The following is a 72,089-nucleotide window of genomic DNA, read 5'->3' as shown; positions in this document are numbered from 1 at the left end:
TAGCGCATTTTTTGTTTGTTTGCAAGGAATATGCTAATCCTAGAAGGGTGTGGCTGAAAAACCTATGCCGACAGCTGGGTACCAGGAGCCATGATGTGGCAATCAGGATACTTGTTTCGGACAGTTATGTACCCTATGCCTGTGCCCTAGCCAAATTTTTATCTTGGGCTTGGGCTATCCGAGCCAAAAAGCTAAAACAACCTGTTTAATTCTGTTTTTTAAACTTTCCACTTCTTTTATGTACTGCTGAGCAAATAAGTTCTGAAATTATCTCAAGATATAGAATTTTTCTCTTTATTATATATTTATTGTTCTGCTTTTATGGTAATTAATTTTTATCGAAATAAAGCTTTTTGACTTGACTTGACTTGTTTGTTGTCACCAAAGGTGGAAGAAGTTTGGGTTCCCGAGCCCTGGTCGACTTCGATATCATTCAGGTCCTCATTTAAGTCAGCATAAAGGAAGCTGTCAGATGGAGTCAAATTGGCCTTGGATTCCAACATTGAGCACATAATGTAGCATGAGCTCCAGCAATGTCAATTTCTCTGTAAATCCATCCAGAGTGGTGGGGCTTGGCAGGTTGTTCCCAGTCTTCTGTTGGTTCTCCAGGAAAAAAGTATTGAAAATGTCCTAACCTTTAGAGTTAGGCAGGAGGAGGACACTCTGTTACCAGCCAGTGATTCCCAGAACTTAAGAACAGCTCTAGGGGGTGAGGACTCACTCCAACAGAAGCCACCAGCAGGGTTCCAACTTTTGGGGTTCTCCTCACAGCTCTCAACAGCAGGTGCAGCCCTTTTTCTGTCTCCCACAAGTCCTTGAAGTTTACTGAAGTGGGTGCCTAGTGGTGCTGCTTCTATGACTGTCACTAGCCTGTGGGTGGAACGACTTATGCCCCCTCCTTAGGGAGAACATTCTTTGGGAAGACCTTACCCTCTTTTGCAGCAGTTCCTGTGCACCCATCACAAACAATACCTTAGCCTCCTCTCTTACAAAAACTAAAATGGCAGAGCTGATTCTCTCTTCTGCAGAGCTTTCTGTGCCCACCCTAGAAGTCTGACCAGGACAATGAGCAACTCTTCCTCTATGTTCACTTAAAACGGGTTTAGAGCACAGGTCCTCTTGACAGGGTTTCATGCCTGGCTGGCTAGCTAACAGGCCACAAGAGGGGCTAACCCAGGTGTTAGTAACATCTGACTGTGACAGATCAAACCTCTTTGATGAAAATTAAGTTTATAGGCACTGCCCAGATATACATCCTGTCAGAGAAACAAAGAAGCTCTTCACACCCAAGTCCTTTGTTTCAACTTTGGGACCCCTTACTCACCTCATTGAGAAGCTCCTGGGCTACCATCGGAAACTCACGCAAATGGTGTTCTAGAAGCTGCAAGCAGGTAACAAGTGATTTTTAAGAATACCTTTTTTCTTTTTTTTGTCCTCATATCACCTCGTGAAAGCAAGCACACTCTTGATTCTTCCACTTCCTTGCTTATATCTGGGTCCTTTTGCAGAGAATATCGGGGCAGAGGCACCACCCAACACCTTGCACCTGAGGCTGACCGAGAGGTATAATCATTGGACATCATTAACAACAATTTGATTTCAACAATTTCCAGGCCAAGGTTCTGCCATAAGTTTGTCTGAACTGGGGGGGCCACAAAATATGTTGTTTCTGGAGCCACAAAAATCCTTACAATGTCACTGACCACAAATCTCCAACAGATCATGCTTCTAAAAAATATCCTGTCATTATGTATTGATAGATTTGCTCTTTTGAGGCATGCACTGGACCTCAAAGCTTTGGATCATTTTACATGAGCACCGGTTACATTAAACAAGTTTTATTTAAGCCTGGGGAGATGGCAGGAGACAAACCTGGTTCACCAGCTCCAGAGTTGGCAACTCTGACCCTAACGCTACATCCTGATTTTGGGAACACACTCACCCCTTCACTTGCATGCACCTTTTTTGAAACCTCCCTACATCTAACCCAGCTTCTCTTTTGACACACCTGGAAGCCATGGGGCATGTATCCATGTCCTTTTCCTCTATAAAGCCACTGTTCCCTTCCACCTAGTACAAGCTTCCTCCCTCCTCTCTGTTCCTTTCTATAAGCAACTTACACTTCCTCTACCCCTCTCTGCACCTGGTCCTTCTCACTCCCAACACTCCGTTGCATCACCATCCTATACAGAGGCCAGTTCATTCATAGGTAAGTTGATACTTTGTAAGTCACATACATAAATATATCCATTAAATCTCCCAGCTTCAAGTGGCCTATAACTAATTACGAACCCACTGCTTCGACTCTGAAATCAATATGACATGATTCAGTTTTGAGAAAAGATCTATGTAGGTCTTCTCTATACATTCATTCTTTCGTGGTCCAATAACATCTTCAGCTGTTGTTAGTTTAAGCAAGAACAATAATTGACAAGTGGTAAACCTAACTCGGTTCACAAAGCAACAGGATTATTTAAAACCTCAGAAATCGTTGCATGAGCTTTGTTGATACAGACCCCCAATTCATAGGCAAGCTTTGGAAATTACCCACTGAAAAAATATAAAATTATATATATCATGCTAAAAGACTTAAATGTTATGTTGTTGACTGATTTTTATGAGTTGGTTGGTTTAGCAACAGCCGTGACGCCTGAGTTTAACGTGAACATGTAAAAATAAAGTACACAGGACGTTCTATTGATTTGAAACCACAAATAAAAACCCACTTCTCTTTATCAAGATTTGGTGCTTTTTGCCCAAAATACACTGTGTTTACAAGATTAGCACTGAAAACAGAATTCAAACTGGATTATAATTAGGAGCAAGCAAAATTTCATCTACTCCAGTGAAATCTCTCCTCATTTCCTTCATTTCATGTTACGTCAAAGATTGAGCCAGCATTACAGTATTTCGCATAATTGAGATGTTCGTCAGGTACAAATCTTATCAGAGCAGCATGGGAGCAATGTTAATGAAAAGAAACGAGAGGCTGCTGTTCACATCACGTGCAATTCAGTGTGCTTTTATAGGTCGAGCCTGAACCAGCGTGCAAGTGCTGCTTTGAAAATGATCTGTGGTAGTTCAGTATGGAGAGAACCTTAGCCCACTCAACTGCCCTTATTTTTCATTGGCTTGTGTGTTTTTCCTTTGTAAATGCTATCTTCTGATCCATTAGGAGGCTTGTTAGTCCCTCCTTAGTACAGCCATGTCATCATTTGTATCCTCCCATGGCTACTGGCCCCTTTACTTGGTTGTTACACGGTAAGTGTACTTTTTGTTTCCACATCTTCTTTCACAGGAATGCGATCTTTCTTTTCGATGTCTCGATGATCACCTCGTTCCTTCTGTCCACCAAGTGGCGCGCTCTCGTTCCTAACTTGTTGGCCGCCGGCCACTTGCAGCCTGTGTTTCGGGTCCCTCACTCTGCAGCAGCACCTGAAGCCCCCGGAGCCCGTCTCCCTACCTCCATGCACGGCCTGGCCCGTTGCTGCCCCTTGCTTCTTTTTGTGTTTACCTAATATCAAAAGGAGCACAAATATTGGATTGAGACGGAACTTACAAAGTGTGGCACCATGCAACAAACAACATTTTGTTTTGCAAAACAGTTGAATGTGTGCGTTTATTTCTGAAGGTGCTCTCGCTGTGCAAATACCATTTCACAAGTGCTGTGCTTTTTCTTTTTCCAAAACCAAAACCAGCCTGTCTATTATAGCTCCTCCTTGCTCTTACATGTCCACATCTCAAATAATATACACCCTTGCGACCGGGCTTTGGGAGGCCTTTCTTAGGAGTGACTGACATATATCAATGATAGTACATTGACTTTGCCCCACATGGTGAGGGTAAAGTCGAGTTTGAGCAGTTTGCACTGTTCCAGCTGTCTACAATTGCAGTCCTGCTCTCCGTAGTTTATTTAGGCCACCCACGGTGGCACAACCAGTGCTGCAATCCCTGGGGACCCCTTTATCACTCATGCCCTGAGTACCACTGGTACCATATACTATACACTTATAAGAGGGTAAAGTACTTGTCAATTGGGACTGCCTATTTACACATAACAGTTTTAGGGAGAGAGCACTGGCACTGGGGCCTGGGCAGCTGGCCCCAGTGCACTTTCAGAGTCATAACCATCAGCATTGGAGTAAAATGTGCAGGGTTGATCATCCAAAAAGGGCACTTTCTTACAGTGACCCTCTTCAATTTCTCCTACGCGAGGTCCTGTTTTACTCCTAAAAATGTGGCTTAAGCATACTGCTCCATTGTTATCGGCTGGGAAGAGCCTCTCCTGGGATCACCTCTACAGCCACAGGTGCCACAAAGATCAGCCGCTGCGGGCCTCAGACCTGCCCACCGCCCCTTCAGCAGCTGATCCCCCGCTGTCCACACAACTCTGTAGCATGGTAGACAAAGAGAGTTGCCTGGGGATAGTAGGTGTTTTTCATGCTTGTTTTTGGGCAGTTGTAATCGCATGAACACGACCCGAAGTCATCAGAGCACTGGTTGCATTACAGATGGACTCATTCATTTTTAGGCACGGGGAGATTGAGTAATTGACCCAGCTTTCTATGAGCACTGGTGTGTATCGACTGACAACTGCCTTTCCGCACCATTCTGTAAGATACTGCTGACACCTGCAATTAGGTTATTCCAACTCCAGCTTGTAGGTCCAAGCACTGACTGTGTCCTGCTTTCAATTCACACTTTGCCTGTGTTGCAAGTAGCTCCTCCCTCCCCGTCCAGGCTCCCTGCTCCCGTCCCGTTGTCAGCGGGAATCGCGTCCGTGCCTCAGACAAGCTGTACGTGAGGCTACATCACTGTGTGCAGTCCTCCCGTCTGGGCTTTATTTGAAACCTCGCCTAGTGATTTTCCTGTTGTGGTTCCTTACTCACCCCCACCCCTCATATTATTGCCTTTCAATCCAGTGTTGGCCATCTCAACGCAGTCACCATTCCAAAGCGGAATAATGGCCCCTGCTCTCGTTTAGGCTTGATTAAAAATCTTGTCTAGTGCTTTTATTTCTATTGTGGTTGCTTATTTACCCCCCCCATCATTGCTTGAATATCCCACCAGCCCCTCCACTCGCTTGTGCTTCTTTAACTTAAAACCGGAGCATTATCTTGCATATAAAACTGTCTGTGCCAGTGGTATAATTATGCATCTTCATGGCTCCTTCCAGTACGCAATCCTGGGCAATCGAATGGTCATTGGGGATGTGTTGGATTCTTCAACATTTCAGGGTGCAGTACCTTTTGTGGGCAAAGAGGTCCCAAGGGACGCCTCGTAACAGGCTGTGGTACTGCACTCTTTCATGCTTCTGTCATGGTTGCTTACTCACACCCACCCCTTCCATCGTTGCTTGAATGTCCCACCTGCCCCTCCCCTCACTTGTGCTTCTTGAAATCAAAGCTGGAGCATTCTCCTGCATAAGAGACTGTCTGTGCCAGTGGTTTAATTATGCATGTTCATGGCTCCTGCCAGGACCCAGTACTGAGTGAGTAAAGAGTCATTGTGGATATGTTGGATTCATATACATTTCAAGGTGCAGTACTTTATGTGGCCAGAAATTGTCCCAAGGGACACCTAGTAAAAGCCTGTGGTACTGTACCCTTTACCTGCATTGTGCATTTTCTTTTATTGCTTATGCTACTGTTGTTAGTCCTTTAGTCCCTTATGTCCAGCACAGTAGAACAATGTTGCTATACCCACAGTAATGTAATGATGGCTAAATACTTATAGGATCCCAAAGGCGAGACTGATTGCATTGCAAATGCTTTTGTTTTTTACTCAAAATGATTCCTTGTGTCCAAAATGGCTGAACGGATTGATTTCACTACAAACAAATATTGCAGAATTTGGAATCATATTGTTACAGTTTGTTTCAGGCCCTTTCTTCAAAGAAAATAATGCAAATTTCACCAAGGGCTAATTATTATGTGGACTTTCCCGAGAAGGTCATTAAAAGGCTGCAAAGTGTCCAGAAGCAAGTAACTAGAATGTGTCTGAAGCTACAGTGGAGATCTTACATTACCAGCTTTAAAAGTGCTTTACTGGTGCCCGACTGGGGTAAGGCTTAAGTTCAAAGTCCACTGCACTGTGCATAAAGCTAAATGGATGAAGACCCTAGCTTGTTAACCGAAGCATAGCTACAAACAATAGCCTGAAAGTGTTCCTCTCAGAACTTAACCTCTCCCAAATTTCTGACAGCCCCACACATGATAAAGGTTCAACCCTTGATCTAGTAATCTCCGAAGCGGAATCCACCCAGCTTGAATCGATCCTTCCCTGCGACTGGTCGGACCACCACATCATCACATTCAACATCAGTTAAAATACTTTCTGTCCAACCCACAAGAAAGGAAATTTGGAAGAGAAACCTAAATAATGTAGGCCCCAACTTGCTCGCTTCTTCTAATCCTAACCTCATGCTTCCACGGGAAGGTTTATCCGATGTACAAGATCTGACTAATCATTATTTCCACTCCATGAGCAGGGTTCTAGACAACATGGCCGCCTTGCAGCTGAAAAGAGTCACTACACAGCCTAGTATGATGGTAGGCTAAAAGAAGACAGGCGTTCATTAAGAGTCATTGAACAACGATGGAGATCTGCACCATCCTCTGACCATCTCAAGTTACTTAGAAGCACAAGAAACACCTATTATAGAGAGATAAGAAGATCAAAAGCAGACTTCTTTGGTAAGCAATTAGACCAAGCCAAGAATTGTCCCAAAAAGCGATTCAAACTAATCAAATCTTGATCCAAGCTATTGCAAACACACTACCTAAGAGCAAGGAATTTGCCTCCTACTTCACTTGGAAGACAGAAAACATAAAGTCAGACTTGCTCAATGACCTATTATCCCATACAGATACTCACATGGACACTTCATTACCCCCACTAGGGTCCCCTCTCCTTTGCACCTCAATGTTTAACCTAAAAAACAACACTTCCTGGTCTTCCTTCAATACCTACAGCAAAGAAACTATATTAAAAACGCTCACAGCCCTGAATCCATCCAATCACTTCACAGACCCTCTTCCCGCAAACTATTTAAGAGACTTAATTCCAATGATATTGCCTCTATGGGCCAAGATCATAAACACCTCTCTCCTTCAAGGTACCATCCCTCAAATCCTTAAAGCACGACGGGTATGCCCAATCCTAAAGAAGACATCGGTGGACCCTTCAGACCTGAATAACTATCGCCCAATATCCTACAGCCCCACGCTGGCCAAACTGCTAAAAAAATTGGTTCGCACACAGTTTGGCAACCACATAGAACAATACGGCCTGCTCGAACAATTCCAATCTGTGTTCCGAGCAGGATACAGTACTGAGTCAGCCATGACCCACATAGATGATGCATTAAAAATCTGGGACCGAAACTAAGACTGTCAACTAATCTTGCGTGACCTATCCTCTGCCTTTGACACTGTTAAACATGACAACTTGTTAGACCTTATGCAATACAGAATTGTTCTATCTGGTTCTGTTCTTAACAGGTTATCCACCTTCCTTCAAGATAGAACACAAAGATTCAAGACCAACCAATCTTTATCCAAGCCCTCCACAGTCATCTTAGGAGTACTGCAGGGATCATCCCTCTCACCTACACTTTTCAACCTATTCATGGAACCACTCACCAAACTTCTCAGGTCCTCGAATGACCACTATCACATGTATGCAGACGACACACAACTTTAAATAAAGGTCCATTCACTTGAGGACATCAAGTCTCTCAATGCAACGTTCCAAAAACGCAGAACTGGCTGGGCAAAAACCATCTGAAACTAAACACCCTCAAAACCGAATTCCTCTTAATCGCTCCCCCAAACCAATCAACCACCATCCTCGAGTGGATGAAACACCTAACAGCACTCAATGGTCAACCACTCATTATCGATTCAGTGAGATTGCTGGGAGTAACTCTGGACAGTAAGCTAAATATGCACATCAGTGCCTTCACAAAAGGAGCACATTTTCAGATGAACACTTCGAGAAAACTCAAACCCTTCCTGCCTGCAAATGACTTCAAACAGGCAGTTCAAGCGCTCGTAATGCCCAGAGTGGATTAAGGGAGTGCCGCTCTTTGTGGCCTTCCCAGATCGACAACGGCCCCTCTAAGAGCCTCAATCAATTCAGCTGCCAGACTCATCACAAGCCCCAAAAGCAACTGCCACACCTCCCCTGACCTTTGTGCCCTCAACTGGCTACCTTTTCGAGGCGAGAATTCATTTGAAAATTGCTTGTATGACACAGAAGGCATTACACCACAGAACACCGAGGTACCTAACTGACAAATTGGTGCTCTCTTGTGGCAACAGATCTGCCAGGAGCTCAAACAATCTGCTACTGAAACCACAATGATTTGCCAAGAATAAAACTTACAACCGGACCTTCTCAGAAATGGCTCCCAGGATTCGGAATACCCTGCTACCAGAAATGAGACAGATCCCTTCTGCGGCATTTTTCAAAAAAGAAGTGAAAACTATTCAAATGGCAAAATTCACAGTAACTATACGTGTACCCTTGTATATATTTGCCAATTTATATTAGTTACTATTGCTGGATTAGTCTAAACGATTTGGTATGTGTTTTCCTATTACTCATATCTGTCTGTAAAGCGCTCTGATACTGCAAAGGGTCTTATTCGCGCTATACAAAACTTTCACCCAAACAAAATGTCTCACTATTAACCGCACATGTGCCTGCAGTCATCAGCTGCAAACATGATCTCGTAAAGAACCTACATATGATCAAAACATGGAGGGAGGACCCTTAGAATGCAGGGCCCGAGGATGTGAAATGCCCTGAGCCCAATTCTGATGAACTGAAAGAAATGTGGTAACCAAAACTGGCTTAAAATCTCCTTTCAGCTGAAATAACTACTTCACCCTAAAAGAATAACGCGTCAGTTTGATTTTCTTGGTCTGGCCGGTCAGTGTACAGTCAGCAAAGATCACGGATGTCAATGCTCAAAGTTCTAGCTGATTTTCTTAGTTGTCTTTGTATAGCACTATCTAGTTGATTAACAGACAGAATTGTACATTGAATTACAAATGTGGTGGCTCCACAGATTCCAGTTATGGTGAACTCATCCTAAGTCTATTCCTGAGCCTGCATGATAAAGCTTTCGATCCTGCGGACAGCACCAAAATGGTATTGGTTGCAGTGCAGAATGCCCTTCACCTTATTCTCAATTTAGGGACTATGTCAGTTCTTGTTCTTCTTCCTCTCTGCAGCCTTTGAAATCATATCCTTTGATTTTCAGGTTCCATGGGACAGGGCTTAGGGGTTGAGTTTGGACTGCATCTTCACTTTTCTATTAAGATAAAATCAGGAGGTCATCTTGTCACCTTTCTGTATTCTACAGTTAAACTTCATTTTGGAGGTCCACTAGGCTTTACGCTCAGCCCCCTCCTTTTTAATCTCTATGTGGCTTCACTAGACAAGTTCATTTGCTCATTTGGACTATTATTGTGGTATGATACTCAGCTCATTCTAAGATGAGATAGAAACTCTAAAGGGGCTCACTCTAGGGGGCATATTCCCAAGGACTTATCGCTGAGTTATCTGCACTTTAGAGCAGCAAAAGTGGGGAAAGAATTATCGCCCCATTCTCAAGCTGGTGCAGCGATAGCTTCCGCCAAAAACATTGTCAAGGATGAGAGCGACAACTGACGCTAATCATGCGCAGAGTAGGCATTCCCTTGCAAAAACACACAAAAACACCACTTCACTATATTCTCAACGACCAGCCAGATCTGCGATGCGATCCAAAAACAGGCGATACGGCGCGTGAGCAGCAGGGATTTAACACCTGCCTTTTACTGGTGATAAGCCAGATGACTACTTGCAATACGAAAGGAAGCCAAGCCCAGAGCCACATCTGAAGACCAACAGATGCCATGGAGCAAAATGATCATGCACCTTGGAGACCCAAGAGGGTCACAACACCCACCGCCGCCACCCCCAGGACCCCCCACCCCCCGACTACCACTGAGGCAGCGCAGAACAAGACAGCGGACCATCCAAAAACACACTAGCCTCAGAGACTAGACTCCATAGGATGTCATTGCCCACTACGGGCTCAAAAGGACAACCATCCTCCACATCCTGACCCACATTGCCCACAGTCTGACTGTACCAACACAGCGGACAACCGACATCCCTCCGTAGACAAAGCTGCTGGCTGTGCTGCAACTGTTGACCTCTGGTCCCTTCCAACCAACAACTGCCAGAGTCAGAGGAGTCTCACAGCCAGCCCTATCAAACTTCTTCACACATGTCTTGGATGTATGTCAACAAAAGCAACGGCAGGCCCCTGTATCCGCATCACATGCTAGTCCCAATTCGTAGTGTTCCTGTGCAACCAACCCCAACCCCAGCCGTTGCCTGGCACCTCTGTTCTCCCGGTCCAAGATTGAGGTTTCTGAAATGGGTGTGTGCCAGGTCATAAAATCCAGTAGTCAAAAGTAGTGGAAAAACAGTACTTTATTACAAAAACACAAATGAACAACATGAAAACATCAGCCAACGCGTTCCATTCCCAATGGAGAACGTCATCAGGGCAACTTGTGGATCCAATTAACTGCATATTGTCCGGGAAATCCCCAATACAATTCCATATTCAGAAAGTCCATATTCAGAAACCTGTTGGATAAATGGTGACAATTGTCAAGCATCCATTTGGTCACAAACGTAATCTAGTACAGTGTATTGCACTTGGACAAACCGGAATGCTTACAGGTATGATCAATCCTGCACAAAAAGACCGTAACAAAAGTTTATGTGCTCATAACCTTTGTAGGAAAGAAAAGGACAGATACCACCATACAAACTTCTGTTACGGTCTCATTAGGCAGGATTTATCATACCTGTAAGCATCAGAGTTCGTATCAGCTTGATACCCCTGCACCTTCACTTCTCCCACACTGCGCAGGAACTGCTGGAGACCAAGCAAGGGAACTACCCCATAGCAGGCTTCCCACACGTGTTGGGGGCAATTGACTGTACATATGTACTACTTGTGCCCTCTCCCGACACTGCACACAATTACCACAACAGAAAGCACACACATTCCATCAATGTGCAGGCAATAGTAGACCACCGGGGACTGTTCACCAACGTTATTCCCAACTACCCAGGCAGTGTGCATGATTCCTACATCTTCCGACAGTCCATATTCAACCAGCACTTTGAGGATGGCACCTACGGAAATGCACTGCTCATTGGTAAGTACCAAATAAACACACCAACCAACAACTGCCAGAGTCGGAGGAGTCTCACAGCCAACCCTATCAAAGTTCCTCACACCTGTCTTGGATGCCATCATCAGATTCATACCCCAACACCTTCACTTACCCAAATCTGTGCAGGAACAGCTGGAGACCAAGCAAGGCTGCTACACCATAGCTGGCTTCAACGCACGTGTTGGGGGTAATTGACTGCACACATGTATTACTTGTGCCCCCTGCCGACACTGCACGCAATCACCGCAAAAAAAACCACATGCATTCCAACAATGTGCAGGAAAAACTTGACCACCGGAGCCTGTTCACCAATGTCCTTGCAAACTTCGCCGGCAGTTTGCATGATTCCTACATCTTCCGCAAGCACCTCAGCCCTGGTCCCCAAACGGTCCAACGCCCAGCGATGACTGCCCAACCCTGCGCATCGAGGCCTCAATGCTCACCTGCTGCCACTGGCATGCCTCCAAGAGGGCACACCACGTGCCCGTGCAGCTTCCTCAGCTGTTGCTGAATTCCATGCCACAAGCACCAGTGCACCCTGCTGCACTGCGCCATGTAGTCATGCCTGTGCAGCCTGCTGCCTTCGGCGCACACTGCGGTCCACCTGGGCTCACAATAAAAAGTATTTATTGAACAGTCTTCTTTCTCATGCAGAAGAAAAGAACTGCTTCAATCGTAATACTGGTTGTGAAGTACAATGCATACAGTACGAAGAGTATTATAAAATAATACTGTAAAAGCATGATAGGGTTTCTAAGCCATAAAATACATAGAATACATACATTAATAAATAAAGACTAAAAGTACTCAACTGGTGCTTCTAAAATACGCCTACCCCGGTGTACCTAACCTAAGTCTAGTACGAGGGAGGAAGTAAGTGAGGTGTAGCTTAGGTTCAGTATTCTTTGCCAAGAATCTATCCTAGAATTCTCTAAGGGTCTAGTCAGCTTCGTACCTTGGTTTAGAATGAAGGAGGTCTGGTATCTCTTTTTCTCTCTCTCTCTCAGAACTCGATTTCCCAACAACCTGCAAGGGTAGGTCGGATACACGGGAGCTGTATTTCTCGGCAGGAGAAAAGACAGCGTCTTTCTCAGTGCGTCTGCTGGAGGGTCGGCTTCCTTCGGCACTTGCTGCGGCGAGCTGTGTCATGTAGGTAGATAGTAGAGCTGCTCCAAACCACTGTGTGTTTGCCTGGGAAAGTGTGGGCATATTTATACCTTGAAGGTGCAGAGTTTGACGTAAGGTTGGACATAATAACGTCAGCAATGACTCAGTTCTTTGAAAACTCCATGAGTAATTGGATAAATCGATATTCAAGCAAGGGGAGGTCCCTGACTGCTGAAGGTGGGTTTTTCCAAGAAATTGTTGTGGATTTTCAGAACTAGTGGAAGTAGCCATGCCGTATTTGGACTGCCTGAGCTATGTCTTAATATGGTTATGATTTCTATGCCTATATAAGGATAGGGTGATTTATACCTATATAAAGGTACGCATCAGGAAAATTACACTAGGGTCCTAAAATCCTATACAACAGTCCCCTGTAAGCGTAAGCGGATTGGGCTGGCCTGGCATATGCCAGTCCAGCGTAAGGGTGTGAACAATGACCCCGGGGCTCTGGGCATGGTTCCGTTCTGGTCTGGACAAGGAAGTAACTAATGTGTGTGTCTCTGTTGTAGTGTTGGCACCACCCTGACCGCAATCGGTAATGTTGCACCCTGTGACTAAAGTCCCACAATATGAGCAACATGGACGTAAGGGGGAATCCCTGACCCTACATTCATCCATACTTCCCCACTTGAATGATCATGGACATGACACATTTGTGTGAATTTGAAAGTTTAATGCACATTCACAGGAGTGTTGTAGCTGGAGCAGTACAGGCCATGCAAACTCCACTTTACATTGTTGCCCCGTAGAGGGCAAGCCAGAGTCCTTTAGGGAATGACAAGTTCATTGGAGGGGGAAGAGTTCAGTCCACAGTCTGATTGCTGTGTCATTGGAAACTAAACAGAATATGGCAGTCCATGTCGAGGTCCAAGGTGAGTGTTGCTGTGTGTATCGGGGGACAGGGGAAGGTGATGATGCAGAGGGCAGAACCTAGCAGAAACAGGCCATATGGTGGAGATGAATGCTAGTGCGTCTTTCTTACCACTGAGGCAGAATCTTACCCATCTTCATCCTCTGATGCATCATGTGCCTCACATGTGGGTGGTGTTGTTTTGGCTGCATCTCTGTGTGGCAGTAACACAATAGGGGCTGGAGGCGGAATGTCTGCCACACTGTGTAGCACTGACACTTCAGGGGGCAGAGATGTGGTTGGAGTGGTAGCAGCAACATTTGTCCGCGCTAGACCTTGTGTTAGCAATGCCATGAGGAGGGTCTGCAGGGTATGAAAGAACTTAGCTACCTCTCGCTGGTGTTCAGCGGTGCCAGCTGCTCTTTTCTCCTGCATCCGCTCATTACTGTCATCGCTGGAGCCACTCTGACTAGATAGTTGTTCTTTTCTCAGACTCAGGACTCCAGCGATATGAGCCATGGATCATTTGAGAGCATGGAATGGACTGTGGGTGTCTGTTAGGAACTGTGAGTGGTCCCTGATGGAACTTAGACACCCACATATGGCATCTAGTTTGGATGCCATGAGGTCAAACCCCACCCGCACCTGTTCAGCCATCTTCGTTTGGCACCCACACATACAGTGTTGGAAGGCAATGTGTTGTTTGTGGGGATCCTGTGAGGCAGCAATGGTGGTGGATGCTTCCTGCTGTGTGGTCTGTGCAGGAGGTGGGGTCTCCTCGATGCGACTGGGCTCGTGGAGGTGGGGTGCTGAGGCTGTCCATGAGCTGTTGGAGGGCATCGGTGTTGAAGGTGTGGAGGTCCTCTTGGTCATCAGTGAAAAGTTGTTGGGTTAGCTCTGCAGGAGGTGTTGATACTCACTCTGCAATGTGAAGGGGAGATGCAGTTTAACATTGTGTTCACATGTCTGTTAACGCACTGTACATGTTTACAAACAGAGTGCATGGCAGTGTACATTGTGAATGTTTGGGAGGAGCTGCCAATTTGATGCAGGACAGTGGACATTTTTACATCACAGATGTGTGTTTGTACTTGTACATTATCAACTCACATTTCCCTGCTATGACAAATGTGATTGGCCAGTTTTTACACACAAGCTGCACCAGTTGTGTCCTCTGTTCTGCAGGGAACGTGTTGCGGTTTGTACCACGTTGTTGTCAATGTTGATGTGCTCTGAATGTTATGTGTATGTGCTGAATTTTGGGAGAGTCACCCCTACAGCTCTGATTTTGCTGCCCCTTATCCATTTATGCGGTGTGCCTTTGACTTCTGTGCTTATACATTGCTGAGATGTTGCAGACTTGGGCTCTTGGTGAAAGTTGGGAGACTGGGGCATGGTTTGTCTGTAGATGTGTTGTTGACGTCAGGGGTTGTTTGTGCACATGGATGTGTCAGAGTGTGACCTGCTCCTTTACGGATGTGTTTCACACTCAGCCACCTCAGTGTCGTAGCGTGCAACGTTTCATGATATATTGACTGCAGCAATGTTATTTGTCATGCAGTGTCACTTGCATTGTCAATGTTGCTCACAGACATGCTGCTTTGCTGGGTTTAGCACATGTGCCTGGGTTGGTTGTGAGATTGGTGGTGTGTAGGAAGGGCCCCCTGGGAAGGCCCCCCCCTGGGCACATAGTCGATGGGGCCTACTTGCTGTTTATAGGTGTGCTGCAGTGTGCCAAGGGGGTCAGGGACATGATCCAGAGTCATTGTGGGTGTGCACTGTGTTATACTTAATTGTGTATGTGTGCCATTGTGCCCATCTCCCCCCGTTCCACCAGGCCCTGGTCGTTGCTCATCCTGTTGAGTTGTGTCATGTCATGTTGAGCAGTGTCCGGTCCCCCAACTCCTGCCACCGTCTCCCCAGTGATGACTGTGGACACCATTTCCTCCATCTCATCCAGCTCCTCCTGTGGTGCTGGACTCCCACCTCCAGTCTGCATTGCTGCCTTCTGGTTGTTGCAGAGTTTCTGCTTGGTTTTGCGCTTCACATCATTCCAGCGCCTCTTGACCTCTTCCATTGTCCTCCTCAGCACTCCGACTGCATTCACTTTGTCCACGATGGACTGCCATATTCCATTTTTTGGTGCCAATGTCACAGTGGAAGTGACAAACAGTAGTTGATGGTGTTCTATCACCTCCGTTATCAGGAGCTTGTTTTCCTACGGACTGACCAGTGTCTTCCTCTTCTTCTTCTCCCTGCCCTTCCCTGACCCCGAGGTCCCCGGCTGGTCATCTGTGGGGCTTGTGGGGTTCTGGTTGTCCTCTGTACTTGCTCCAGCTACCTCCATTGTGCTTTGCAGTTGTTTTGGTTTTGTTTGTGTTTTTTTACTACTTTTATAGTGATTTTTCCCGCCTGGCGTGTGTGAATTGCAGGCCTGGCACAGATTGTTGGAATTTTTTTTTATCGCAATAGGGTCCATCGCACCATTTTTCACGTTATGGTTTAGATTTTTATCGCCGTACCTGTGACTTTATCTCGGTCATTTGACGTGTTATCGGGAAACTATCGTATTTTACCGCCATGTTGTGAATAGGACATTAACACAGAGTTATTTTCCTGTGATAGACGGCGATATGTAACATTGCGTTAACCAATTTTGGCGATGATTATCGCACTTTTTTGAGAATATCCTCCTAAGCTTGTAGCAGCTTGAACAAATGACAACTGCCTCAAACTGAACATCGACCAAACTGGGATGGTTATGCTAAAGAGAGGTGCTAACCAACTTAATAATCAGTTCGGTGGCTAGATGCACTAGTTCACTGCCATACTACCTTTTCTAAAGCAAAAATTCAATATTTATTTTGATTACAAACTTTGCTGAAGCCACAAGTTGCTCCCATATTAGCTGACCGTTTCTTTTATGAAAAAACCTTAAAGAACGTTCTCTTTCTTCCCACTTTAGTTGTATCCAGTCCTTGGTTGGTCCCTCTCTGGAGTAGAACAGTGCCCTCTACCTCGATATGCACGCCTCCACCACTGATTTATTGCAGCTGGTTCAAAATGCTGCTGCAGAGTTATTGGCCAAAATCCGCTCCTGCATACCGGTTTCTAATCACTAAAAGAAACTTCACTCACTTCCAGGTGACAAACGTCCCTTGTTTAAAAGTTTATATATATTTGCTTCAAAATACTCCATTGTAACAACCCTTCATTCTTGCACTTTGCCAAGGTAGCAATGCCTTTTACTTCAAGATGTAGTCTCTGTGAAACTCCTGATCTTCCAACCTTGACTTGGAACTCGCAGTTTACGAATGCCCTGAAAATCTTTTTTTCCAGCTTCGGCGAGGTCTCTACCCACACTTTGTCAGTGCTCGGACCACCGGTCTTCAGCATGATTTACAAAGCCTCTCTATTACATAAAATAAATATTTATTCATGTAATTAATTCATTAATATGGTTTTTTTGAAGTGTAATAACTCTACATAAATCAAAGCGTTCAAGAAGCACTTATGTACTAAACACATGACGGATAACATCACCTGTGAAATGATCAATTTGCATGTACCGTTACTTTCTCTGTAAATTTAAATGATCAGGATTTTTACATTTAATATTACTAGATCCTTCAATTATAGTGCCATGCACTGTGATTAGCACATAGCATGGTAGTATACTCAATAAAACATTTCAAAATGGCCATGACGAGGATAATATTTGCCTTATAATGCACCTTAATAATAGAGTGCGCATTGCTGAAAATGACCATCTGAAAGAAACCTCAAAGATAAAGTACTCTGCTCGAACATGTGTGCACACTCCTCTTTACAAACCTTGCAACCTGCTGCAAGTACGAGTTGACAAATTCCGGAAAAACGTACTAGTTGTACTTAGACAATATTTGCATGCTTGGTATGTTAAATGAATGTATAAACACGTTAGATTGATGGCTTGTCAAGACATAATGGACTTTTTCAAATCAAATCTTTTTTAGAGTTCATTATCGCTAAAGTATCTAACAATCGTTCAGGTTGATGGATTATCTGTTTTCTAATAACGTTCCCTCATTTTGATTGCTTTACAACATTGCAAAGCTTGATCCTTGTTCTATTTCTTGTGAACTATGGAAGGCGATCAAGTCGCTGATGCCTATAGTAAATCCAGCGTCGCAAAAACGAAAAAAACACGGAATTCAATGCGATCGGACATCTAACTTTAACGCTGACTTAATTCAAGTACCATTATTTATCCTAAAATATATATCTCATCTCGCCCCCAATGCATTCAATCATTATTGTTTTCAATACATTTCGACCACCTAATGATCAGTGTACCATAATGAGATTGAGTGGGGAAATGCATTGTTTTGAAAGGACCATCACGAGAAAAAATGGGACATTTTCAGAACCCAAACAAACACTTTGTCGTCTGCAACTTCTTTACAATGCATGACTTTTCATGATTGCTTTTCTTTCTTGGGTCATTTAGTATGGAGTGTAGCTTCCTATCCTGTCAGGTCAGCTTAGGCTACGACCGCCTCCTCCATGGTGGAGGGCCAACCGTCAGCTTCGGAGGTCCCCCTCTACCTGGTGGGGATCTCTATGCTTTCAGTGCAACTGCAGCTGTTGCAGTTCTACTGAAGGGACTGTTCATTTGCTGAGATGGTGCTATGTTTGATGTGCCTACTTGGCAAAGCATTGTGTCCTCCAAGAGCAAACTGCTAAGTTTGCCCATGCAAAAGAAAATAAAAATGTTTATTGAAAAGAACTTTATTTTACTAATTCGGTTTATGATTTTTATTGTTTGGTTTTTTAGCTTTATTACGGTTTTGGAACTACATTCCTGCTTTACATATTGCCCTTACTTAAGGCTGTTTGTTCTGTGCCAAAGCTACCAGGGGAAGTGAGCTCAGGTTAATTTAGTTAACCATGATGGGGTAGTGTTACTATTTTGAGGGGGGTGACTCCCCACTTCAAACAATAATTCACTTTGTTACACTTAGCAAATATGCATAGGCCACCTGAGTGTCCAACTGTGTATGAATCTAGCATTATATTATTCTAGCATGTGCACAGAGGCAGCTTTCAGGGACTGTTCTGGGAATTAAAGGGGTGCAGCACGCTTGCCCGATAGTGGATAGAGGACTTCTGTCCCTGGCCTGAGTGCTTTACATACTGATGGAGGCAGTGTACCAGGTATTGAGATTTTATATTTGAGTAGTCATTTATCTGTCTCCATGAGAGTGTGACCTACTGAATCCTCATGTGTAAAGTTCCACTTTTATGTGACACCCATAACTTTGCACTGGCATTACTTATATGTGGTGGTGCATATTTGTGTATGTTGAGTCTTTGATATACATAGCCTGGCCTAAGATGAGGCTGAGGACAGCCTTCCCAAAAAGTGGAAGTTTATTGCCTCCATGCCTGAGGATAGAGCGTAGAGATGCAGTCACTGAAGTGAAGAGAATTGGGACAGCGCGATCCGTTCTAATTCTATGAAGCTTTTGTCAGCAAAGGGCTGCTTATCAGTTCTTCCTAAGCACTGATATTTGGTAGATTGTAGTAGGAAAGGACAACGGATTGTGTTTGAGGTGAGTAAGCTTCTAGGCTATGCCTGTCCTTTTGTCTGTCCATGAGTACTGCTTTGGAAAGGCTGATGACAGACCAGAAAGGAATTCTAACCGTGTACCAAAAAGGTCTGAGTGTGCTGTTGCTGAAGCTCATTCGTCCAAGATCTTTAGAGGATAAGTGGTATGTGCAAAATATTATAGTGCAAAATATTTTTGAAGTAAACTACTAGGTGGACACAGGTGCCACAAAAATCCAAAGAGTTTGTTCCATTTGAACCGGCTTAATTGATTACCATTTTTAATGTGTAATTTAAGTTTGTTAAAGTTGATTTAGGGAGTTTTAATGTAGTTGCCAGTTGTAATTGTAATTGCATTTATATAGCAGCTACTTCCCCTGACAAGACGTTGAAGCACTTAGCGGTGAATAGCCCGCTACTCCAGAAACTAAGATTATAGTTAATAGTTGGTAGATTAGTAAAAAAAAAATTTAGTTGTGTTAGGTTTGTAGTATTGATTTCTTGTGTGTTTAGTAGAGTTTAGAGTAGGGATAAATGATGGGAATAGTCTTGAAAGGGAAAGTAGTTTGTTGTTTGTGTAAGTAATGGTCGTGTGAGCCTGTTAGTTGGGTGACATGTCTTAAAAAGGAGGGGTAGTTTGAGAAGGATATATGGGGGCTCATAGTAGTCAGACATTTTTAGGATAAGTCAGAGAGAGGAGGGATGAGACAAAGGCTGAATGAATTTTTCTTATCAAGATATTAAAACAACGGAAGTTAACTTCTACATACACATATGCACATGACACCTGATAAGGTTGCATTGGCTGGAGAAAAACCCTCTTTAAAAATATCCATATGTGCACAGAAGCACAAAAATTTGCATAGTCTAATGTGTGCAATTATCTTGTGGTGAGGTATGCACATTTCTAATGACATCTCTTAAGTTTTATAAGCAGGTTTAAACTCTTCTATATACCCACCTCTGTGTACATAAGAGCAACAATAATTACATTGTCTGATTTACACTCGTATCTTGTAGTGTAACATACATTTTTGTCCTCATGTGAATGTATCTGCTTACAATAGGAGGTACAGTTTAAAGTACAATGACACATGTATGACAACCTTCATCTTTATACCATGAGAAGCATAGTTGAGCATGTATGTCTTCATATACTGTTGTGATGCACCATCATGTAGTGAGTAAAGCTGCCATGTGAGTAAGACTCTTCTGAACCTAAACTAGTTATCAGTGGATCTTATGTGTGTGGGTAGTGAATCATATAGGTAGTCTGCTTGAACAGAGAAAGATTTTTTACCCACGCTTTTTTTCTTGCATGTAGGATTGTTGAGGCGGAGAGCCATTCTTGAGTGTAGGGTCTGTTCTGGTATGGGTTTGTTGGTTTTCATCATGATGAAGAGTGGTCCTTTGCATGTATTGCTTTGTGTGTGATATAAAGCAGTCTAAAGGTGAATCTGCTGACCACTTGCAGCTAGTGTAAGGCCCTCAAGTGAGGAGAAATGTGTGCTTGTAAATTCAGGAGTAGTCTAGGAGCAGCATTCTGACTCTCCTGTAATCTTCTAATATTTGACAGAGGTGAGCCGTGATACCAACCATTACCCAAATTCACTTTTGATTGGGCAAGAGAGATGTAGCTTGAACCCTGTCAGGGAATCCTAGGTACAGGAAGATGTGTCATAGTGTTTTCATTGTGAGAAAGATTAAGTTGGCTACCTTGTCCACTTGTTCATTCATTGACAGCCGGCAATTGCAAGGTTTTTTACCTTCTTGCATATTTTTGATGGTGGTCCTAGATCATCAAACTTAGAGGCTCATTGGTTTTCCAGTCGCCACAGGTCAGTATTTCGGTTATGGAGACATTCAATTTGGGATGGCTCCATGTCATCTATTGGTTAACTGTTGGGGAGCAATTAAAGATTTTTGTTGTTACAATGTCCTTTGGTTTTTAAAATTTTAGAAATATTTATGCCATCTGCATAGTTATAGTAGGTAAAGTCCAACTCATTGATCAGATCTGGGACATATAGATGTTGAAATTCATAGGTGAGATGATTGAGCTTTGTGACTCCTGATGCTGTATGATTTAGAAAGGAAAGATGGAGTATGTATAATACTTGGTATATTGTGTAGATACAATGTGATCCAAGCAAGAGCGGGCCCTCTATCCCAACATCCTCAAGTCTTTGGATTAGTGTGTCATAATCCACTGTGTCAAGGTTGCTGAAAGGTCCAAGACCAGAATGTCAACAACTATGTTCTAGTCTACCATGTTTTAAAGGTCATCCCAGATAGAAATAAGGGCCGATTCAATGCCTCTCCTTGGATGGAATCCAGTTTGAAAGTCAGAAAGTAGGGACTTTTCTTCAATGGATTGTGATGTAGGAGTCATGAAGTGTGGCTACCGCCTTATTCCTCTGTTAGCCAAAGGGTTTCAATTGGACTTTCTTGGGGCTCAGCACTTAGCCCCACTATATTTAATATCTATATGCCCCCCTGGCCAAGATGGTGGAATCAATTGGCGCCAAGATAATTTCTTCCGTCGAAGACACCTAGATTTATTTTACCTCCAGCAAAGGAGTGCCCAATGATCAGGATGCCATTCAACCCTGTCTATCAGCAGTCTTCCAATGGATGACCCAAAACCATTTGAAGTGTAACACCAAGAGGACTAAGTTGCCTAGTTCTGGACACAACATTGCTGTTAATTTGGATGTCCAATGGCCTGTAGGGGTGCCCCCACCAGATATCTAGCCGAATACCATAAAAAAAAGTGGGGGTTACATTTGATAAAAAAAATGCTTTTTCACAGCCAAATTATCTCTGTGGTAGGCCTGTGCTTTAGCATCTTATGCATGGCAAAATAATTCTTGCACTTTCTCTCAATTCCCACTAAGATTACAATGGTATTGGCCCTGGATATGTCCAGTTTGGCTATGCCAATGCATTATGTGCAGGCCTTCCAAAATATCTTCTAAGTAGACTCCAGAGGTGAACATTACTTACAACGCAACTTTTACATCGCAGAGCCTTTACAACGCAACCATTACAACGCAAAATATTACAACGCATTGCTTTGGGGGCGCTCTAGGATAGGGAATAGGTTAATTTACTATCCAATAACCTTCCCTAGTGTCCACGGGGACTGGAGTTGGAATAGTAAATTAAACTATTCACTACCCAGCGCCCCAAAGCACTATGCATTGTAATGGACTGCGTTGTAATAATTGCGTTGTAAAGGCATGCGATGTAAATGCATGCGTTGTAACGTCATACATCCGACTCCAGACTGGGTCAGAACGTGACAATTCGGTTGGTTCTTAGTTTCCGAAGACGAGAACACGTGTAAGCATTTGTGCAACATGCACAGGCTCCCCTTTAACCCTTTCGATGCTGATGACGAGCTCAGCTCGTCATCACCCACGGGTGTCATGTGCTGATGACGAGCTGAGCTCGTCATAGTGCCACTAAATTGGCATTTTCCAGCACTGGGGGGGAAAACGCCCAGCAGCCATGTGGTTAAAAAATAATTTCTCTTTATGTCCACTCTTTTAATGCACAGAGCTCTCCATTAGTCAGGACCTGATTATCTTTCCACCAGGATTGCCTACTACAGTCCAATGAGAATGTTACATTCGTCCAATAATCATCTGGCCAACATTTCAACAGTTTTCTTGGGTAAAGCAGGCAGACATTCTTTCTCTTTTCTGTGCCCGGTCAGTTGGAACAATCTTCCTCTAGACTTGTGAAAATAAGGGCTGAAGGAGTCCTAAAGAAAAATCTTAAATCTTGGCTCTTCTCACAGTAACCATCATCTTCTTCTATTTTCTTACATTGACCGTATAGCACCTGGAAACTCTTTGAGTAGATGTGCACTTTATAATTTCTACCACTATCACTATTAGGTGCAAAAGCAGTTCTTTCTCTATATTTGCCCAGGAAGTGTACATTTGCTATGGGTCAGTAGTTGCCAGGGTCTTGATTGATCAAGGTAAGTTTTTTTAATAACAGGCATATGTATGACTTTTTGAGTCATCTTGACAGTGCTTAATTTGTTAAAGAATGAATGCTGGTGCCCAAAGCTTTGCTCAGAAGTATACAGCTGCTGCAACCAAATGTCCATGCACTGAATACCAAGGATGTTTAATCCTAAATACACTTCATGTCTCTTAATACTCTGCAAATCTCTCTATTCTCCTTTATCTCACTCTTGTAGGTTCTCACCTTCTCTAATTCTGATGTTTTGTCTGTCTTTCTCCTCCTCTGTCTTTCAGCTTTATGTGTTTTCACTCTTTTCCTCTCTGCAGAAGTCTGATGGAGAAAAACAAATACTAGTCCCCAAAAATGAGTTTCAGTGGCCCCACCGGAAATCACGGGCTCATATTAGGCACTGCCGTTGCTGTAAGCACAAGATGGTAATGCACGAGTTAATTAGTGTGAGTGTATGAATGCCGAGACAGTGAGTAAATGCATTCGTTGGTCTCAGTGAGTGCATCAATGCATGCTAAGGTTTTAAGAGTAAGTTAGTGTAAATGGGTGCTTGGTGAGAGTGAAGCATACACGTCATGATATAAGTGAGAATCATGGGTAAACTGATATGAATGTGGGTACACTGAATGAATGCATCTGTGTCGATGTCAGTGTGTGCAAGAGTGAGAGCCTTGGGTGAGCCGCTGTGAGCATGTGCTCACTGGGATGCATTGTGCCTGCATGGGTGATGAGATGTGTGTGGTTCATAGGTTAGAGAGTTGGATGAATGCATTACTGCTTTAATATGCTGCCCCAGCTTTATCTGCCGCCCATGACAGTGCAGCGACACGCAGCCCCACAAGATAGCAGAAATGATAAAGTAGGAATGCAAACATTCCTCTCACCACAAGAGTCGCTAAAAATGTTGCTCTTGGAACTTAGGGTTTGTTTCTGTCTTTCACTTTCAAATACTCCAGAGATATATAGTCTGAGTCACTCATAACATATGATTAACATGGACTGTGGCCACGGACACAAGTTTGTCTGAGGATTTATGTTACTCGGATTTCCATTTGAGGAGGTAAATTAGTAAATGTGTACTGCAAGTGAGGGAGCTTTACCATGAATATTGCTATATGATTCTTTTCTGAGTATAGTTTTGCAGACTGCTGTATCTAGAATGAGAGAACTGAGTGTATACTACTAAACCGTGGGTAGAAAAAGAGAGGAGGCCCCTCACTACCAAGGGACCAGGGCGCTATTTACTAGTGAAGAAAAGTACTATCCCACCGTCAAAAGAGAATACTTAAGGTTCACTCAAATCCAGACACCCTCAGATACTTGAATCCCTAAAAATAGGGAATACACACATACAGGCTTTATTACTAAATTTCCATTAGACCCAAAAGTGTGGTATCAAAAAGGGCTTTACTCAAATACATAAACATTAATATTCATAATTAAAATATTAAAAATCAGGGTCAATCAGTGCCACTTTTCTGTAGTCCCAAAAGGTATACAAAAAACCAGTGTATTATAAAAACAATTATTTCACAATGTGGTAAATCAAGAACACGCAGGGAACTATTAGACAGGTACTTAAGTATTCCCTTTTGACCTTGGAATAGTACTTTTCTTCACTATACTACTAAACCACGAAGCCTGCACCTCACCTGAATACTACTGTGCACCATGTAACGCTGCTTCAGAAGCTGCTAGTAAGCATGTATCATGCGCCTCTACTGTGTGTTCATACACTTCTGCTATGCTGCATATATGTTCATGTCTGCTTCTTGTACAGCTGCTTGCTTGTAATCGTGTTTAGCTGTTTGTATGCACTCTAGCTCTGCAACTCCTACAAAAGCTTTATTAGACCTCTGATCCTTGTATATCTGCCAACCCCCACCTCTCCAAGAAGTAGGCAATGATGGCCTAGGCAAAAGAGGTACATTCTAGTAGAGCTGCATCCAGTGAAGAGATGGACAAGATCAGCTTAAGGTACAAACAAGCAGTTGCACAGGCTATGATGCTTTAGGCACCAAGGGTATATTCTAATAGAGTTCCTTCCAGTGATGAGATGGACAAGATCATCTTAAGATACAAACAAGCAGATGTGCAGGCTATGAAGTTCTAGGTAAAAGAGGTAAATTCTAACAGAGCTGCCTCCAGTGAAGAGACGGACAAGGTGATCCTAGGTACAGGCAAACATATACGCAAATAATGAAGGTCTGGAGAACCATCTTGTAGAGCTACCTCCAGTGAAGATATAGACAAAATCATATGAGGTAGAGAAAAGGAGATGTGCAGGCAATGAATGTCCAGGAAAAAGATCCACATTCTAGTAGAGCTGCAGGAGTTAGGATACAGAAAAGATCATCCAGAGTACAGACACGGAGATGTGCAGGCAATGAAGATCCAGGCAGAAGAGGTACATTCTAGTAATGCTGCACCCAGTGAATGTACAGACAAGATAATCTGAGATACAGACAAGCAGGTGTGCAGACAATGAAAGTCCAGGCAGAAGAGGCACACTCCAGTAGAACTGCATACAGTCAACACAACCAACTGCAACTCTTCTTGTCTGTATGTTAAATGGATGCAGCTCCACCGGAGTATACATCCCTCGTCGGGACCCCCACTGCCCACACATCTGCCTCAAAGCACCTCTGATTGACACTATGCTTCCTTGTTGTATCTCTGATGTCTGTTTATATGCTTTCCTTTAACGTCACCTGAATGTTCTTCGAATGGACACTGTCTTTGGTGTGTTTAGACCTCCTTCTACTTACAATTGCCTCTGCTTGGTTGCACATATCCTATTCCACTCTGCACCACTGATTAACGTCTCCTATGTCAGCATTTACCTTCACATGTTCCGCTGCTCCTCTTACGTCTCCATAGCCGTACCTTTATGACTGTGCCTCTGCAGGGCTGCACAGGCATGTTATACTTACCTGGGATGCCTTTAATGGATGCACTTTCTTTAGAAATGATCAATAAATGTAAGTCAACCAAAATAAATTTATCTCATATCTCTTCTGGTTGCTTCTCGGATGGTCAAGGTACCTGCTGGAGCCTCCTTGTCTGGTACAACATATCTCTACAGTCCGTGCTTCTATTCATGCTTCTGACAGTCACACATCCTCTAACCATGCTAGCCACAGTTTTGTTGCCCATACCTCCACTGTTCTTGCCTCAAATGTCTTCAAACTGCTACCTTTCTAACATCCCCGTTGCAAGATTTTACGTTACTTTCTCCTTTATTTCTCTCTATACACCAAAACCTTTTTTTTACATACCCCCTTATAACAAACTTCTAAGTTGCCAACCACCCTGCTGTCAATGCACAGTGACATTTACTTTTCCTATGCCCCGCCCACTCTACGGTTGCTTCTCTGCGCGCACTGATGTTGCTCCTTTGCCCCCTTTTTTATTATAATTTTTTGGGATGCCCCTGAGGCTGCAATTTGTTATTCCCCCTCTCACGCTTCGGATGATGCATGCACGTATGCCATGACACATGTATCATCAAACATGCATAAACATTCATCATCAGGTCTACATGCATCATGAGTTATTATAGCCATCTGTGAATGGGCTTCTTTTAATAGGGAACCATTCTAACATTACTGGAAACGCATGCATCTTAACGCAGGTGTTTCCATGCTGGTGTAACAGGCAAGGGCAAAGCCAATCCCTCAGCTGTTTAAAGCCAAAAACGAGTGGTTTCTCCACAACCCTTCATATCTATTACTCACCCAGGCCCAGATTTACTAAAAAGTCACAACCTGCAGCTAGATAACTTGCTGACCTACTGTGTGTGGCAGGGAGAGTTCAGGAATGCACAATAATTACTAACATATGGTGCATTCCAGGTCTCTCTCTAAGCTGGTGCACTTGTGGCTGCCAAGATTATTTTTACACGAACAATATGTATTGTTCTCCTTTTTCTATGTGTACTTCCGAATTCACATAGAAATAGGAAATAACGAGGAGAATTGAACACATTTCTCCGCAATACACCTCAAGTGGTAAGGTGTGCAATTTGATGCAGTCCCAAGTTCACTAGCCTAAGTAAATCTGGGAATGCGCCCTAAAAACGTGTGCATGCATGGGAACACCCACACTCCACCCATGGAATGCCTTCCCCACACAGAGTAGCATAAGACAGTGACTTGTGCTGCTGTTCGTTGCTCCAGATTTTTGTGCCATGAAGAACCATGCAAGGTGGCTCTGCGTGGCAAATTAAATCTAACTTAAGGCTTTGCGTTGCCTTGCTCTGCCTGGTGTGATGCATGGACAATGCAAGTCCTTGATCTATTTGGGCCCCAGTATTTTTCTTATCTGCTATGGTATGTTATGTTATGTTTATTTGTATAGCACACAGCTCACTCAGAAAGGGTACTGTGGCGCTAAAGCAGGAGATGAATGGGCAGAGTAAGGTTCGAGGTTAGGTCAGCAGGGTCTACAATTTCTTGTGGAATTCAAGAGCTAAAGAAGAGTAGGCTCTGATGTGTACAGGCAGGTCGCTCCGAGCATTAGTGCAAGGTAGGAGAAGGTATGACTGCTGGAACTGGTTTTGCATATGTGGTGTATGCGAGTAGTAGTTTGGCTGAGCGGAGCTGTATGGTAGGTTTGTAGATATTTATGCAGTAGTAGAGGTAGGTGGAGCAAATGTTGTGGAAGACTGTGTAGCAGTGTGAAAAGTTTGAAGATTGCTAGTATTTGGATTGAGAGGCAGTGGGCAATTTGAGGTGCTGGGTGTTGTGAGTGTAGGGTGTGAGGTTAGGGGCGAGCATGGTCGTTGAGTTTTGTATGGTCTGACATCTTCTAGTCAGTTGAACATTAATTCCAGCATAAAGTGCATTGCCATAGTCCAGCTTGCTGGTGATGAGGGTTTGAGTAACAGTTCTGCGAGCGTTGGGGGGATTGAAGGGAATCATGGTGGGAAATTATTGAAAATATATATTTTTTAATTTTTATATTTAATAATTGTTTATGTTTATTAAAATATGAATTGGAAATTAAATATTTAACTTCTTATTTTTCGTTTTTTAATGAATTGCTAATTCGTTGATCTGTGTATTTGATATTACAATTAAACAAAATATGTTATATTTATCATTTGTTGTATTTCGAGTTATTTTATTTAATGAATAATTTAACATTAATAATGATTTATTTATAGCTTTATTTTACATTCTTTGTTCAGTGATTTCTATTGGTTTTATGGAGAGAAGTGTATTTATTTTGATTATGTTTTGATTTGTTATATTTTTTTTATTAATATGCAATATGAAACATGTTTTTTGAATTAGATATAATTGTATTTATCTATAATAAATATGTTTTTATTTTAAATAGGTATATTATTTTTTCAAGTTTATAAATTGGAGTGGTATATCTACTAGGCCTAGGCGGAGCTCTCTGTGTTCAGCTATGCAAAACTCCGCAGAGTGACAAAAAACTCTGCGGAGTTCCGCAAAGGGCTGAGTGCAGCGCGAACTGCTGTCCGCCCTGATCTTCCTGCCGCTTAAGTAGAAATTCTACCTGAGTAGCAGCTCGTGAGGCTAGCTCACTTACTGTTGGTGAGCACTACGAGGAGTAGAGTTTTCTGCGCTCTGCGAGCTCAGCTGAGCCCAAAGTACAGAAAACTCCTAAAACTCAGCGAACAGAGCAGAATTCACCGCCCAGGCCTAATATCTACTCCCTCAAAAATACAACACTTTCCCTGCTGGTGCTAAATTGTAGTGGGAATAGTAAAACTAACCCCTCGAAATTCTACTACATACCCTTTGTTTGCGTACATGAATGTGGCAATCGTAAATCTAACCCCTCCAACAGTTAATCTAATCCCTCCAAAGTCAAACTCTTTCCAAAATATTGCTTGTGGGATAAGTGTAAGCCTTCCAAAGAACAACACTTTCCCTCCTTTTGCTTACACTGGAGAGAGAATAGCACGTTTGAGCCTTCCAAAGTCCAATGCTTTCCATGTGTTTGCTTCCTTTAGAGTGGCAATAGTAAATCTAAGCTCTCAAAAGTCCCCTATGTGTGGAGGATCTGCAGAAAGTAGACGCTAACAGGGATCAAAGCCTGAAGCATCCCAAATCAGGATGGGCTCCCCCCTGGTCTCTCTGTGTGGCTCTTGCCCAAAAACTAACCGACAAACAGTGCCCCAAAGGCGAGGCAATATCTAATGTCCTCTGTGGTTACCTAAGCTGCACCTCCCAGCTGATGGCATGAGTGGCCTGAAAGCCTGCAACTGCCCCTTGCCACTGACTACCTGATCAGCCTGGGAATCTGCACTGCACCTCACCATTGGAAGACTCAAGAGCTTGATCGACTGCAACTTGAAAGTTAATGTTTTTTAGGCCTGAGAGACTATTCTTTTACACCACCAAAGAGCACCTGTCTGGTCGTAGAGACTGTACACATGAGTGTAGCTCTATCATGACATCCTGATCCCTGCTGTCGTCTGCTAGCACCATCACCCCGTCCCCAAGAGTTGCTACTGTGAGCAAGAGTTGTGCCCCACCTGCCATATAACCTATGATAGCCAGTGTGAACATATTGTGAGGTTGGCCCACAGCCAATGAGTGCATGAATATGATATGCACCCTGGATTTCAGGCTTGCTATCGGCGGTAGACAACAGGTAAGATTAAGTGACTATGGGCTAGATGTAGGTAAATTAGATTTACTGATTCTAAAATACCGAATTTTACCGATTCTGTATTTTAGAATCGGTAAATCTGATGTAGGTAATAATTCGGTATTTTTTACCGAATCGTTAAGATTCGGTATTTACCGATTCGGTAAATACCGAATCGGTATTTGCTATTGAATCCTATGGGCCATGAAGCCCATAGGATTCAATAGCAAATACTGTTCGGTATTTACCGAATCGGTAAAAATACCGAATTGCCAAGGGGGACAGGGTGTCACTTTGACACCCTGTTACACCCCTGTTTCTGGCTTGTGTGCCATGTGGCACACATACATGCCCTAAGGGCATGTATGTGTGTCACATGGCACAGGTGTACATGCACAGATGTGCATGTACACAAGAATTCGTTATTTACCATGCAATTGTATTACATGGTAAATAACAAATTCTAAAGGTCCTGTAGCACTGTTAGAAGTGCTACCTACATAGGAAAATACAGATTCGGTAATTTTACTGATCGGTAAATTTACAGAATCGGTAAAATTTACCGATTCTGTAATTTTACAGAATCAGTAATTTTACTGATTCGGTAAAATTACTGATTCGGTAAAATTACCGAATCTGTAGGATTTTCAATGCCCTACATACCAATGTCAAAATACCGGTTGGAAACGGCCGAAAATCGGTATTTTCGGCCGATTCCGAACAGTATTTTGACACCTACATCTGGCCCTATGTTACTTTCAATACCCATAGGGAATGACGGTAAAAAACTGCCTGGAAGTTACCTAGGTGGGCTGAGCATATTATAGTGAGAGGGAATATCTTCGTTTGAAGAACATAATAAAGAATTTAACCTTGTGCTCATCGTTACATTTTGTAGTATTCAGCTTTGTTGTGCAATTAAAGTACTTGTTTTTACCCAAAGACAAGTAGTCGGCTTGCTGTCTGTGGACATTTATTTTATTATGTCTTTGGTTTATTGTTGAGTTTTGACCTTTTGATCTCCATACTACCTCTCCGAGAAACCCTGGACTGCTCACACTCCCTAGACAGAGAGTCCAGTGCAGAAGAGATTTACTTGGCCCAGTTTGCCGAGTCATAGTAGGACCAACCACAGGACACCAATGGCAAATTACTTCAACCCCCAGAGTTGAGGTTTGCCATAGCACATCTTTGCCCGGTGCCTACCCCACCCACCCCTGAACTGGGTCTGACCCCAATATAGAATGCAGATCAAATTTCATATTCTAATATTGTGTTTTTGAATTATCTATATGGTATTTAAATGAGGCAATTGCCAAATGAAGAACTGTTTGCATGTTGTGCATTTAATTACAGAAACCTTTGAGAACTAGGGGCCCGATGTAGGTGGCCTTTACCGGTCGGTAACGGCCGATTTCGGCCGTTACCGACCGGTAAATGGGTCAATGAGATGTAGGGGGACCTTGTTTACCGATTCGGTATATTTACCGAATCGGTAAAGTTACCGAATCTGTAAAATACCGAATCGGTATTCATACCGATTCGGTATTTTACATATGTAGGTGGGACTCTTCTGAGTCCCAGAGGCCTTACAGAATCGGTATTTTACCATGAAATAAAACCTCATGGTAAAATACCGATTCCGGTGTGCATGCACATGTGTGCATGCACACCTATGCCATGTGACAGGCAGACCTGCCCTTAGGGCATGTATGCCTGCCACATGGCACCCACGCCTGTTTAGGGGGTGCCAGGGGGTGTCAAAGTGACACCCCCTGCACCCTTGTGAAATTCGGTATTTACCGATTCGGTAAATACCGAATCGGTAAAGCCTATTGATTCCTATGGGCTTTGAAGCCCATAGGAATCAATAGGCTTTACCGATTCGGTATTTACCGAATCGGTAAATACCGAATTTTACCGATTCGGTAAAAGGGAACATCTGGATTCCCTACATACCAACCCCTCACATTTACCGAATCTTGATTACCGAATCGGTAAAATTCGGTAATTTTCGGTAATTAAGATTCGGTAAATGTTACTTACCTACATCTGGCCCTATATGTATATTTTTTAAAGCCTCAAAAAGGATGGGTTGCTGTTTCACATAATATACTTCGAGGAGCAGCACACATTTATTTATTTTTATTTATTTTAATAGTTTTTTATAGCGCTAACATGACCATTGAGGGTATCAGATGCTTTCGAAAATGTCAACTGTTCATTCATTCATGAAAACTTTTTTCGGCTGTTACAACCATAAAAGCACATACAAAATAACAACCTCTTAAAATTCATATAATAGTATACTAGTTAACAGCCAAGAAGGGAAAGGAAATACAATATCATAAAGGGCACTATATAATAAAGTGGTACCAACATACAGAGCAGCAGTTTTCACCCATTGGGAAGCAGGCAAATATACATTCTATAAAAGATAGTTCATTTTCATCACTATAGGAAATATAATCAATAAAAAACAATCATTAAAAATATAATTTAAACTAAAAATGCTAAAAGGAAGTTCACAGCCTAAGTTTTTACAAAAACTAGGATCACAATAATAGTCAGATAGGAGCAGGTATTGCTAATTCTCACATTAATTTTACAACAAATACCTTCGCTTACACCACATAGCAAATAGGAATTTGGAAACTGCAGCAAAAAAAAACGGATTGGTATCAGATTTTAGAACCCTGTAGAATTCTCTATAATTTCTGATGCCCTGGTTTCTACAGAGTTGAATAACCCACTTTAACCTGGCCGACTTATATGCCAAGCAGAAGAACATTACATGAATTTCAGATTCTTCCTCTACTAGGCACCCTGGGCAGAAATGGTTGGTGGCGCCCGCCCACTTGTTGATTGACGCATGTAGCAGGCGCGTCCCATACCTAAAATGCAAAAACAATTTCTTTGCTGTTGGTGGTTGTATAGAATCTAACAACAACTCAATTTTATAGTGGTGTTTTATATCCAGGAACCCATAAATTAAGCTAGAAGGATTAACTGTCTGTAAAATATGTGACAGTTTATAATCTTTCAATACACTTGCCAAAGATATTTTGGAGATAGCTAAACATGAAACATGACTCCTCCGGTGCCGGCCATAGGTCCTCCCTCCCTAGCGCCATAACGAATCCCTAATAAAGGACAGCCACAGGATATTGCCTGCCCCCAGAGCAGACATCACAGCCTTTAATTCCTCCCTATAATGTCCAAACTCAGGCATACTCCACAGCCGTCGCTAGTAAAGAAGTGGGCGTGAATCGATTAGTTCCGTAATGGGGAGAATACCCAGGTTCATCCTTAATGGTATTAAGGGGTTACTTTTAGGCAAGCACAAAATTTGTCTTATAAAACTATTTTCTGTTACAGTGAGGACATTGATTGGGCAATGTACCCACAGTTCGGCCCCGTACATAGTTGCCCCCCTTGCTTGAACCTTATACGTTTCTACAGGTGGGCTTATAACCTTTAGGGCACAGCTCTTATGGACTTTTAGGATCCCCCAATGGCCTGAGTTAGCTTTAAGTTAGCTTTATTGATTTGTGGTCCCCACCCCATTTTGTCATTTAACGTAAGACCCAAAAAGTAAAAAATATGAACCTTTTCCAGAGGTCTATCATCCATTTTAGAGGTCTATCATCCATTTTAGGGTGCGGACAATTTGTGGAATCAGCATGGAAGCCAATATATTTTGTTTTCTTAATATTTACTTCCAAATTCCTCTTTTCACAAAACAGGCTAAATTCCTCTAAGACACGCTGAATCCCCATTGGTGATTTCGAGAGGAGCAGGGTGTCATCCGCAAACATTAAAGCAGGAAATTTGCAGTTAGCTAGTATTGGGGAGTCAATATCCGTAACGGCAAGAAGGTCTCCAATTAGCCCGTTAAGGTAGAGTGAAAAAAAGGGTCGGCGCCAGCACACAACCCTGCCTCACACCCTTTCCAACAGGAAAGGGAGCTGTTAGTTTCCCATTCTTGCCAAATCTTACCCTAGCAAAAGTTCCCTCGTGGAGGCATTTGAACTGGTGACAAAGGTATGGTGGGGCTCCAATGTCCAGCAAGAGACCCCACAACTGGTCACGATCTACCATATCAAACGCAGATTTAAGATCCACGAATGTAAGGTACAGACTACCACCCTCCAAAACTATATGTTTCCGATAGATCAATTGGAGTCTAAACAACTGATCTATGGGGGATGTTTTGTGTCTAAAGCCCGCTTGTAGGGGAGTTAAAATATTATGGTCTTCCATCCATACCTGAAGTCTTTCCAGTAACACTTGAGCAAACATTTTTTGTGTAATTTACCTATAATTGAACAATAATTTGCTGGTTCTAGGGGGAACCTTTTCCATAGCTAGGGATAATCTCTGCCCCAGCCACCGTAGGGGGGGCATGCATATAGAATAACATTGAATAAAGTCTGGAGGTATGGGGCCCATACTGCCTGTTCATTTCTATACAGGTCCCCGGGGATTCTGTCCAACCCAGGAGCTTTATTTGGTAGTACTTTAGTTAGGGCCGCTAATAACTCAGCCAAGGTATAGGGAAGTATGTCTCAAGGGGGAATCAAAGGTTTGGGAGCAAACCGACATCCCTATCTCACTAGATCCAATATGTAGGCTTGAATATAAATCTTTAAAATGGACACGCCACACTTCCTCACCAATATTTGGCGCAATGGAAGTCCTACCCTCAATTTTTTCAGTTTAACTAAATTCCAGAAGCCTCTTATATCTTTATGGTCTAAGGCGTTCTTGATGGCCTAAAAAACACATTACGGAGGGTCAAGGGGAATAGTTTACCGACTTGTCTACTCGCGCCACTACTATTAAGGTATAAACAACAAAATAGAGAAGACCAGGTCCATGGTGGTATGCTGCCAAGGCGGTAACCGGGATCATACAGGTACGTGTGTGAAAAGGTGTGTTGAGTCACACTGGGCTATGAAGTTCCCATCAGACCACCCTCGTGGCATAAATACATCATATGGGGATAAGTAGTCACTCCATTCGTCGCCCTGACCATCATGTGAGGGTGCGAAAGAGGATACCGACATATTAGCCACAGTGTTGCTCAAAGAATGATACTAGATGGGTGCAGTGCTCTAATGGTGGTGCTCACTAAAATTGACTACCTAAACTCAAGAGTAGCTAGTAAAAGGTGGTGTAGGTGTCAAGATTAAAATCACGCCTGGTAGTTAAGGAGTAAAACTACATTATGGCGCTGTGCAGAGTGGTCAACTAGTTTCAGCTTGATGGAAAGATACTCCAGCTTTCTTCAGGACCTTATAAGTTATAGGCTACTGCAACAACCGGTGATAAATGTAAAAGTAACAAAGTGAAAATAATTAAATCACATGCAGTGTACTTGAAAGGGTCATCTATCTGCCCGGACCCTGGAGCCCCAAGTGTCCATTGTAGACAGAATGATCTTCTTCCCAACTTTGTGTGGGTGAAGACCTCACCTCACCCGGCAACCGCTCGGGAAATAGAGGCCCCGCTCTCTCCGTCGGTACCCGTCGCTGAAAACTGAGCGGAAGGGGAGGCTAACAAGTGGTCTGTTTACATGTTTTTAATTGGTTCTTTGCGCCTGTTCTTCCTTGGCAGTTTACACAGAACGAGTGTCCAAAAGTGGAGTGGCGGCATATAGTGCAGCCCTGATGAAACTGCTTAAATTGATATGGCAGTGAAACATGTCGGCACTGGCAATAGGTAATGGTATACATGAATAGCTACCAGCCTTTTTATTGTTGCAGCATAACCACTTCCCTATAAATAAAGTTGGTTAAGGGAACTCTAGGCTGTGTTTTAAGCACTTGTTTATGTTATATGTTTGTCACTAGCAGATGCCTCTGCTTTCCACTGTTAGTTACACGTTTTTGATTGTTTGTTTTGGACACCTTCTTTCTTTCTTTCTACTTTCTTTGGGAAACAAGTGACTACCGATGATGAGACAGGGGCTTGTCTGGAAATTACATACCAGTTACCCCTTTGGCGGTGTTTCCCTGAGTTGTCATTTGTTTCTCACACATTTTTTCTAAGTAGAATTCAGTCCGTAGAATGGTCATAGTACTTGTTGTTCTGTGTTTCTGTCAATGAGGATAGGCTCTTTTTTAATGTTAATTTGAGCGGAATACAGTGCATTGTCCCCTCATAAATTGTAGAGGAGAGGAATAGGTAACAGTACAGATTGACTGTCCTTTTTAGTCACTGATATGCTTTGATGTCCGTGGATTGGGTCTTTTGTTGTAGGACTAAGTTTGAGTGGAGGGCGACCCTGTCCTTTTTCCCTCTGAGCTCCCATTGAGAATTTGACTGATTCTGTAATTGGTACCTGTTTGGATCATTTTTATTCATACAGTTTTTATTTTGACCTTATATGCTGTAAGATGGCAGCCCAATGTAAGAACATAGAGAGCACGTACCTCACTCATACTTCCAGTGGTCGGCGGGGTGTAGGCAGCTTCTAGTGGTTAGAGACCGGCTGACCTCTTAGCCAGATGCTAGAACGAACGTGCTGCAGAGGCACGCAGCGGGCGTGCCACTGGCGCACCTAAGGCAAGCCAGTCTGTGCCCATCCATGGCCAGTCATGGCCAGGGCCCATGAACCCTGCCTGTGCCAAGCTAGAATCTTAGGTAACAATCAGATACACAACGCAGTATCTGATAGAGATGAGACCAGCCTCTAGCCCCCTATGTAGGCACCTAATCTTGCCGCAAGACCCAAAAGGCAACAAGGGAGTTTGTTGCCAATGTAGTTGGACATTAAGGGAGAAAATCACATCAAAGGGGCCTACAACAGACTTAAAGGAGAAAGCAAGGTGGAAAATGGGATTTATAAACTGTAGGTCCATCCCAACTCACAAAATCAAGATAAGATGTTAAATTGAGGAAGAGCAGCTGGACGCTCTATTAATAACCAAAACTTGGCTAAAAGAGTGGTCTACCCCTGACCTGCTGATGGCTCTGCTAATAGGTTACAACATCTGTAGACAGGACAGAGTGGGAAAAATCGGAGGCGGCATAGCAATTATATACAAAGAAAGTTATAGCTGCACCATCACGCCGAAACCCCTCTTGAACTGTGACTCCATGTTGTTCAGCATTCAGCTATCATCCACTCAAACCTTCTCTGCGACCCTCATATGCCGACCACCAGGGCCTGCAACACCTTCTTAGAAAATGTTCCTGACTCCATCACCTAGAGCATCATCTCAAAAAATACCATAACCATCTTAGGCGGCTTTAAAATCCAACTAAATAAAAAGGATGACCCTATCACCCTCAGATTTATCCAAGATTTGGACGCCATGCAGCTGAGCCAAAAGGTGCAAGTTGCAACACATGAAAAAGGGCACATCTTAGACGCAATATTCACTAACGACCCTAAACTAATAATAGCCACCCCCATGCCAGTGTCCTGGTCAGATCATTTTTACATCCCTTTTACTTTAATCAACTTACACACTCAGAAAACAGGGAACGTTAAGTTCAACTTGGACAGGAACTGGACGAGAATCATTCCTGAAAAACTGAACGAATCCCTAAAAAAAGGCATTCCTGAGATAGTTAGGGAGATAGAGAGCGCTGACGCGAGATGGAATGACTGGCTAACAAAGTCGGCAGAACACGGGGCAATAAAGTGAGAATGGGAACAAACCAGTTACAAAGGAAGCCACTATGGTTTAATAGCCACCTGGCATCCTTAAAAAGAGCTTGTAAAAAAACCTGAAAGAATCTGGATGAATTCATATATCACCATAAAGAGACAATACAAAACAGAGATCAGATACTATCATACTATCATAATGAAATCAAGATAGCTCAAGCCAGATACCTCCAGGAAACAATTGAGGCAGCTACATACTCCTCTAGAGAACTTTTTATGGTGGTGAAATCTCTCATACTATTAGCACCGGAGGTCCCCCTAATACCCTCCTCTAAAGAGAGATGTAATGAACTTGCAGTCCTTTTGAAAAAGAAGATTGAAATAATTTATAATTCAATGTCAGAAAACGAGCACACCCTAAATATTCAAGGAATTATGCCAGTCACTGAGCCCATGGCAAAACCCACACTCAAGACTTTCCCAGACATGAACATGGATATTACAACTAAGATCTTACAAGTTTTTAAATCTGGGTCCCTACTGGATTCCAATTCTCCCCATATCCGGTCTCATGGGGGAGATGCCATTGTGCCAGATGTCCAGGGTCTGATCCGCCACAGCGAGTATTTGGCGAGAACAATTTCTGACCATAACCCTTGCTTGGTGATGGTCCGATGGTTCAGGCAGCGCCAGGCTATTCCCACGTGGCGGTTGAACCCATTGGCGTTGGAGGACTCGGCCTTTAAGGCCTCGGTGCAAGACAGCGTGGAGGGCTATTTTGCGGCAAATGAGGGTACCCCATTGAGCAGGGCCCTTGAATGGGACGCCTTCAAGGCGGTGATTAGGGGTGCCTGTATTTCGGCCACGGCGGGGACCAGCAAGACCCTCCTGCAGGACCTCGCACATGGCGAACATCAGTTGCGTGCGGCGGAGCGAGTTGGCCACGGCGATCCAGAGGCTCACGAGGCTGTCTCAGTTGCGGTGCAGATGGAGCGACTCCGCTGCTTCGATCATAAGGAGTATCTTGTTAGGGCGCACGCTGAGCGCGATAAGGTGGGCTCCCTGTTGGCTTGGCTGTCCAATCCTGTGTCCCGTGGCACCCCGATCTTGGCTTTAACCACGGCGGAGGGGCGCTTAGTCTACACCTAATCCGACATCAATGGTCAGTTTTTTTAGTACTATGCACGACTGTATCAGAGCACGATGCCCATTGTACTGGAGGGACTGGATGACTCCCTGGCCACCGGACAGTTGACGCGCCTTGAGCTGGAGCATGGGGACAAGCTAGGCGACGAGATCTCTGTGGGGGATATACGCGCGGCCATCAAACACATGGCTCGCCGCAAGACCCCTGGCGCAGATGGCCTACCGATTGAGTTCTATGAGGCTTATATTGACGTCTTGGCTCCGCGGCTGCACGCTGTTTATAGGGAGGCATGGGATGCTGGCGTTCTTCCCGCAACCTCCCGGGAGGCCATCATAATACCCCTCTTGAAGCGAGGGGGAGAGGCCGGCTCTTGCCTGTCCTACCGCCCCCTATCTATGCTCACGACTGATTACAAAATCCTGAGCAGGGTCCTTGCGACGCGGCTGCTTGCCCATATGTGCATATCGGTCCACCCGGACCAGGCAGGCTTCATTCCCCAGCGCATCATGGCCACCTGTGTGCGCCGCCTATTGCGGGTCATGGGTGGTGATTTCGGAGGGCTCCCGGAGGACGCTGTGCTTTCGATTGATATCGAAAAAGCCTTTGACAGTGTGGAGTGGCCATACATGTTCCGGGTATTGGAGGTGTTTGGGCTAGGAGACCGATTCGTGAAATGGACAGCTTTACTGTATAATGCGGCCACCGCTAGAGTGGAGACGGGAGCTACGATATCGGCGGCGTATCCGGTTGGCCGGGGGACGCGTCAGGGCTGTTCCCTATCCCCATTGCTCTTCGCGCTGGCCATTGAGCCACTGGCGGCTCATGCTCTGATGGGACGGACCTATCAGACCTACATCTCCTTATACACAGATGATTTGTTGATGTTTTTGGCAGATACCAAGGATTTCCTTCGTGGGGCCAAGCGCCTTCTTCTTCGCTTCTGCGGTCTCTCAGGGCTGCGGGTCAATTGAGGGAAGTCGTGCCTCTTCCCGGTGGCACCGAAGAATGGTGAATCCCGGATGGAGGGGAACCTTCGCTGGGAACACCATTGACTCCCCTATCTGGGCACTCAGATTTACCACACTCAATTAGATCTGCTGGAAGGCAACATCAACAGAGCGATCAGGAATCTATAGGGTTCCATAGGGTTTTGGTGAGCCCTACCTCTCTCGGTAGCAGGTCGGGTGGCATTGCTGAAGATGATTGCTATTCCTCGTCTACTATATTTATTTCGTACCCTGCCGGAGTGGGTGCCAGCGTCGGTATTTCGCAAGCTTTGCTCCTTAACCACGGGATTCATCTGGGGGTCAGGCGAACGCCGGGTCGCTTTAACAATTTTGATGCGTCCCAGGGATGATGGGGGGTTGGCGGTCCCAGATTTTGAGTGGTACTATCTGGCGGTGCAACTCCAATGGCTTACTCAAGCAGTGGCTCGCGAATTTCATGGTCCGGAGGGGCCACAGGGTAGGCTGTTTCCAAGACACGTCATCTCTTTCATAGTGCTAGGCTAGAAGCTCGAATTAGGCTGCCTCACCCTCGAGGAGCGCACTATTTGCCTCTGTTGGCTCCGGAGTCACAGGTGCGCGGGCACCTCTCGGCCATATGCCCTGGAAATTCCTCTGGGGATGTGCACGGCCCTCCCACATGGTGGGGATTGGTCGGCGCTGGCAACCTGGGAGGAACTTGGGTTGCATATGCTTGGAGACCTATATAGCGATGGGGCGCTGCTGACCTTTCAGGAGCTGCACGACGCTCATGGCCTCCCGCGGGGGGATTACTTGTTACATGCCGCCCTGGAGGCCAGTATCCAGAAACACTGGGGTAGGGGCCTCGCCGAGCCACCGACTTCTCTGGGTTGCCAATATGTGGCCATGGCAGCTGGCACTTTCAAGTGCTGTTACCTGTCTATACCGGAGGCTTTCGACGGAGGCCATGTTGCCCCTGGATGTGCTGCGAGGCAAATGGGAACTGGGTCTTGGGAAGCCCATCCCTGAAACGACGTGGCCTCAACTGGTTTGGCGCGCCTGAAAAGGCAGGCGAACGCCAGGTTCCAACTGGTCCAGATTTTTACGCTTCATAGAGCGTATTTGACGCCTGTCAAGATTTCGCAATATTTTGGGGGCGCCACGTCCCTCTGCCCAAGATGCGGCGCGGACGGAGCAGACTTCGCCCACATGTTTTGGTCGTGCGCAACGCTGGTGGCTTATTGGACTGCGTGGTGACCTGTTTGAAGATAGAAGTAGATATGGGCGTTTGCTTGTTGCTCTGGTTTCCGCACACCCCCCGGAAGAAAGTCACTAGTAAGTTTTGTGATTTGGGTTTATTATGGCCAAACGAGAACTCACCTTGCACTGGAAGTCACGCCGTGGCCCTAGTTAGGGGCGGTGGAAGGCGGGCTTTCTGCGCTGGGCGCGTGCTGAGAGCTCTCTCCGACTGCAACAGGCCAGGCGTTTAGACAATGACAAGGCAATGGAAGTGGCTAGAGCATGGGAGGCATTGGTGACAGAGCTGCAGAGACCGGCGGATGGGTTGAGTGACAAGGAGGAGGCTGTGCTGTAGAGCCGGGGGCTGGATGGGTAGCCCGCTTTCCAGTGGACTGTTTTTTTTTTAACATAGGACTGGTGGGCGCGCACAGACGTTGTCCCCCTAGCGCTATTGGGTAAAATAGAGCACGTTACTAGAAGGAGGGTACTCATGGTTGTTGCATTTATATGAGTTGAGCGGGGCACACTGACATGAATATCACTGATTATGTTGTATTTTGGAACCGGTGCGTATTACTGTAATGTGGTACCAGATGTTCCTTCTATTTAAGAATGCCAATAAAAACTATATTTACAAAAAATAAAAAAAGGGGGAGATGCTATTGTGATAACAGCCACAGCATTACTTAACCTCTCTCTCAGTCAGAGGACAGTACCAAAATCCTGGAAACACACCATAATGCCCCCTTTCATTAAAAAAAAACCCATCTAGACCCAAAAGACCTGGGGAATTTTTGCCCCCTATCACTTCTCCCCATTTTAGGAAAGATGGCTGAAAGACAAGTTAATCATACGCTATCCCAGTAGAGGAGAACAAGATACTTCATTAGACCCAAATGGGCTTTAGACCAGCCAACAGCACTGAATCCTCCGTACTGCTTGTCACAGAAAAATTGAATAGCATTCTTGACCAAGGGGGTGAGGCCGCCATCCTACTACTAGACCTGAGCGCAGCTTTTGACACGGTGGATCCCGAGACACTCGCGCTCATGCTAGAGTGAGAAGGGATTCAAGGCCATGCTCTAAAAGGGATTGTATCATTCCTAAAAGACAGATGTTTCCAAATCACATAGGGCGGACACCTATCAGAGACCTTTAAAGTTACGTTTGGGGTCCCAGAAGGCTCCTCCCTGAGCCCCACACTGTTTAACTTGTACATTCAACCTTTGGCCGACATTGTCCAGGAAATTGGGTTGTCAATTATAACATACGCAGATGACACCCAACTGGTAATCCCAGTTACAAAGGACCCCGAATCTAAAAACATCTCAGTATCACCCTGCATGGAAAAGATATCCATATGGATGACATGCAGCAGGCTAAATCTTAACAGGAACAAAACAGAACTTATGTTCCTAGGCAACAAAATAACACCGCAAATCGCTACAAACTGGCCTATAGAACTAGGACAACCACCTGGGCATATGAACTCCATAAACAACTTGGGATTTTGGTTGGATTGCAACCTAACTATGGAGACCCAGGCCAGGAAACTAGCAGCCACCTGTTTCGGAATCCTGAGGATGCTCCGAAAAATCAGGGACCTCATACCAGAGAAGACTCAGAGAAACGTGGTACAAGCGTTGGTGGTCTTGTACCTTGCCTACGGTAACTGTTTCTTCCAGGGGTCGCCTAAATAGCTACTAAACAGACTGCAGGTGGTTCAAAATGCAGCACCCAGACTACTCAGAAACACACCAAGACACAAGTCAGTGTGAAATGCCCTGAAATCATTGCACTGGTCGCCAGTGCAGGCCAGGATCAAGTTTAAAACCTTATGTATAGCACACAGTGCCTTAAAGGGAAAAGGACCAACCTTACGAAAACCTTGATCACACCCTGTATACGAAAAAGAGCCCTGAGATTCTACTCAGAGCACGTGGCAAAAACCATCAGGATCAGGAGATCTAGATGGGGAGGAAGATCTTTTACACACTCAGTGCAAAACTGTAGAATTCGATGCCAGTAGATCTAAGACTAACCTTTGAGGAATTGGCCTTCAGAAAGAAACTAAAAACATGGATATTCCGATGGTTGAGGCTCAGTTTACACTCACTCCTGCTCCATAGCGCTGGAAAGCCCGCGGGCAGCTATGCGCTTTACAAGTCTCATGAACATAAACATTCACAAAAACACGGAAATAACCTGAGGGTGTATGTGAATGTCAGTCCCAGGTCCTTGTAAAAAGTGTGTAGCCAGGTATTGAGCATGTGCCAGTTAATGTTCAATATTAAGCCACTATCTACAATTTCATATGTGTAAATTATTAAAAGCACAAAATCAGTTTTAATCCTGGTGCCCCAAGGTAGCCAAAGGATTACCAATGCCAGTCACAGGTGTCATATCCATTAGAGATCAGAGTGGGCCAGTAAATGATTGATGTTATGATAGTGTCTACAGTTAAAGGAATGAAATATTCAGTAAGTTCCTCACTACAAATCTCACCCTAACCAACCCTCTTTCAAATACAGTAATCTAATAAGTATTGAAAAGGAAGAGAGAAAAGAAAAAATATGAAACAGAGCTAAAATAAAAGGGTGCTCAAAAACACCAGTGTGGAGGAGAGTTGAAAACATTATACAATCAATTAAGTATAAGCATCCATAGCACAAACAAGAGTTCAACCTCCCAAAAAGTACTATAGGTCATGATCTATATTCAACTTACTATCAACGGCTTTAGCTTTCATTATCAAAAGGTCTCAAGAATATATCATCATAGTCTTTCTGTGGGCTAGCCAATTTTGGATATAATAAAGCAGCCTAGGGGAAAGAGAGCTGTTTATGCACCTTTGGCAAGGTATAAACATATGGGTACTGGGGCTAGACAACTTTCAAGTACATATACCACTCACCTTCAAGCAACCATTGTCCAACCAACCCTAAAGTTTGGTACTAATTAAGTGAATATAGGGTTACTCTTCAACCTTGAGAAACACTGACTGTCTGGGATGTTTCAAGCAGTGCTGATATTTGGGAATATGGCAGCCAGCTAATGAGCAGGCAAGACCTCTCCTCTACAGTCTTACAATGTGAGCATTATGGGCACTTGCAGTGTGAGGCTTACTTGCGGAAAGTTCCAGAGAATCTAATCGGATGTTCCGAGAGGCATGGATGGTTAGAGGGGACTTCGGGGAGGGCTGGCGGCAGCTTTCTGGCAACCCATGTGGCAGCGTTGCATTATGGAGAGAGGCAGCATCGGGACTCCATAGGGATCAAAGGACCTAAGCACAGATTTCCCTCCGTGGAATGTTAGCCAGCATAAGCATAGCCTGTGAGCTGCACATGGCTTTGCGGAGCACAGTGGTAACTACAATCTCGAGTAAGAGGGAATTTGCAGGCTAAGCCAGCAACCGCATGAGCTTGACATGAGGGACATGTCTAACAGCCGCAAGGGGGGACAGGAATCATTAAAATTGCCCTCTAAACAGAAAACAGAAAAAAGTCCTACGGAAAAAGATCAGTGCATTTAGGTATAACAGGAGGGGAGTAGGAGGGAGAGGGGTGGATACACATTGAGAAATAGCAAAATAATGCCAGTGACCCCAGCAAGTTTGGAAAGAAAGCAGTACGAGGAAACAAGGCATGAACAGTGGTGTGACCTTTGCTCCCCTATCTTGACTCACAGGATCTCTAAATGTTGCTAAAAATATGGCCACCTCTAATCCCCAGGTTCTGGTGAATGCTTCGGTCTCATCTATACTAGCCCTTGTTGAAACCAGAGAAAAGACAAATTAAACAATTGGGGGGCAGCAAAATCTTTACACATCAGGAAGATTATTCCCTTCGTGAGATCTTTCTTTAAGGTTCAGACCACAATAGAGGCAGATAATGAGCAAGATCAATCAACTCCCTCCTTAGAATCCCCACCTCCAGAATGAGTCATAATTACAGATTCATTATGGAAATAGGATGAGAAGGGACGGAGGAGTCTGGAGATATAGAGGAGATCGTAGAAGGGGTGCCATCAGATAATAGATTTCAGGTACTGGCAGAGAAAGGAAGAGGTTAGGTCTAAATTTGCTATCTCTGAGAGAAATCAAGCAAACATAAAAGGCATTTGTGAGGTTCTGAAGCAAAAGATGGATACATTAATGGAAAGGATGAATATGCTGGACCCCTCTCTGGAGGAGCTTAAGGGAAAAGTTGAGGATAATTATGAAGAAATCAAGCACTAAGAACAGGAAGGAACTTCAAGATAAACCAGAGATGTTAGAGAATAATGCAAGACAAAATAACATGAGAATATTAAATATTCCTTAAGGAGGTGAAGTAGAACATCTGAAGGGGTTTATGATCAATCAAATCAAAGAATTTGTTCAATCAGTGGATTCCAGTGAGTTGACCTCAGACAAACAGAGAATACACTCAGATCTTTTCAGGAAAAATTTGAATAGGATAAATGCAAGGAAGATTCTTTTTAATGTAAAGTCTTACACTCCAAAAGAGCAGATCCTTTTGGAGGCCCGGGAAGCAGGTAGCTACAAAAAGCTAATTAGTCCTTTTGCATTACATCAAATATCTCAATGGCCCACATGACCAGCAATGGTGGTATGGAAAACATATCCAAGAACTTAAAGAGATGGGAGTTACTACCCAGTTAAGGTTTCCTGCAACTCTGAAGGTTAACTTGAGAGATCCAGGGGATGCGCAAAGCTTAATTTAACAAATTAAGGCACAAAATAGGTAATCTTTAACCTAGAGGAGACGCTCAACATTGGCATAAATAAAATACCCAGAAGGATAGTAGGAAGGTTCCCCCAGGGGGCATAGGTGGGTGGTGTGTTGGAGAGGAGGTACTCGATTAGGAGCATATGGGAGAAAAATGTAAAAATAATTCTTCATTGGCAGGAAGGTGTGAAATAAAGTATAAGAACAAGGATAAATGTTCCAGGTGGCTCACAAAGTAAATGGTAATTGGAATATTAAGTAACTCAGTAAAATTGCCAGGTGTCAAATTGGAACATCCCTTAACTGTCCTATCATGGAATGTAAATGGGCTAAGGGTAAGGAGTAGAAGGACGAAGATCTTGGAATCCTTAATGCAATCAAAAGCTGGTATAGTGATACTACAAGAGACCCATTTATTGAAGAAGGAGTTTGTGGAAGCCCTAAGGTGGCAAAGCTAGATCAGAGATTTTGCATGTCCGGACCAGATGGGTAGTACGAAGGGGATGGCCATTTTGATCAAGAGATCTGCTTATGCTACCCTGGAAGACTACACATCAGATCCCAGGGGCGCGGGTTAATAGCCAAGATTCAGGTATACAGCACATGGTATGAAAAAGTCGGCTTTTATGGCCCTAATATTGACACCCCAGGTCCTCTCCAGGCACCATACTATCATTTGTTGGATGTAGCAGTGCCAATAGCAATAGGGGTAATTTGAATGTACTATTTAACTCCTTGCTTGCAAATTTACCATGAGAAGTATGACTAACTTCCCAAAGATGTGAGCACAAGTGTGCCAGCTAATGAAGGATTTGAGTTTGTATGATGCCTTGAGAAAAAAAGGTCTGGTAGTGCTAGGAGTTTTACCTTCACAATAAAAAAATGCTGTCATTTTCCTTGAATTGATTTCTTTTTTTTAAATGTAAGATCGCCCATTAGAGGGAAATTGATGAGTTGCCTCCCTGAGCATCTGTCTGACCATTCTGCAGTGAAGTTAGGTGTGCTCCTGGAAAAGAGACTGGAGTCTCCAAGATGGACTTTAGTTATGACATTACTACTGGATCAGATTGTGTTCACTCAATTGAGACAAAACACAGTGGAATTCTTTGAAATGAGCAATGGATTGGCTCCCCTGCACATAATTTGCGATGCTTTTAAGGCATTTATAAGGGGGAGAATTATAAGTATAGAAGCGTGTAAGCACAAAGAGTGCAAGGCTAAAGTTAGAGATTTAAAGAAATAAATTGAAAAGCCCTAAGGGATAGGAAGGCCCATAGTGGAATACAGGGATCAATTACTCTAACAAATAAGATCATAGAGGCAAGGAATAAGCATGCTGATCATTTGGATGGCTTTTTGCCTTGAAAAAGGGAGGCCAGTAATCTGGCCCACCATGAGTATGGGTTAGGATGCGGGAGGTTATCAGCCTGGAAAATAACGGTAAATAGCATAATGAAAATCACCAGTGGGATTCAAGACAGAGAGTCAGAAAAATCGTGAACAGATTATGGAGATATAGAACAGGGTCCTACTAATTTCTTTCAAGAGTTATATACAGATGATTTGGAGGTGTCGTAAGACCAAATAGAAAAAATGCCTTAAGAGGGTTCCACTCCTAAAGCTTGGTTTTGATCTGAAATTGGTTCTAAATGAGGCTATAAGATAGATATTTTCTCAAAAGAAATGCCTTTACCGTGATCATGGGATGAGGTCACAATTAGTTTGATACTAAAACCTAACAAAGATTTATTTCATACAAGCTATATTTCGGTTCAAGGCCATAAAAGCACATAAATTAGCATGGTAAAACATTGACAATCATAATGCAATCCATACATGGTCCAGACGTAAATGTGGCTAAAAATAATATTAAAAACTGTCTTGTATACAGAGAATAAGAACCCAGAATAAATAAAACATTAAAACATTCACTTTTTGCACATGTAAGCTCATTGGTAAAATTGCACCACATATTTAGCCATTTAGAGAAATAACAGGAATAGACGCCTCGCTTCTGGAGGTTTGATCTCATCCATTAAACCTTCTCTGATGAATGAGCCTTTTAATAGAGAGGAAGCCATCGGTCAGGGAGCCATGCTGTGCATTTGAGTGTATTAAAGACACTTGATGATGCTGTTATCCTAATTTGATTTTATTCTTGGAAACTGATCTAGCCTCTCTTGGGGCCCTCCATAGTGATGGTAGCCCGATCTCCCCCAGGGTGACTTTAATATACTTAATTCAAGGTATATTTCTTTTTATCTATCTCGGCATGAACATGAAAGCAGGAATCCGCATGTCTACCAATTTAGAGGCATTGTTGTCACCCAAGGATTCTATATTCTGTTAATCGATCAGACCAATCTCTTTGCTGAATTGAGGTAATAAGATTTAGACAAATATTTTGGGAAAGGGACTGGATAAGGTAGTTGGGGCTCTAGTTCATGAGGACGAAAAGGGTTTCATTAGGAGAGGCAGTTACATAAGCTTACACATGATTTGGTTGGAGCACTGGATATGGCAACAGAAGAGAAAACACCATTAACAATGTTAAAGTTTGATGCTACCAAGGCATTTGATAGAATGAGTTGGCCTTTTCTTAATGAAGTTATTGAACACAATGATTTGAGGGAGGAATTTTCAAGAGCAATCCAGTTAATCTACAAAGAGCCAATGGCGAGAATTGTGGTGAATGGGGGACTGACTATACAATTTTATAATAAAAAGAGTGACTCAAAGGGTGCCTGTTGTCTCCCTTGCTCCTCAGTCTCTATGATGAACTTCTATTGATAAGGATGAGGATGAATCCCAGTATTATCCCTTTCAAATACAACAGGTCGGAGAGGAAAGTTGTGTTGTATGCCAATGATTTGATGGTCTCGCAAATGTTGAAGGATTTTGGGGAACTCACAGGTTTTCTGGTGAACGCACAAAAAGCTGAGATAAAGGCATGGAATACTCTGTGGGATAGTCCTCTTGCAAAGAAAGAAATTAGGTATCGCAGGGTTTTAGTCGTACAGAATCTGGAAAGGATGGCGCAAATTAAATTCAACAAAGTCATGGCAGGCTACAGAAGATTGTTAATTTCATGGATGTGTCTCCCGCATATAATCTTTGGTAAAATATATAATATAAAGATATCTATGCTTCCAAAGTCTACTTTCATTTTTAATGTGATCCCACTGACATTCAGGCCAGAGTGGTTCAAGAAATTGCAGGGGGAAGTATGTAGTTTTGTTTGGGTCTGGGTGAGAACTGCCTGGGAAAAACTCAACAGGAAAATGGTTGAAGGCGGTACAGCACTCCTGGACCTCCAATTTGACTTTTGGGCCTTTCAGTTGAAGAATTTCAGGACACTGTTAAACAGAAAGGACAGAATGTCGTCAGCCATATGTTTTAGGCCATGTTGAAAAATTTGCCACAAGGGCGTAAACATTTTTTCTTGTATAAGTTCGGAAATGCCAAACTTTTCAAACATCTCAGACTGTAGACTTAGAAAGCGGCATGAAGGCAGTGGGTGCAGATCAGAAGGGCTTTGAAGATACCATATGTGGCATACTTATTGCTGGGTACCTAGGCTAAGGAGGATGCTACAACTGGCAATCAAAAGGGGATATGTAAACTGAAGATCAGCAGTGCTCTCCCAGAGGGTTTACCGTGGTCCAAGTAAACTGCCTGTGTTTGCAGCGTGTGTTGTCATCAAAATATGGAATTGATGCTTAAGGAATGGGAAGTCAAAGTGCAGCTCCGGCCGCCGTGAAGCAGTTGAAGATAACAAAAGCATTGCAGAGAATCTACACCTCATTGGCCAAGATTCTGCTTGTGAGAACATACATAAAGGTGCTGCGCTGCCGCACAAGATAAAGTTATGCATTATATGGAGCGTTAAAGCAGATACAAACAGATTTTCAAAAAGCAGCCTCTGATAATCACAAATTGCAAGATAACGCTGTGAATAGAGGCGCTGCAAGGCGGTGGAGATCAACCAGTTGTCAGTAAATGCAAACTGATGTTTAGAAAAGAAAAATAATAGCCTTACTAATCCCGTTAAAGAGAGCCATCCATACCTGAAGTGGCTTGACAGCAAAACTGGTGGGTGGGGCTCAGAACAACGTCACTGTTCTTTGAAGGATAGACAGCCGGGAGCGGCTCTCGGAATATAAGAAAGGAGCCACGTTTCTAGTTAATGTCAAAGACGACCCAGAGGCCTGTGTGTCACAAGGCCTCAGCCATGGTTTGCACAAACAAGCCCAAAGCATAAACAAAAATGCTACTTTCCACCTCAGTAAGTTCCACACTGATCTCCAACACTGCTGCATTACTGTAACCACCACTACGTTTCGATAGCGCCAAATAAGCAAACTTATGATGATAGATTCACTGTTTGGATAGAGACACTTGATGATTTTGTTGATGCACTTGGAGAGAGCATGATAACAAAAAGATTGCCAAGTATCTCAAAAATCTTGCTAGTGATGATTTAAAAGAAGTCATAAAGAAAATGCTGCATACCATCATATGAAAGAAGCTTTGAATCTCAGGTTTAATCCAGGCCCAATGCTGATTAAGAAAGATACATTTTCAGTCAAGAACAACAGAAAGTTGGTGAAACCATTGATAAATTTGTGGAGAACCTCGACACACTCATCAAACACTGTAAGTTCAGTAAATTTAATGATGAAGAAGCTATGTGTCTTACAGTTATTGCTGTATGCTTGTCAGATTCATTCAGTCCGTGAAGTCTGAAAGAAACTCTTAGTCTGGGACAAGTGTTAATGGCTGCCATAGCTGAAGAGCATGCTGATAGACAAGCTGCTGACATGGATGCCAGAGGTGCCCAGAATGGATCAGTTCTGAGTGAAAAATAAGCCAAAACAAAAGACTGAAGGACACAAAGTGATGTTATGTTATGTTACTTTAGTTTGTATAGCGCCAACTCACCTACAGGTCTCAAGATGTTTTAGACCAAGAAAAACACAACAATTCTACCAACCAGAAGGAGAATAAAATAATATGTTATTAAATGGGGCCAAGGGCTTCCCTAAACAAAAAAGTTTTCAGCTGCTATCTGAAGCGTAGAAGATTGGCCTCTTTACGGAGAAGGTCCTGCAACTTGTTCCACAGCTGTGGAATCTTCTGCCCTTTGTTGTCATTTTAAAACGAGGGCAGGCCAGCAACTGAGCATCAGAAGATCTGAGCAATCGTTTAGGGTTATAGGGCATCAAACGATCCTTTATATAGACAGGTGCTTGTCCATATATTGCTTTATGTGCTATACACAAGCTCTCAAACTCCACCCTCTGTTTCACGGGGAGCCAGTGAAGCTTGAGCAGTAAGGGGGAGGCATGGGTTCTTCCGGTAAGCTTGAAAATTAAACGCGCCGCGTCGTTCAGGACAACCTGCAATCTATTGATCAGATTATTTGGCAGGCCTAAGTAAAGGACGTTACCATAATCCAGTCGTGATATAATTGTGGCTGAAACCACCGTGCGAAGCATAGACTGGGAGAGAAGAGGAACTAACCTACGCAGCTGCCTGATTAGGCCAGTGCAGGTTCCAACTACTGTTGAAATCTGGGCAGACAATAACAGTTCACGGTCAATTTTTATGCCAAGACTTTTAAAATTTGCTGCTGGTGTTGGAGTAGGACCAAGTTCTTGTGGCCAATACAGTTCACCCCAAGGCGATGTACCAGTAGACACCACCAAAACTTCCGTCTTTTCGGGGTTAATTTTCAGTAGGTTGGCAGTCATCCAGCTGACTGTGTACCTAAGGTCCTCTTGCACATGGGCCTGAGCCACAGCTGAGTTCTCAATACTAAATAACAACTGGGTGTCGTCTGTGTAGTTAAACACTCGACAACCCATGTACACTAAGGACTCAATCAAAGGTTGTAGGTAAAGATTAAAAAGTAGTGGGAATAGTGCCGAACCCTGCGGGACTCCGCACTCCACCCTACCTACATCGGAGATACCATCTCCCTGCCGAATCCTCTGTCGCCTCCCTTTCAGAAAAGATTCTAGCCATTTATATGCTGTGCCCCTTATTCCAAATCTGGCCAATCTGTCCAAGAGCAGGTCATGGTTGACAGTATCAAATGCTGCTGATATATCTAAAAGTATCAGGGCACTTGGTTTCCTACTGTCAGCCATGCCTCTAAGCTCATCCAGCACCGAGAGCATCACTAACTCGGTGCTGTGATGTGCCCGAAAACCTTCCTGACGCCCATGGAGAAGGTTGTGAGACTCCAAAAAAGAAGAAAGATCCTGCAGCACATGTTGTTCCAAGATTTTGGATACAAATGGTAATTGGAAGTTTGGTCGGTAGTTTTTTAGATTTGCTGAATCTGCTCCCGTTTTTTTTTATCAGAGGTATAACCCGAGCCTCCTTAAGACTAGATGGAAGATAGCCCTTTGACAATAACATATTGAGAAAGGGGACAATGTGATTTTCCAGGATGGGACGCGCCTCCCGGAAAACCCTGGGGGGACATGGGTCAGCCGGTGACCCTGATTTGATGCTATTCATCAGTTGCTTAAGCTTTGTGGAATCGATCTCGGGGAAGCTTGAGATGATACAATTTCAACATTCTGCGACGGGATAAACCCATTTACTGTGTTGTTTTTGATCTCAGAAAGAATAATTTCCACCTTCTCTAAGAAGTACTGTTGGAAAGTGTTACAATCGATCTTTGTCTACAAAATAAGTTGTGTTTTAGATGTGGATTTTGTTTCCTAACGAAGGTAAATGTCCACCATTGAACAGAGATGCAAAGGCTGTGGGAAGTAGAACCCTTTTGTGATGGTTTGCAAAGCAAAGAAAAAAGTAAGTGCATATGGCGCAAAGACAAAATTAACATCAGAATGTTCCAGTAGCAATGTTGGATACACATCCAAAAGGCAAAGTGGTGACATAAAATAAGATAAATCAACACTAAATCATATAAGTCATTGTTAAACAGTTCTTCTGTATCAGTATCAAGTGAAAGTGAAGAAAATGGTTGTGCCATGTTGATGGTTCCTTCAGAAAGGCTGGAGCATGTTGGACTGGCTGTATGTGATGAAAAATGTTGGTCAAAGAAAAGTTGACATGCCAAACCACCAAAATCATGCAAACATTGTCTGAAGATTACACTGAAAGTACATGGTTGTTCGATACCTTTCATTGTCAACAGTGGTGCTTTGATAAACATTGTGCCTTCAAAAACTAAGGTGTACACATGGTCTACATTGATAACCTTAAGAAGTCAAAGTTTGTTTGGAGCGACAATGAAACACAAGAAAATGAACGTACAATCACCCATCCATGTCCTTCAAGATCCAGCATCAAGTGCTTTTGTACTAATTTTTAGCACGGCAGTTGATACTGGAATGATTTCCGTAAACTACAACATGAATTCCCACCACAAGATAGTAAGTCAATTTCCTTTGTTAGATCATGGTTTAAGAAAACTAAAGAATATGCAATTATTGCTGCATGATTTTGAGGACATATGTCCGGTTGCTCGAAAACATAGACACATTGTCTTGCATTAAAAGATGCTGTTCAAAAATAACTTGAATTGTTACTTAAGCATGATATAATTGAGCGTTCAACTGGTCCAACGTCCTGGGTGTCTCCCATAGTGGTAGTGTCCAAAGTAGGCAGTGAAGGTGCTGCATGCATATGTGTTGCCATTAATCAGGCACCCAAGGGAAATGAATGAGAACGACAACCTGGTCTACACATTGCTGACATGATAATGCAATTAATTGGCACAAAGTCTTTCTCTTGCCTTGATTTGAATAAAGGTTAACATCACTAGGAATTCAAGGAAAATTGCAGGTATATTACAATCTTTTCTACCCATGTTGGTCCATTTTGATACAAAAGAATAAGGGTCTGATTTAGATCTTGGCAGAGAGGTTACTCCTTCACAATGGTGATGGATATCCCGTACTCTGAAATCTAAATCCCAAAGAATATAACAAGATTTATATTTTGTCGAACTGGATAACCGTCACCATTGTGACCGAGTAACATCTCTGCCAAGATCTAAATCAGGCCCTAAGTGTTGGTGTGTCATCAGCTGCAGACATTTTTAAAGACGTCAATCAACATTTCATACAGCCTGTCACAAATGTATTCAATTATAGCAATGACATACTGGTTTTCAGAGCTACACAAAAGGAGCACGACAAAGCTCTCACACAAATACGGTATTTACTTGCTGAATCTAAGTTGACCTTAAATGCAGATAAGTGTAAGTTCCAAAAGACAAAGCTAATCTTCTTTGGTCACATCTTTTCTAATGGGAGTATGACACCTGGTCCTGCTAAAGTACAAGTGCTGTCCAATGTTGATCCCCTCTTGGGGAGAGGAGATGGTTTAACGGCTAGGGCAGTCGACTTCGAATCTGGGGAACTGGGTTTGAGTCTCTGCAATGACTCTGAACATCCTGTGATTCTAGGAAAAATCACTTAATCTCCCCGTGCCTAACAAAAAAACGATATGTCCTCATGTAATGCAACTGGTCCTATGTAAAGCACTCTGATACTTGATTCGGATAAAGTTTGCGCTTTATGAAACTCTGTAAAAAAAAAAAGTTGTTTCAATGGTGCATTCATTTCTTGGCAAATACTGTTCCAGATATGAACCAAACCTTACCACTATAAGTGTTCCATTGAAAAACTTGATGAAAAAGAATGTTTCATTTCATTGGTCATATGAATGTGGGAAAAGTTTTAAGAAAATGAAATAAATAAGTCATTGAGATTGCCATTGAAATTACATACTTCAATCCAAAGCTTCATACAGAGGTTTTTGTTGATGCTAGCCCAGTTGATTTAGGCACTATTCTTGCACAGCATAGCAGACACCCAAATACTCAATGGCATATTGTGGCATGTGCAGGTAGGAGTTTTAACCAAACAGAACGTGCTTATTCATGACCTGAAATAGAAAATGTAGTCATAGTATGGGCTTGTGAAACTTTCCATGAAATTTTGCATGGAAAGCCTTTTAGGCTGGTAAATGGTCAGCATGCTTTACTGACTCTATTTGGCAATCCAAACGTCAAGATGACTCCTCGCATTGAATGATAGAGAACACGATTATAAGAATACAATTAAATCACTGCACATCATCCAGGGACGGATCAAAACCATGCTGACTATTTTTTCAGAGTGCCTATGCAAGGTCACGGTACTCCATCTAAGATGTCTGAAGCCTATATCAATTTCTTTGTAAAATCAAACACTCCAGCTGCCATTTCATTATCCCATATAATCACTGCCATGAGCCATGATAGCGACATGCTGACTTTGAAAGATATAAATTCACATCAGTCATGGAACCAACACCCTCGACCTCTCACCAGTGATGGCGAATATCAAAAATACAAAAATGTCAAAGATGAACGGTCCATAACTCAGGAAGGAGTTGTACTGTGTTGTTCGAGAATCCTGATTCAGAAGAGTCTGCAACGGAAAATGATTGCAGTGGCCCACAAAGGACATCATGGAATCGTTGCTACATAGCAAGCTCTAAGAGACCAAGTCTGGTTTCCTTATCTCGATGAGAGGGTTGAAAAAGAATTAAAGACCTGTCATCTATGCAACTGCCTTTCTACAAAAGTTACTTAACACACCTTAAATATGGCAGAACTCCTGAAGAATGCATGGAAGAGAGCAGCCATTGACTTTTTCAGTCTACTTAACAATAGATATCACCTGATTGTGATTGTGGACGAATACTCACAATTTCTATTAATTGAAGCGCTCTCATCTACCACTCAAGGCTAAGTCATTAACAGGCTAGATTGCATCTTTGCGACATGGGGTGTTCCGACCTTATTGAAAACTGACAATGGTCCACCTTTCAACAGTCGAGAATTAAAAAATTTCCTAGAGCATCTGAATATAAAGCATCGAAAGAGCACACCTCCGTGGCTGTAGGCCAATAGACTTGTTGAGCCCTTTATGAGTAGGATAGAGAGAGACATGCATTGTGCTGCTCTTGAGAAGCTGAATTCAAAAGCTGTGATAAACTCTATCCTAAGAGCTTATTGTTCAACACCTCACTCGACCAAGGGTGAAAGTCCTCCAATATTGATATTTGGGAGAAAGGTGACAACCAAGGTATCTCAATGAACAAATCAAAGAGAGAAACATGAGAAAGAAACTTGTGGAAATGATTTGGTTCATAAACAAATGATGAGAGCCTATACTGACAAAAGACGACATGCGAAGAACATTGTCTTTAAGAAAGGAGATCAAGAGCTCGCACGCAGAATACGGAAGAGAAAATCTGCTGCTCCATTTAATGCTAAATCTTTTCAAGTGATGTATACCAAGGGACACAGGGTGACTGCCCAGCCACTTGGGAAGTCTATTACCAAAGACTCTTCTCATTTTCAGCAGTTAACTTATTGTTCATTAGATATACATGTTGAAGGAGAGACTGCTTCTGAAGCATCAGTGACTGCTATTGCCTCTTCACCGTCAACTGAGAACCTGGACATTTTTTGTGACAGTTCCCAGTTTCCAATGTCAAGATCAGGTCGAACAATTAAAGCACCAAAAGATTGATTGACGAGATTTAATTGTACATAGGTATATGTTGATTAAAAAAATATATATATTTTCACAGAGAAGGAGATATAGGGCCAGATGTGGGTATCCAAATACCGGTCGGAAACGGCCGTATGGCCGGGATGCCCGTCACCCCCTCCCAACACAATCCCCAAGGATGGGAAGTCGGACGCAGGCTTGAACTTTTGATAGGCGGGAGGGAGTCACCCTCCCGGCCGTATTTATTAAAATATGAAACAAAATTTAAAATATTAAATAAAAGTTTCATAATCATGTACAATTTTACATTTATTACATTTCGATGAAGACATGTTCTTTGGCTAACCTTAACAGATCTCTAATACAAAGGTTTCCTAGCCGAGTCTAACATCCTGCAAATGCATACATTCTAAATTAAAATTGTACATCCTAGCATTAAGGGCCAACGGCAAGGTCTTAACCGGTGTCAGATCCCTACTACCAAAACTCTCGCCCTCACGGTGTGAGTGGCGCATGCGCAGAGGACTCTACCCTCATTGCCAACTGTAACTTCCCTTGTCGTGGTGGGGGCCCCCTTTCCACTCGACGCCATCTTAAAGGTCGCCCGAGTTCCCGTGTGAGGTATCTGTAGGAAGGAAAGCGTGGACTCCCCCCCATCCCCACACTCTCTATCCGCCGTCGCGGATATCCGGCCCCTGGGAAATTAGTAGGAGGGGCATAAAGCCGCCTCCTCCCCTGGGAGGGGCCTATGGCCATCTCCCCTTAGGCGACCCATCCTTAGTGGGTGCCGCCTCCCCGTAGAAGGGGCCAATGGCCGCCTCCCCCCGGGCGCTCCCATCCATTCTGGGTGGCGCCCCCCTCTAGGGACCTTGAAATTACTGCTCACCGATCATGACCTTACCGCCCGACCTAAAAATAAATACGACAGTTGTTCACCTACTAATGAAGGAAAAAATTCAGCATGCCTAATTGTATCAAGACTGTTTACTCCTAAAAACAAAAAACAGTATCCTACAGACAGAAGTCACATCCTCAACCTAAACATTCCTTTACTTTTCTACAAAGGAAAAAAGGGCCTAACTCAGCAAAACTTTATTACAAAACAAACATTGCCATAAGGGGCTGGTGGGTGGGTCAAAATTGCTGCTTGTTCCGTCGAGGGCTCACGAGCAACGAGTGGGTGCAGCCTTTAGAGCACAGGAACAAGAGGACGCTTCTTCGGATTCCCGTTCTATTTATTCTTCTGCGGGAGGGCGTTTACCCTCCTCCGGTACGCCTACTGGGCGTGGTCATCGGTGTAGGTGTCTAGGACAACCCCTCCTGGGCGGGAAAAGGCGCGCCCCGGCTACGCCGCTTCGGGCATACCAGCCGAGACACGCCCCCCGCCCAAAATGGTTTCCCGGGAGGATCGGGGCACCCAACCATACGTTCGGGGGGACCGAGTGGTCGCCCCTTTCCATATGGCCGGGATGCCCGTCAACCCCTCCCAACACAATCCCCAAGGATGGGAAGTCGGACGCAGGCTTGAACTTTTGGAAGGCGGGAGAGAGTCACCCTCCCGGCCGTATTTATTAAAATAAGAAACAAAATTTAAAACATTAAATAAAAGTTTCATAATCATGTACAATTTTACATTTATTACATTTCGATGAAGACATGTTCTTTGGCTAACCTTAACAGATCTCTAATACAAAGGTTTCCTAGCCGAGTCTAACATCCTGCAAATGCATACATTTTAAATTAAAATTGTACATCCTAGCATTAAGGGCCAACGGCAAGGTCTTAACCGGTGTCAGATCCCTACTACCAAAACTCTCGCCCTCACGGTGTGAGTGGCGCATGCGCAGAGGACTCTACCCTCATTGCCAACTGTAACTTCCCTTGTCGTGGTGGGGGCCCCCTTTCCACTCGACGCCATCTTAAAGGTCGTCCGAGTTCCCGTGTGAGGTATCTGTAGGAAGGACAGCGTGGACTCCCCCCATCCCCACACTCTCTATCCGCCGTCGCGGATATCCGGCCCCTGGGAAATTAGTAGGAGGGGCATATAGCCGCCTCCTTCCCTGGGAGGGGCCTATGGCCGTCTCCCCTTAGGCGACCCATCCTTAGTGGGTGCCGCCTCCCCGTGGGAGGGGCCAATGGCCGCCTCCCCCCGGGCGCTCCCATCCATTCTGGGTGGCGCCCCCCTCTAGGGACCTTGAAATTACTGCTCACCGATCATGACCTTACCGCCACAGGCCGGATAGTTGACCGACTATCCGGCCTCCCCTACTCCTCCTAAAGGTCATGCTTCCTCAAACCCCTTAGACATGCTATGAAGACTCCTATGAGTAAATCATTCCCCTCCCGGGACAGGTGAACCCCATCATTCAGATACATGTGATCACCCCGAATACACCCATGAGGAATGCTATGCAACTGCAAAGAGCGAAACAATCTACCAATTTTATTGTTAACCCTCTTCACCGAATGGTTCAGTGCTGACACCGAAAGGCCCCCCGCCATACCTTCCTGGGAATCATGTGGGACCAGGCAATCGTGCACCCCGGGATTCTTTTCGCCAACCAGCTAACAGCAGACAAAACTTGTTCAAACAACACTCGTCTACCCAGTGTCACCAAGTCATTGCCCCCCAGGTGTACTATGACTACAGATGGCGGTGACCTTTGCCGCCCTAAGAGACCCTCAACAAATGACTCGAATTGGTCAAAACAGAGCCCGCCCTTCCCATGGAAGGCCACTCTGTACCCGTATTCCCCAGCTGCGTGAGTCGCGTCACCTGCTTTGAATACGTCCCCGGCGCGCCTCACGTATGAGTGGCCCACGACCCACACCACTCTCTCTCTAGACGGTGATCCATGACCGCTGGTCTCCTGGTACTGGGTCGACTGCAAATTCCGCCCCGCGTGACAGGCTCGCGAAACTATAATTAAAACAAAAGACAAGAAACGTGAGTGCATGTCAATTGATCTTCACAACATGTGCAATCGCACATACCTTTTGAAGCAATTCGAGGACCATCGTCCCAACTGTTTCACTTCATCCGCACTCTGACCCCTGGCTGTAGCCTCAGTAGCAGCCCCTATCCTAAAGGAGTGGGTCCCAAAATCGCACGGGTCCATGCCCGCAGCAGCGATTGTCAGTGCTAGCACCCTCTGGAACTGAAACCTCGTCAGTGGGGTGCCATCCTTGTGCCTCAGCAAACTCCCCCCCCATGTAGCCGCCCTTAGTGCCAAGTATTCCTCTATACACATTATCGGGCACGTGGGGGACCCTCGCACGCGCTGCACAACAACACTATTTTCCATAGCCCCTTGGTCGGTCTTGGACCTGGCTATCGTGACCACCATCGAATCACCCCTAATTTGGACGTGATCCTGCACAAGCCTCCCTCAACGTCTTTCTTATTCCTTGCGACCAGTTCGCTCACCCGCATAGCCCCATGGAACGCTAATGCGAAAGCTGCCCGGAACAGAACTGCTTTGAATTGGGAGGAGCATGTCTTGTCTAGTTTCGCTATGAGTAGGGACAACCTATCTAAGCCAATCGGGCGCCTTTCATCTTGCTTGCAACCCTCGTGGCGCTGCTAGCCGCGAATGGCTTTTTTCACCAAAAAGGAACCCGTTGGGTCTTTTATGCCATGCACCTGCGCCATGAATGAAATGGCCGCCCTATGCCTATTGGCCGTTGCCGCTGATCGGCCTTCTCTGTGCAGTGCTACCAGGAACCCCAGGAAGGATTCCTCCTGACCCCAGTTCTGATTCCCTGTCGGACCCAAAAATGTGCAATAGGAACGAAACGCTCCTTTGTATGCCTTCCTCGTCCTGGGGGCTAAGCTTGCTGCCACAAGGTCTTGTAATCCGGGGCACCGATTAGCCAAAGTGCTTCGAGGAATGGTGCCGCCACTAGGTCCGCTGTAGGTAGATAACCCTTGAACGCCTGCATATGTGAATGAGAGAGTGCATCAGCCGCATGATTCAGTACACCCGGCACATGTTTCGCCCTGAACTGTACATTCAGTCTCATGCAAAGCAGCACAACTTCTTTCCACAATCTCAAGATCCATTTGCAGCGTGCTGCCTGTTGGTTAATGCATTCTACAACAGTCATATTATCAGACCAAAACACCACTGAGCGGTCTCTGAAATCGTCTGGCCATGCCATCAGAGCAACAAAAATGGGGAATAGCTCCAGGAACCCAATGTTACTTGTGAGACCGCTGGAGTGCCACCACGCCGGCCATGTTTGCGCCGACCATCGATTACCAAAAATGGCGCCAAATCACACGCTCCCCGCCGAGTCAGTCCACAGACCTAGCTCATCTGAAGACGCTGGCGGCTTGTTCCACACTACTCGACCGTTGAAGTCCGCCAGAAATGCCAACCAAATGCGCATATCCTGGCGAACCTCTGCAGACAGTCTCGTACGGTGGTGTCCTTCTTTGAGACCAACCATAGCTTGTGCAATAGAGCGTGAGAAGGGGCCGGCCATTGGTATCACTCTCAAGGCAAAGTTAAGCTGACCCACTGTTTGTTGCAACTGGTGCAGGGTCACTTTCTCCTTACCAAGGCATAGCTTCAAGGAAGCCCTAAACTTGGCCACCTTTCCCATCGGCAAACGGAAACATCCCTCAACAGAATCGAGCTCAATTCCCAGAAACTCCAGTGAAGTAGATGGTCCAACCGTCTTACCTGGTGCCAATGGGACTCCAAACTCCCTCATGAGGATGCAGAAGTCGTGCAGCGCCTGCACACATTTCGTATCGCCGGCTGCTCCCAAAAAACAGGAAGTCATCGAGATAATGCATAACATGCCTATGCCCTGTGGCCTCGGTGAATGCCCACTCTAAAAAACAACTGAACATTTTAAAATAGGCACAAGAAATGGAGCAACCCATAGGCATGCATTTATCCATGTAATAACTCCCTTGGAATGCAAAACCTAGCAAACGCTGATCCTGCGGGTGTACCGGGAGCAACCGGAAAGCCGACTCGATATCTGATTTCGCCATCAGCACCCTGAGGCGATTCAGCATGGCCACGGCCTCATCGAACGATGCGTACCGCACCGAACAGACTTCTGGGTCAATGGCCTCGTTCACCGAGGAACCCCTTGGAGCAGACAGGTTATGAATAAGCCTAAACTCCCCTGGGTCTTTCTTCGGGACAACCCCTAACGGGGAACATATGAAATCCGCCACCGGTGGGCGATGAAAAGGCCCTGCCACTCGCCCTAAGCTGACTTCTTTTGCAATTTTTCTCTCTACCACACTTGGGTTTATGTTGCGCCGATAACTGGTTTTTACAAAAGGAGTCCCCTCGAAAATCCCCCGCCGGGATGTGGAAGCGTGCAAGAATCCCTTTCTCAACACCCCAGCGGAGACATGATCAGGGTATTTGTTCAACCAAGGAGTCATAGCCATGAGATCAACGGGTGTAGGCAATTGGTCACAACTGTCAGAAACCATACAGATGCACTAACCTGTAGCAAGGTACAGCAGGAGCGATGTCCGACGCTATGTCTCCCTATCCCCTACAATGGCACACCCCAGGTGTAATAAATCAACACCACTGGGCGTAACACCGCCAGGGAAGGGGAAAAAAGGGATAAAAGAAACAATAAAGTGCAGCTTTTCAAAATATAGTAGCAGATAACTTCGGATATCTGTTCAAAGTATAATTCTCTGATCTCTGGTGATAGACCAGTTTAGATAGCCGCAAGAATCTCCTATTAACCATTCAAAACAGTAAAAAAATAAAGCATAAAAAGAAAGAAAAGGTTCTGTAGGTAGCAAGACACTCAATAGACTATGAGCGTAGTCCCATTAGATCCTTTTGCAACTAGAACAATATCTTCTTTAGTCTTATGCAGGCTAACAGTTCATTTACGTTGCAGAATCTTCTGTTACTTCACAAAAGGATTCAAATACCAGCAAGTCTTGGATTACACAGTCTCACTCCTTAAGAACATGTACATCTCCAAAAGTTAATGCAAAAACCATATCGAAAATCCAGAGTCTTTAGCAAGTTCCAAAAGCAAAAAATAAATTCCCCTAAGGTCCAGGTTGAATTTAAAAATGTTCGTTTTTTCTTATACATTCATAATAGAGCAACCGCTCTTCTTCTGATATAGGGCGACTGAACACGCGCTGCTGAAAGAAACAAAGGCGCCTACCGTGAAGCCGATTCTTAATGAATGTAAGCGTCAGTTCTCAGTTCAGCGGAGAGCTGCGCCTGCCTCAGATCCAGCGCGTTCAGTGCGCGATCTAGGCTAGGCGAAAACAATCTCCAGGCTTACCGACTTCGTCTCCGCCAGGAAGTCCAAGAATGGCGAACCAACAGGAAACAAGAAAAACGAAGAAACTCTGTCGTTTAAACAAGGCGCTTCTAAAGCTGCAAACAAGCACAGCTTACTCCTAGGATCAGGTGACAAGCACCGGACTGCTGCTAGAGGAGGAGTATAAGTTTAGAATAATAGAAAGTGTGAAAGGACATCCGCCCCCAGGCATTCTGGGCAATGTAGTGTACACCATTCTCACACTAATTTCATTCATACAGACAACCCAGGTTACGTTGTGACAGAACCCCCTCACTAGGACCGACGTCTCGGCGGTCCACCAGGCTTCAACGGGAAACGAGCGTGGAAACGCCGTAACAGGGCTGGACAATGCACATTAGCACGGGGCTCCCAAGACCTATCTTCAGGGCCATACCCTTGCCAATCAACGAGATACATCACTCGGCCTCTCACATATTTGGAATCTAAAATGGCCCGGACCACATACTCTTCTTCACCCTCCACGAGGACCGGAGATGGCTTTAAGGGTAACCTAGTGTGAAGAGGACATGGCTTCAAAAGGGACACATGAAACACAGGATGAATGTGCCAGGAAGAGGGAAGTACTAATTCCACAGCCACAGGATTAATAACACGGCTAATAGGATATGGACCCACAAACTTAGGTTTTAGCCTAGTGTTACCCTTGAACTTCAGATGCTAAGTGTCGAGCCATACCTTCTCTCCCACCTTATACAATGGTTCGGGCGTTCTCTTTTTATCAGCCTGACTCTTATCCCTGGCTCTAGATGTTTCTAGTTGTAGTTTAGCTTCCTGCAAGACTGCCCGAAGATGAGTGTGATGTTCTTGTATGGTAGGATGCAAGGAGGTAACTGGTTGCTCAAAAGGCATCATGTTTGGATGAAAACCGTTAAGACAATAGAAAGGAGAACAGCCCAATGAGGAATGGACAGCGTTATTATAAGCAAACTCTGCTGTCCAGAGAAGGATACTCCATTCTTCATTATGCTGTAAGGTGAAACACCTGAGATACTGCTCTAAGGTTTGGTTTAACCTTTCTGTTTTGCCATCTGTCTGGGGGTGATAACTAGTGGATAATCTAGCATCTACCTTCATGGCTACGCACAATGCCTTCCAGAACCTCGAGGTGAACTGAGTTCCCCTATCTGTGATCAAAACAGAAGGTATTCCGTGCAGTCTCACTACTTGATGAAGGAAGGTGATAGCTAATTCTCCTGAAGTGGGCAATTTGGGCAATGATACAAAATAAACCATTTTAGTTAAATGATCTATTATAACCAAAATGGTATCATTACCTCGACTGAGCGGCATCTCCACTATAAAGTCCATAGAGACGGTATGCCAGGGTGCGGGTGGAACAGGTATAGGCCTCAACAACCCACTAGAAGGCTGATGCCTAGACTTAGATTGAGCACATATAGCACAATGTTTGATGTACGCCTCAGTATCTTTGCGCATAGTGTCCCACCAGAAGTATCTAGACAAGGCCTGAAACGTCTTTTGTAACCCCAAATGCCCAGCTAGAGGGGAATCATGAGTCCATGTTAACACCCTTTGTTGTACTGGCACCTGAGGAATGTACAGTTTATTGTCATGGAATAGCAAGCCCTGTGCCCTCGTTCTGTGTAGAGGAGCCTCATCCAACCATTCTTGCACATCCAGTTGTTGGTAGTGTGTTTTTACTTCCTCCAGGAAATCATCTGCTGTTACCACCACTGGAATCACAGACTCAAAAGAGGCATTCTGTAGAATGACAGGAGGTTCTTCTGATGACATTTGGGTATCCTCCATACCAGAGGAAGGTCTTGACAGGGCGTTGGCTTTGCCGTTTTGTGGGCCAGGTCTAAACTTGATCACAAAATCGAAATCCGCAAAAAAGAGCGACCATCGAAGCTGTCTAGGCGTCAATGCCCTAGCGCTATTCAAAAACAGCAGATTCCGATGGTCTGTAAAGATTTCCACTGTATGCCTAGCCCCCATCAAATGATGCCTCCATTCTTCACAGACCCTCTTGATTGCCAGCAACTCCTTGTCGGTAATACTATAGTTCACCTCACATGGTGTCAGCTTTTTTGAGAAATAAGCGACCGGATGTAGCTGGCCCGTGTCTGGATTTCTCTGAGATAAAATACCACCAATAGCATAATAGGACGCATCCGTTTCCACAACAAAAGGCTGAGCCGGATCAGGATGTCTCAGTATGGGTGCACTGGTGAAACAACTTTTCAAAGTCTGAAAGGCGTGTTCTGCCTCCTCTGTCCAATGGAATTGCACTCCTTTTCGCAGAAGAAAAGTCATGGGTTGGATGATCTTTGAAAAATCCTTGATGAATCGGCGGTAGAAATTAGAAAATCCAAGAAAACTCTGGAGACTTTTCACGCTGGTAGGGGATTTCCAAAGAACTATGGCATCAGTTTTCTTCCTATCCATGCAGAGTCCTCCTGGCCCAATCACGTACCCCAAGAACTCTACTTCCTCTGTGTGAAAAAGACACTTTTCCAGCTTAGCATACAAGGCATGTCTGCTCAGTCTCTCCAGTACTGCCGTCACATGAGGCACATGTTGTTCCAGGGAAGCAGAGTATATTAAAATGTCATCAATGTATACCATGCAGCATACATCCAATAAGCCTCTCAGCACATCGTCCATAAAGTATTGGAATGCGGCGGGGGCGTTGCAGAGACCAAAAGGCATTACCTGGTACTCATACAACCCGTACTTTGTGCGGAAGGCTGTCTTCCATTCATCCCCCCGCCGCATTCGCACCAAATGGTAGGCCCCTCTAAGATCCAGTTTCGTAAAGATGGTAGATCCTTTCAATTGATCAAGTAGTACTGGAATCAAGGGTAACGGGTACCTGTTCTTTTTTGTGACCTTATTGATGGCTCTAAAGTCTATGCATGTGCGCAGACCACCTTCCCGTTTAGGGATGAAGAAAAGCGGCGATGACCCAGGGGATGTAGAAGGACGGATGAATCCAGAATCCAGCATCTTCTTAAGATACGTTTGTAAGTAGGTATTTTCGGCCTCCGTTAAAGCGTAAATCCTACTGCAAGGTATAGAGGCTCCTGGTTCCAGATCTATAACACAATCGTACTCCCTATGGGGAGGTAGTTTGCTGGCTTCCTGTTCATCAAACACACCCTTATACTTCTCATATTCTTCTGGAATGGATCCAATGAAACATACAGAAGGAGTGGTACAACTAGAAGCTAATAAGGATGCAGGTGTTTCTACATTCGACGAACCTTTACTCAACTCTCGAGTGCAATGTTCCATACAGTAGGCAGAATTGAGAACTATAGTACGAGCTGCCCACTTCACCAAAGGATCATGTAATGTAAGCCAAGGCATTCCCAAAATAAGCTTAAAATGAGGGGCATCAATCAAATCAAACTGTATTGTCTCAAAATGTGTGGACCCAACCTGCATAGACAACTTCTGAGTGTGGTAACATACAGGGCCAGAGGTCAAAGCAGTTCCGTCCACTGCCTTCACAGGCTCAGGCTTTAATTTTTTAATACATTGAATACCCATCTCATATGCATATCTTTGATTCATAAAGTTTCCTGTAGCACCAGAATCCAAAAGGGCATGTACTTGAATGATTCCAGAACTCTGCATCTCCAATACTACACATACATTCATATGAGCAACAGACGTCTGTACAGTATTAGCCAGTGTAGGGAAGACCTCGGAATTCTCCAGCTGCAAACAAGGGGTCTCTTGCTTATTTGCGCTCCTTAGTTTTCCGACGTCTCAGACTGATTTTCCATAGCAGAAGCCTTTTTTCCTCCGGAAAACTCTTTGTATGAGGTTCTGGTTCTAGACTTACACTCCTTAATGAAATGACCCGTCTTTCCACAATACATGCATAGCTTTAAGGTCCATCTTCTCTGTCTCTCTTCGGAATTGAGGGGCCCTCTGATTCCACCCACTTGCATGGGTTCCACTGCTTCCATGGACGGAGGACGTTCTTCAGCACTAGGTTTCGTTCGCATAAACAACAACCTGGAATCAGACCTCTGTTTATCTCCCTTCCTCTCCTGAAGGCGATGATCTAGTTGAACTGTCAAGTCTATCAACTCATCACAAGTTGACGGCATGTTCACTACCTGTGCTAACACATCCTTCAGTTCACCTCTCAGGCCCTGGTAGAATAGCGAAGTTCTTTTCTCAACTGGCCACTCAGTTTCTACAACCAAGCTATTAAATGAGGTGATATATGTGAGTAGATCCTGTGCACCCTGTTTCAATGTTATAAGCTCTCTATCTAATGTCAGTTGATGTGCCTTCCTATCAAAGAGCTTACGTATTTCGTCACAAAAGTTATCAAAATTACGCAGCACTGGATCATTCCTTTCCATCAATGGAAAGGACCAGCTAGCAGCATTGCCCCCCAGATATGACATTACAAATGCTGTCTTGGCTTGATCATCCGGGAAGACAGCAGGTTTGCACATGAAGTGCAGTTTGCATTGTCCCAAGAAAGTGCCAAATTTCTTCGGGTCTCCAAAATATCGTTCTGGAGGAGCCAAGGGAAGCTGCAACGGTTGGATTACTTGAATGGTGGATGGCCCAGACCCCCCTGGTTGTACCTGAGTAGTGTCATGTGTTTGAGGAGGAGGAAGAGTCCAACTCTCTATATAAGGAGTACCTCGTGTACTCGTCGGACTAGCTCGAGAGATACCAGCTACCTCCCTGCGAAGTGTACCTAACTCATTCTGCAGTTCTAAATTTTCTCCCCTAAAGGCATCCACCTCCATCCTCAAGGCAGTCAGAGTTTCCAGCACTGATGTCAAAACAGTGTTAGTGTCCATCGCTCAGGCTGCACGTAACCTTGGGCTTGTCACTCTGTCAGAAACCATACAGATGCACTAACCTGTAGCAAGGTACAGCAGGAGCGATGTCCGACGCTATGTCTCCCTAACCCCTGCAATGGCACACCCCGGGTGTAATAAATCAACACCACTGGGCGTAACACCGCCAGGGAAGGGGAAAAAAGGGATAAAAGAAACAATAAAGTGCAGCTGTTCAAAATAAAGTAGCAGATAACTTCGGATATCTGTTCGAAGTATAATTCTCTGATCTCTGGTGATAGACCAGTTTAGATAGCCGCAAGAATCTCCTATTAACCATTCAAAACAGGAAAAAAATAAAGCATAAAAAGAAAGAAAAGGTTCTGTAGGTAGCAAGACACTCAATAGACTATGAGCGTAGTCCCATTAGATCCTTTTGCAACTAGAACAATATCTTCTTTAGTCTTATGCAGGCTAACAGTTCATTTACGTTGCACAATCTTCTGTTACTTCACAAAAGGATTCAAATACCAGCAAGTCTTGGATTACACAGTCTCACTCCTTAAGAACATGTACATCTCCAAAAGTTAATGCAAAAACCATATCGAAAATCCAGAGTCTTTAGCAAGTTCCAAAAGCAAAAAATAAATTCCCCTAAGGTCCAGGTTGAATTTAAAAATGTTCGTTTTTTCTTATACATTCATAATAGAGCAACCGCTCTTCTTCTGATATAGCGCGACTGAACACGCGCTGCTGAAAGAAACAAAGGCGCCTACCGTGAAGCCGATTCTTAATGAATGTAAGCGTCAGTTCTCAGTTCAGCGGAGAGCTGCGCCTGCCTCAGATCCAGCGCGTTCAGTGCGCGATCTAGGCTAGGCGAAAACAATCTCCAGGCTTACCGACTTCGTCTCCGCCAGGAAGTCCAAGAATGGCGAACCAACAGGAAACAAGAAAAACGAAGAAACTCTGTCGTTTAAACAAGGCGCTTCTAAAGCTGCAAACAAGCACAGCTTACTCCTAGGATCAGGTGACAAGCACCGGACTGCTGCTAGAGGAGGAGTATAAGTTTAGAATAATAGAAAGTGTGAAAGGACATCCGCCCCCAGGCATTCTGGGCAATGTAGTGTACACCATTCTCACACTAATTTCATTCATACAGACAACCCAGGTTACGTTGTGACAACAACGTTCTACCTTACTCCTGCTTGGACCCTCCTCTTCCTCCCGTCCCGTTATTTTTTGATCTACATGAACTCTCCGGGTGTGAGGAATTCCCACAGCCCGCACACACATGCTTGAACCTACATGTTCCTTGCGGTCTGTTACAGTTGCCTCGATTGAAGCCCCAACAGACCCCCCGCTTGCCGCCATTCCCACTGGTTTTCGGCTGGTGATCGCCACCAGCGCCTGCTCGAAAGGGCACCGCGGGCTTTTGGCGGAAGACCCCCGACCCACTCCCGCCCGGCGAGGATGTACCTGCCGCCCCTGGCAGGATGCTTATGCCATGAGACCGAGTCGAGGCAGTCCCATGTCAGAGAGGCATCATATTCTTTCGCTTTTTGGAATTTCATGTCATAACCTTTCCATTCCTCTCCCTCATACATTGCATAAAAATCCATAATACGAGTTTGATAGCAAGACAGTTCAGTTAACACCTCGGGTTTACGTCCCCATAACTGCAGTAAATATTGCAAAGGCCTTCACCCAATTCGTTACCGTTTCATCCACCCTGAATTCCGCCATCACGCTCGGGTGCCACAAATCTTTCTGGGTTTTAGCATATTCCATCTCGCGATGGTCAGTTAATAATGAAAACATATTGACATATTTGTCTCCCCATATTAACTCTTTTGTGGCCATAGGGATGTGCTGTGCCACCCTCTCCCGCCTTGAGGGTAATGAGCCCTCCCCTGCCATTGGCAAAGCGAGCTTACCCGAATCGGTCGTTGTTCCCGCCGTTTTCTCAAGACCAACTGCAGGTCCTACCGGTGCCACCTGTGGGGAAACAAGAGGAAGATTCGCCTTTACGGGATCTCTCGACTGCCGCAATTGCTGGATTAGTAGCTTGGCCTCTTCGGCCGTGTCTCCAGGTGCCTCGGCACCCCCTGCCTTTTTATTGAGCCATGCAGCCAACTGGGTGGCCAATTCAGGAGGCATTTCCTCATCGTTAGCGGGGGTAATCACTACCGGGATCGGTTGACCCGCGTCTGGGATTGGTACCGGGTTGTCTGCCGGTGTGACAGGGGCGGACGGGGGTACCTCTGGGATCGGAACCTCCCCTGAAACCGCCCTCTTCTTGACCCGCTTCCCTCTACCCTCGGGGACGATTCCCGGCAAGGCCGGTCCTATTACCTTCTTAGGGTTACCAGGATTGCTCAGTGCAGCCAGTTGTTTTTTGACCTCCGCCAAACCTCGACCGATCGATTGGACTTGTCCGAGTTTCCTGTCCATGCAAGCCATCCGGTTTGACAACAGGCGTAGCACCTTATCCGTCTCGGAACCCTTTTCTGCTTTCTTGCCAGCCATGGTTTCGAGTATCCGCTCCTAGACGATCAACGAGGTCCTGGACTCTTCGACTTCGAATAACTGAAAGAGAAACACAAGAATTATAAGTTCTCAAAATTGCTGCTTGTTCCGTCGAGGGCTCACGAGCAACGAGTGGGTGCAGCCTTCAGAGCACAGGAACAAGAGGACGCTTCTTCGGATTCCCGCTCTATTTATTCTTCTGCGGGAGGGCGTGTACCCTCCTCCGGTACGCCTACTGGGCGTGGTCATCGGTGTAGGTGTCTAGGACAACCCCTCCTGGGTGGGAAAAGGCGCGCCCCGGCTACGCCGCTTCGGGCATACCAGCCGAGACACGCCCCCCGCCCAAAATGGTTTCCCGGGAGGATCGGGGCACCCAACCATACGTTCGGGGGGACCGAGTGGTCGCCCCTTTCCAAAAAACCGATTTTCGGCCGTTTGCGACCGGTATTTGGATATTGAGATGTAGGGGCATGTTAAATTACAGAATCGGTAATTTTACCGAATTGGTAATATTACCGATTCTGTAATTCAACATGTAGGTAGCACTGTAATCAGTGCTACAAGGGTTTAAGAATTCGTTATTTACCACCAACTAGAAGTTGGGGGTAAATAATGAAAACCCTTCAAACAGCATTTTTTTTGCTTTAAAAAACGTGCCATGTTGCAGACATACATGCCCTAAGGGCATGTATGTCAGCAACATGTGCACCCATGCACAATTGAGGGGTGCAACAGGGTGTCAAAGTGACACCCTGTCCCCCTTGCAAATTCGGTAATTTTACCGAATCGGTATTTACCGATTCGGTTTGAGGCCCATAGGAATCAATGCTAATTACCGAATCGGTAAATACTGATTCGGTAATTACCGAATCATTCCGATTAGGTAATTTCAAAAGTGAAATTACCTACATCCCATTTACCTACTCTTAAATACCGAATGGGTATGATTCGGTATTTAAGAGTAGGTAAATCGAGATTACCTACATCGGGCCCTTTGTGACTTGCGAGTTAGCAATGAAGAAACCCTTTTGGGTCATGATGGACTCAATAGAGTTGTGACATAACTTTTACAGCGGATTACAATAAAGGCTGGTTTAGAATGTTGAGTTCGCATTTACACACAGACAAATAACAATGTATGATACTAAGCTCTGTGTGTGGCGTAGTTATTGGTGGGTACCCAGGCCAAGGACGATGCTGCATAGAGGACATTCTCTGCAGTAATATGCATGGCCATAAGAAGCATGGCGACTAATAATAGGAAGAGTTAATGTGAAAAGAGTGTACCTTAAGGAAATGTTTGATCACATGTTTATTGCAGTATAACCCGAATGCCGTTTAGTGAAAATGTCTAATTTCATCAAAGACGTCAAGCAAATATAGTTTCCTAAGTAGTGCAATTAGGAGTGATGTAAGATTATTGAAATTCTTCGAAAATAGAATGTGTGCAGATTTTTCTCTTAAGCACATCATAGTTTCACAAAGAGCTGGTTTAATGAAAGGAATAGTCTGCTTAATGCGTGTGTTAGAAGCAGGCGAGTATTTGCCTGAAAGCTTAAAGAAGTGGGGTAGCACAGCTTGTTCAGCAGATGCACGCGCATGGCATGCGCCACGATTAGAATCTTGGCCAAACTGTATCGCTCAGTGCCTTGGGCAACACTTCTAACACAGAATTTGTGCCTGCTGGAATGTCCCTGTATTATATTTGTAATTTATGTACAATTTATGCCATTGAAATAGTCTGCTAATGGCAATTTTGTTCAAACATTTCTTCTTCACATAAACCACTGTGTTGTTCTGTTGCACCAATACTTGTAGCTTTTGGGCAGTGCTATAATAACGTGGTCTAAATAAACAGAAGGACACAGTTATCGGTGCAAGCGAACGTTCATACAAGAAACATTTTGTGGAAGTGAGGTTTCACATCTACTGCAACAAATCTCATAGAACAGAAATGTTGGCACCAAAGTGGGTGTCCTTGGCTAGCCTCTCTGCACACATCTTGTAAAACCCCCATCAGTTCAACAGCCAGCAAGGAAAACCCTTCTCTGTCTTAAAGCCAATTTACTATATTTACTTTAGCAGAAGGCCATATGTGTATCCATTAATGAATCCCCTTCTGGATTTGTGATTTACCAATGTTTCTGTACCCACTATTTATTTTCTTTATTGATCTATTACACCTCAGGCATTTGACATATTTTCCTGTATTTACTGTTGCAATGGGACATTAAATAAAAGCCTATTGCCCATAGCCACGTATTACTTCTTGAGTGACCAAAGAAATGGCTACTGCACTGTACAATATACTTACAAATGCTATGGGCCTCGTTTAAGAAAGCCTTGCGCCACCTGTGCGTCACTTTTTCCCATGTTAAAAGTGACGCACCAGCGGCGCAAGGCCTTCACAAATAAGGCCCTATATCTTTAACTGACCACGCCAACATGATTTCATTGCAGACATTTGCTTGGTACTCTGGGCCTTTAGGGCCTGATCCCTCTATCTTACATTAAAGAGGGAATGTCTATGATGTCCAGGACAAAAGGACTGCTTGCTCAACAGGTAAGGAATGACAAGACCTGTTTGATTAAGAGCCCTATTTTTGACATACTTCATTTTATTCTGATGCCATGACTTTCTGGACTATCCAAGGGGGTACCCCCTTCTCCTTGCCTGTTCCACACCTCTAAAAAGACAATATCCACATCGCCCGTCAT

This window comes from Lissotriton vulgaris, chromosome 12 (genome assembly GCF_964263255.1).
Source record: "Lissotriton vulgaris chromosome 12, aLisVul1.2, whole genome shotgun sequence".
In the NCBI taxonomy this organism is placed as follows: domain Eukaryota; kingdom Metazoa; phylum Chordata; class Amphibia; order Caudata; family Salamandridae; genus Lissotriton; species Lissotriton vulgaris.
Note: the sequence above shows the minus strand (reverse complement) of the source record.